The sequence below is a fragment of the Dipteris shenzhenensis genome, chromosome 8 (assembly GCF_047967505.1).
Source record: "Dipteris shenzhenensis isolate YYH24624 ecotype China chromosome 8, Dip_SZ_1.0, whole genome shotgun sequence".
Taxonomy (NCBI): Eukaryota; Viridiplantae; Streptophyta; class Polypodiopsida; order Gleicheniales; family Dipteridaceae; genus Dipteris; species Dipteris shenzhenensis.
The window spans coordinates 26,014,014-26,086,102 of record NC_141603.1 but is presented as its reverse complement, the minus strand read 5'-3'; the positions used below and the strand labels follow the sequence as shown (position 1 = coordinate 26,086,102).

General features: G+C 42.6%; 1 protein-coding gene and 1 long non-coding RNA gene across 2 annotated transcripts; both read right to left on the bottom strand.

The window, feature by feature from the left end:
- Positions 1–25,653: 25,653 nt before the first annotated feature.
- LOC147899332 (uncharacterized) lies at positions 25,654–29,204 on the bottom strand. The gene is made up of 6 exons (XM_087377702.1): positions 29,142–29,204; positions 28,711–28,803; positions 28,367–28,529; positions 28,161–28,202; positions 27,847–27,909; positions 25,654–26,411 (listed from the first exon to the last, which is right to left on the bottom strand). The coding sequence occupies exons 1-6, from the start codon at positions 29,202–29,204 to the stop codon at positions 26,344–26,346; spliced, it is 492 nt and encodes a 163-aa protein (XP_087233828.1). The 3' UTR covers positions 25,654–26,343.
- A 16,610-nt stretch (positions 29,205–45,814) lies between these two features.
- LOC147899331 (uncharacterized) lies at positions 45,815–61,183 on the bottom strand. The gene is made up of 6 exons (XR_015541458.1): positions 61,157–61,183; positions 60,994–61,053; positions 60,743–60,846; positions 55,415–55,489; positions 46,481–46,571; positions 45,815–46,286 (listed from the first exon to the last, which is right to left on the bottom strand). It is a non-coding gene; the product is annotated as an uncharacterized LOC147899331 (long non-coding RNA).
- Between the last annotated feature and the right edge of the window lie 10,906 nt (positions 61,184–72,089).

Here is a 72,089-nt window from a genome sequence, read left to right as displayed (position 1 = left end):
CAAGCCTTAGGGAGGCTAAAAGCTTGAAGAAAGTGGCCTTGATGGTGGTGCCTGGCTTCACCGTTAGAAACACTATTTTCAAAGCTTTTGTTTGCCTCAAGCCTCTTGCTCTTTCTTCTCCACCTGAGCCTCTCCCACGCCTTCTCCAAGATATCTTTTTGGCCCTCCAAGGGTCCTAAGGGATGAACTTATTAGTTTGTGGTAACCAAGTCCATCTCACTTTTGCCAATGCATTTTGTCAAGTTGACTAGTTTATTTAGTGTTTAATGTTAGGATTAGTGATAGTTTATGTCATTATAGTGAGTTTTAGGTCCAAATTTTTGTCTCTTTGTGCATATCTTGAACAACTTTATCACTTTGTGTGGGTCAAGTTTTTGGCCTTACACGAGGGGCAATGAATTATATTGTCATTTAGCTTGTATGACACCACCTTTATTAAGGCATGTGATGGTATTTAAATGAGGATCTCTTGCCAAAATGGCCACGTCTCCACTCATATTTAATGGTCCATCCCCTCTTTCATCTTTTCTCTTTCCACTCATCTACCTTTTCCCACCTTCACTTAGAGCAATTCCCATGTCTTTTTGGGCTTGGTACGCTTTTCACATCACCCTCGATGCCGGATTGAATGGGTTTTGGTTTTCATGTATCTGGATCTCTTTGCTCTTTCGCTACTCATGCTCATTTGTCAAGGCATGAGACTTGTTGAAAATCAATTGGGCTGGTACTTCATCTCCACAGCTATCCTCGTAGCTATCCATATATCTTCAGCTCTTCTAGTTTGTGAATCCTTTCCTACAATTTTTGAAAGATCAAGTGCAAATCATTCCCTTGTTTTCACTTACACAATCCGATCATCACCTCAAGGATTAAACTCATACATTATTCTAATTGAAGGAAGATTTGAAGTGATGGCTATTTTGCCGAAGGTTGAAACTATAGTGCTATGACACAACTATGAGTGAAGCCCTTCCGTTGTGAGATGAAGCTTGCTAGAAGTGATTCCATTGCACAAATTGGCCCAAAATGGAGTTGGCAAGTTCGCGCACAAGTGATTGCCACAAGTTGGGGGAGGTCCTACAATTCGGGAGGCCGATAATGAAGCTTAACATCGACCTAAACATCAATGATGGGGTACCTCCTTCTCTTATTGATTTTTTGAGGCTAAGTTCACAACTCAATAGGTTGATCATTTTGTCTTTTTCCTTTTGTGGAAATATGTTGATCATTTCCATGACGTGGGAATGCCCTCTTACATTTTTATCTTTTCCTTTTCTTCCAATTTACACCTTTAGTTTCCCTTATACAAGTTATTGTAAATTTCTTTCGTAATATATGGTCAAGCTACATTTTCTCTAAATGGGGAGTTAGTGATTGTGCCACCTTATTGAAAGCAAGGCCATAGTGGTGACTTGAGCATAGACACCTCTCACCACAATCAACAAATCTACAAACCATGATGGACTACTTTCGCTTCAACTTAGAATTCAAAGTACCACCAACTTACGACTTTGATTTAGACCATATGTGGAGCAACCTTGACAACCCTAAAAAACAAGAACGTACCTCTTTTGCATATTGGTCAAACCATTTTGTAGCATACATTTGCACATAATGCACATTAACATTTACACCTATAATAACACTCCAAAAGGGAGGGCCTTAGTGGCCTCCCCAACTCGTTTTAAGATAAATTCATAACATTACCATGTTTCAAGATTATAAGTGTTGAGATATCGAGTTCCACTCGCGATATGCCAGGGTGACTGTTGTGCATTTATGTCACCGACTTGTTAGCTGGAGATGCGGTTGGTACACCGCCCACGAATAATAGCTGGATGATAGCTATCCTTATCTACACTAGTTCGTGGCTCAGTTAGTATGCCACCTTAGTTAGTTGAGTTTGGTTTGAGACCCACATATAGGGTTCTTCTATTTCTTTGTACAAGAGTTCTTTTGGCTTTCACAACTAAGAAGAGGAAAACTGTTTTCAGCCTCCACCTTTTTGTGTATTCCCCCATTGTGCTTGTGAGAAAGCCTCAAGTGAGACTCCTTCCCTCTCTCCCACTATCTTCACATGGTATCAGAGCCTTGTTCGTGGTAAGGAGCTCAAGAAAGCAAACCAAGTTCACAGTGTCCTAGTAAGAGGACCAGTGTTGCTTTCCTTTTTCGAGTTTGGGAGCAAATCTCTGCAGGTAGCACAGCCGGAAGTGCAAGAGTGCACTGTCTCAGATTGAGACGCCCTTCGCGGTGTGGCAAGAGGGCATTATATGCTGCGGGGGAGGGAGGGGAACCCATCTGTGACTTTATTTTTCTGATTCGAGGTCATTTCGGGGCCCGTTTTGGAGGCGGAAGTTCTCCGCATGCACTCATAAAAAGTCCCTCTTTGGGCTGTGCGACCACTGTTCTACAGGTTGGTGAAAAGTTGCTGCAGAAATTGCATCGTATGCCTATGCGCAGAGATATTGGGAGTTGCAGAATCATCCTTATTGCCTGTTGATGCAAAATTGTCACTAGGAAGTGACTGTGTGGTCAAAAACCACTTTCGTCAGGTTTGCAGATTTGCCCTTGTGAGGCAGAAGCTGTGTTTTTTTGCAGTGACAGAATATTTTGCAGTGTTCTATAATGGCATCTGATTCTCTTTCACAGATTGTCACTGAAAAGCTTGACAAGAACAACTTCCAAGCATGGAAGTTTAGAATGACGAATTTACTTATGGGAAAAGGCTATTGGGAGTTCATTACAGGAAATGAAGAAGAACCTATTCTTCCTAATGTTCCCAATCAACAGGAAATGCAAGCATTTAAAGGATGGCATGAGAGAGCCAGGAAAGTTATGTACTGGCTGTCTATCAGTATTTCAGATTCAATGATTGTGCATATTCAGGATGCAAGTATGCCAAAGGAGGCATGGGATCTCTCCAAAGCATTGGCATTTGGACACCAACTTGGACTCTTTCATCTACATCAACATGGTGGTCAATAATATGCACCCTATTGAATATATCATTCTACATTTGTGGACCAGACACAATGATAGCATGGAAACAACGCTGGAAAAGGATTGCTATCAAGGAGGTAATCTTCCCCACATCTCCAAAATATTAGAATTTTTGTGTGTGGTCAATAAGGGTTCTCTTCCTTGGGATGTCCCCCTTAAATGATTGTTAGTCTTATGTGTGAGTTCTACCTTATCATACCTATGGTAATTTCCCATTGTCCCTCCCAATTGTAAGCCAAGAGCCATAACCAGAGTGAGTCATAGGTTGGGGTCATGAGTGTTGGTACTAGGTGTGAGCAAGCCATGAAGCTTCCCATGTACTACTTCTAGGGTGAGGTCATCAATTTGTGGAGGGGTATGTTGGGACAAATTGATGTAATGGGTCAATACCAAGGTCTATGGTTGTGAGTGTGATCACATGAGTGTCTGTATGGTGTAGGTGTGCCTGAGTTAGGTGTGACTGATGATGTGTCAATTAGTAGGTTTTATTGAATGAATCTAGGAATGTGGTGTGTGATGGAGAGATTCATGAAGAAATTTGTGGATCTAGATGCTCTCTTGAGCTCATAGATACATTATATCTCTTGCCTATATATTGGCCATCTCTCTCATAAATGAATAAGCTTCTTCCATGTTCTTGTGCCTCCATCATGTTTCCATTACTGCTCCAACAGCAAATGGGGCCAATTTATTTAACCCTCACTACAATTATGGCCGAAACAGTAACAGTCAAAGTAGGCCAAAACAATAACAATCAATCAAAAATCCAAATCCACAACAATACCCAAGAGCACCAAATCTAGCTCCTCTGGTAGATCCAATACAACAACTTCAAGTCGAGAAAGTGGATTCACAATTCAATTATGAAGCAGTGTACTATGTGGAAGGATAAGAAGGTTTGATCCCTATGTATGTGAATCAAGTCTAGCCCAACACATATTGAGTGCCAATCAAGTGCTACGGTTGTTGAGAGAATCACTGGATTGCAGAATGCCCTCATTGTGGTAGCCCCACTACTTTCCAACCACTCTACAGAGATTGTGGCTTTGGCCATGCTTGTATGGATTGTCCCATGAAAACTAAGGTCCCACAACAAAATGAGGCTAAGCTTGACATCCCAATCAGCATTATTGGGGTGGACCATCAAAGTCTAGTGCCTGAAAGCATATTATCACAACCTATGCATGTAATTATACACCAACAAAAAGAGGCAACCAAGGGGCCTACTATTCCAATTCAACCAAGAAGACCTCTCCAAAATAAATCACAAGTGCCTATACTTCTATCAAGCACTGAGTAGCCAAGCACATCAACATCAACTCTAGATCATAAAATAAAACAAGTTCCATACCCTAATGTAGAAGTGGAGAAGGCTCGATTTCAGGCACTTCAACAATGGTTGGAATTGTCGGAGGACACTTTGTAGGGGAAACAAAATCAGTAAAAATCCTCTTAGCAGGATATTGGTGGCCAACCCTTTGGGAAGATGCTTACGGCTATGCCAAAAGATGTGATGTATGTCAAAGAACCATCAAACCCCAACACAAGGATTTCAACCCCCTAACAACAATTACCGCTCAGCAACCATTTGAAAAATGGGGAATTGACTTTGTGGGACCCATAGTTCAACTATATAAGTAACATAGGCACTCTACATCATTGTGGCCACAAACTACTTTACAAAGTGGGCTAAAGCTAAAGCAGTAAGAAAAGCTAATGCCAAAAGCACAGTACAGTTCTTGTACGAAAATTTTATTACATGATTTAGATGCCCCATTGAAATTCTGTCAGATAAAGGAACACATTTTGTCAAATGAGTTAATCCAAGAACTCTTGTCTGGATTTATGGTGATCGACAAAAAAATCACACCTTACTATCCCCAAGGAAATGGAAATGTTAATAGTACATGCTATTTATGTTTTCAAGGCTAGTGGGTAGAATGCCTCCCTATTTTGACATGGCTCTGGACATCAATGAAGAAATCATTGTTTTAATTTTTTGGTTGTTTTATCTTATAATAGTAGACATGTTCAAAAGACAAATTTCTCTAGAAAAATCCAAGAATCATTGGTGAAGATCACTTGGCACAAGTCACCATAGTGAAGAATGTTGAAACCACCAAGGGGTCCATATGATTGTGTTTGATCTCATGCATATGCATTTTTGCATTGACAAATGTATTTTGAGTTTTTTTCCCCCAAAAATGAGGGTTTGTATCAAAATATCAAAAGATTATGTACAACTAAGAGTTAAACTGAAGAGATTTCTCTGAAGAGCTTATATGTATTTCGAGTTATGAGAGACACTTCATCAAATACTAGAAATTCCAAGTTTCTATACAATATGGGTAGTTCTTGAAGCTTTTCTACTGTGAGGCATGTGTAATTCAATGTCATCAAGACAAATTTAAGGCCAAGTACATAGTTGTTCCTCCTATGTTGTAGGCCAATTTTCTTGTGTATATAGGTAGCAAAGCTCTTGGTCAAGTCAATGTCTACAATTTCTTAGTGGGAATAGTGTCATAGTAGAGCTTGGAACAAAAGCAATAACATGAAGTTTTTCCATTTCTACATTTCCTGACAAGAAGGGTTGCACATGGAATGTGGGGACTTTGTGTTTCTTTAGCATAATGTCTTTCATATGTATTTTTGTGAGCTCATTTTTTTGCAAAGCAGAAGGATATTCACTATCGGTCATTATCTTGCACATGAGTTGTGCACACAGATGAAATTGGCTCACCTTGTTTCTTTCGCAAGGTCAAATTTGTCATCATTGTTACTTGGCTCTAAATTTGCTAGCAGGGTAGATGCTAAGACACTTCTGGTTGTTGATGGAGGTGCATAGGACTCAATTTTGTTGTATTGATGTGTGTTGTATTTGACTGTGTGTTGGTAATGGATGTAGATATCATGGAATCCTGGGAATTTTTTATTCAAGGAATGCTCTTTATCATGAAAGGAATACTCTTTATCATGAAAGGAAAATAAAGCAAACAATAAGTTCTCTAAACTGGTTCTTAAGGTATTTGGTTTAGTTCTAATTGTTAAGGTGAATTATCTTTGAGCCCTTTCATTGCTTTGGCTCATTGTTAATGTATGTGTATTCAATAGTGAAAGATGCTAAGCATACGTGTTTAAGGTTTGGTTCATGCTTTATATATTTAATAATAGTGTTAGTGAAGAAAATTTTGATGCTAGGTGGGTCCATGTTCTCTAGCTGCATTTATCTCTTCAACAACAAACTAAGTTCTTATATTGGGCTTGTGTTAATGTACACAAACTCTTTGTTTGGTGATGCTCATAAGAGGCAACAATAAAAACAAGTAGAGAGCTTTTAGTGCACTCATATGTTGTGTGTCCAGTATTGCATTTCCTACTCTGTGCACATGCTCATTTGTAAGGGAAATCATTTCCAAACATTGTGTTAGAGATTGGGCAACTTCTTGTGAGGTGGCCTTGTCAATTTTTGTCATGTATGAAGTGCAAAAAGCTATGGTGAGCTAGGGATCCATGTGGATTTAGGATGAACTGCACACCTGTGTTGGCTCCTTATAGTTATGACACATTTGGAGATTGTTTGTGCAGATGTCTTTTGGGTGCCTTCTCAAGAACAATGTACGTTGCAAAGTGGTCACAACTCAATTTGATCCAAAAAACTTGCCAAAGTCTAGTGGAAATGTTACGGGCTGTGCAAGGAAAGAGGAGATGCACTTCAAATGGTGCTTGCAAGATGAGGTGTTTGATGAACTCTCCAAGGGGAGGGGAATGTGTGTTCCATGCATAGATGGGTAGACTAAAATCTACAAACTTTATTTCTTTTATTGAAAGTTATTCTATGTTTGATAATATATAGCTCCTTGCTTGGCAAGTCAAGCTACAAAATGTACGTTGTGATCTATCTACCTCGATTATTTGCTGCTTTAAGAAGGTTCCATAACCCTAGTTTGGTCCCTCAATAGGAAATAAATGTGTCTTTTTAACAGTTCAAATGTCCTTTTAGTGGTTTGAACCTTTATCCAATGTAAGTCCCATTCAAGACATATATTTTTTAATGTAACTACCCTCCAATGTAAGGACCCTTCAATGTAAGTACCCTTTCAAGATGTATATTTTTTTATTTTCTATATACAAAAGGTATGACAAAGCCTCCATTTTTTTTGCAACAATTTCGTGGTTTTGTTTGGACTCATACAAGCTATTGGTTGAACAATATTCAATCATATAGCTCTATTAAACAATCCACTTCTAGTGGTATTTTTGAGAACATAGTTTTAGGTATAGAAAATAAAATTGGGTGGAACTTTTAATATTAAATTTTTTTTTAATCCCTTAAATTGAATAACTACGTATATGTCATCATTGGCCATAGCCTAGTCAAAGTTATTATAGGAGATTATCAAGAACTTTAGTTCTTTTTTTGTATTAAAAATCCCATGAAGGATCCAAGTTTATAATATCGTGGAATCCCATGTTGGGCATAGGAGATTATCAAGAACTTGAGTCCTTTTTTGTCTTTAAAAAACCAACAAGGCAACCTTTTCAATGCTTCTCTTTCTTTTCTTTGTCCTTTCTAGAAATTGTGAATGGACCTATTATAGATGGTTGCATTGTGACCCAGGACATTATCCTAAACTCTCAAGGAGTCCAAATATCATAGTCATCCTTCAAAATGCAACCCACACAAGATTGAATTGATAGCTTTGGTATATGGGAAGGGAAGTGCTTCACCATCATAGAAAGAATGGAAGAAAGAAAAGAGAATGAGGTTGGAAGGTGAGGCTGAGAGTAGGTTAAGAGGAGGAAGAGGTTGAGAGGAGGAGGAGGTTGAGAGGAGGAGGAGGAAGAGGTTGAGAGGAGGAGGAGGAGGCTGAAAGGAGGTTCAGAGGAAGAAGAGGCTGAAAGAAAGGTCATGAGTCAGTGCAGATAGTTTTGGGGACTCTTGAGAGGTGTTTAGAAGGGTGGGAACACTTCCAAAATTTTGAGCTTTTTGGAGGGGGAAAACTCGTTATTTTTGGGGCCCTCTAAGAGAGGGAGAGGGTAGGGGGCCATCCAATGGTCAAGGTGGGGAGTAAATGCCCTAGGTAGTGGTGGGGATAAGAGAGAGGTAAGTGGGAGCCTAGTGGGGACCAAGAGACATCTCTCCACCAATGAGAGGCCAATATGGAATGCCCAAGCCTCGCTGGACGTGGGCCCACTTCCGCAAGCTCCAACAAAAGGACCCCAATATTCTCTATAACTTCCCCAAGTATAATTTTCCCAAGGTAATGACCCAGGAGGGATTTTGCTTCTGCCTCTAGGCATTCAATGACACCTACAACTCTATTCCTGACCCCACATTCGTTTTGCAGTGGTCCACTTCAACCACCTCATCCTCTTGCTCCTCTATGATCTCCCCACCCACAGTCAGCCGATTGATGACAAGCTCCATGATCTCAACAACCAAATTGTCTTCAACCCCAACATCAACCCCTCTCAGTTCTAGGACCTTCGCCTCTACCTTCGAGTCCGCAATCTCCATGGTCATCATATTCACACCTATGAGGACATGCATGCCACCCACTTTTGGAAGTTCTGCTCATACTTCACCCAGATCGCCACCCGCCAATTAGACCGCTACATAGTCCTACAGACGATCCTCTCCACCGACCTGTTCTAAACATGGTTGATCAGAGGGTGGCCCAGCAATATGAAGGGGGGCATGTTAATAGCCACAACCATAGAATGCATGATAATGAGTGATTACAGGTGATTAGGCTTCATGATTTACTTTAATGGTTGTAACCATCATGGCATTCGAAATTATGTGAAATATCTTTAAGATCAAATTGTACCTTTATTTTCATGCCCATCCAATGGTATAAAATGATGGGCAACAAACCAAGCAAGTATGACATAACCAAAGAGCATCTACTAAACAAGCACTTAGGCAAGAACTGTGCACAACTCCTATAGCTAAAGCAAGCAATAAACAAAGTTTATGATAAGTTGAACTACATTCAAGTGGCCTTCCTTTGCAAGTCATAGTAGTTAGTTGATGTTGTTTATTAATGTATTTTTGTTGTTTTCTTGTGCAAGTAAAGTGTACACACAGGAGTACTCATACCAATATCTGTAGTTTGTTCCTTGTTTATTTTCTTTATTGAATGTATTTCTTACCCAAATATGGTCAAGGGTGGATCTGTGAATTGTTATGGGTTCTTTAATTATGATTCCATACATTTTCCCTTCTGGACAGATGTTGGCCCGTAGACACATTGCCCTTGCTCGTTGCCACAGATGCTTGAGTCCTCAGGAGACTGTGCCTCATTTATTCTGGTTTTGTCCATGTTCTCATGAGTTCATTGATCTTCGTCAGCGCCTGCGAGCCAGATTCCCAACAATCAGCAAATGGAGCCATCACCACGGCTTTCCACATCCGTCTCCAGTGATGCCCAATGTCCTACAACGGATTGTAGAACTTCCAAGATGCCATGCTCCAGCCAGCTACAACCAACGCTCAAGCAATCCACATGACCCGGCATCCATAGCCACTCGACACGAGCTCAAAGCTCCTTTGTTGCTTCATGACTCCAAGTCCTTCACTAGCTCTTATTCAAAGGTGGCTCCTTCAAGTGGCTCCCTCTACTACATCCCTAAGTGCCATGTCATTGGTCACATGGCAATGACAAGTCGTCAGTGCCTCCTGGGCATAGTTGCCTCTATATAGGCACACTTTGTATTCTACATGTGACACACAGTGTATAGTCATCATGCCATGTCATCATGTGCCTTCTAACACAGTGCCACATAGGCACATAGCATGCCCTCAGTCTGCCACATCACCCTCCGTGCCAAATCATCAATTTTTTATCACCCTCTTCAGATCAAGTTTGGCCCATTCTTCCGAGAGCCGTATCTTTTGATCCAAAGGGCATTTCGAGGCGCTTCAAAAAGCAAAATTGCTCACCAAAGCACGCTTTACACACTGAGCACCTCAGATCTTCCATCTGACATTTCCACACGTCACCATCTTTTGATTCCTCATCATCGGAACCACCTCCTAATCCTCTGCAGCATACCCAGCACTTAAAATGAATCAAGATAAAATTTGTTTGTTGCTTTTTGCGATTCGACATGTAGTCTAGCTATAGACTAGCATCGCCATAGAGGAGATCCAACTCTACCAAGCCAAGTCAGCCATTGCCACATTACTCGATTAGTTCCTACCGGCGTCAGTCCATGCGGTTCTATCATCGGTATTCACTTTCACACATCTGACACCAGTTCAGTTCTTTTGGCATTTGGCACTTCAGCAACTCCATGTGACACTTGGCAATGATCTTCTTAGATTCACGATGGTTGCATTCTTCTTGCACACATATGCCACCCATGTACAGCCACATTTGTTGACAATTTTGGCATTGATTCCTACACATACACATCAGCCTTGTACAGCCTCTTGGCTACTCTCGACACACAGTAGGCTTGATCCTTGGCACATTGTAATTCTTCCACCACAACTTGGTTCTGACAGTTTAGCATAAGCCCCCCCAATGGTAGCTCTTTTACAGTGTTCTCATGGGTGGATATTGTCATTGGTACACGGGTAAGCCTCTTGCACTAAGCACTAGACCACCTCCAACATGGAGTTATTCACATCACGAAGTTGATGATACACCAGTCATGACTCAGGAAAAGATCCATGAGTGGAAAGAGAACCTTCTTTGACCATTTATTGCCACAGGGTATGTACCAGTGTATGATGCCAACTCGAGCCTCATTACCCTTGACAGATCAGATGCAGATTCTTCACATGTTAGCATGGATCGGCCTACAGTTTTTGATCATGCACATTCCTCGGTAAGCCCTCATTATGAGGCACATTTCTTAGTAAGCCCTTAGCACGAGGCATATTTGATGGTAAGTCCTCAGTACGAGGCAGTCCCATCTACATTAACAGAGACTAATCCTTGTGATGCACAGCCATCACTCTCATGCATGGATCTGACTCCATTTACTATCACATCATATGCAAATACTCAACAGAAGTTCAGTTATGATCATGCAGTTCTTCAACAGGTAAGTCCTCAGTACGAGGCACTCACATCTTCTGCCGCATTCAGAGAATTATGCCACAGTGCATTCAGCTCTTCAGGTGATTCCATTCCAGCATCCATCACTGATTCTTTCACCTCTGACACAGAGCATACCTTGGGCTCAGTTCCCTTTAGCAATTCTGATCAGTACATCAGTCTTTAGGACATTCCAGCATCGGCTTAGTCATGCCGCATTGCACCACCCTTGGATCTAGTTATCACCACCACCTCTTTTGAACACGAGGATACCTATGCATTAGTGCGGTCCTCCCATAGTGCAGTGGACATTATTAGGTTCAGCCATAGTGCAACCTGGGGAGACTTAGTGTTTTAGCATGCACTTATGGTTGTCGTATACAGTCCATACTTGATGCACATCAGTGGTTGGATCCAGGATTACAGATCAGTCCCTACATCAGCATTCGGCACCTCATTTGCCTCAGGGCCATCTTATGCATTCACAATTGTACTTTAGGCTTCTAGGCCTTTACATTGTCAGCTCCTTCTCGATGAGCCTCTCACAGATGCTACATCCCATGCCAATGGATGTTTAGCCATGCACACATTAAATGACCTTCAGCTCATGATGGTTGAGCATACAAGTATGACAGGTTGCCATACCTTGTCATTTCTATGGGCCTCTTCATCAGCAAAGCAGCGTATCCATACCTGCACTTTCAGCCCGAGATTTTTAGCCCTTGGATTACTCTGTCCACACCGACTATGTGGTCTTCTTCAACCCACATCATTTGACAAATATTACATTACTACAACATACCTTGCACATTGTTGTCAGTTCTTTTGGGTTGGTGATGTGAAGATAGTGGGAGAGAGGGAAGGAGTCTCACTTGCAGCTTTCTCACACAATGGGGGAATACACACAAAGGTGGAGGCTGAGAACAGTTTTCCTCTTCTTAATTGTGAAAGCCAAAAGAACTCAAGTACAAAGAAATAGAAGAACCCTATATGTGGGTCTCAAACCAAACTCAACTAACTAAGGTGGCATACTAACTGAGCCACAAACTAGAGTAGATAAAGATAGTTGTCATCCAGCTATTATTCGTGGGCGGTGTACCAACCGCATCTGCAGCTAACAAGTCGGTGACATAAATGCACAACGGTCACCCTGCCATGTCGCGAGTGGAGCTCGATATCTCAACACTCCCCCTCGAGCTCAATCCCAATTCCTGCACACCAAGCAGGTCTCTGAACTTGCGCAGCTTCTCTGCGCCCAATGCTTTAGTGAATATGTTAGCTACCTGACCCTCTGTGCTGACATAAACTAGATCAATAAGACCTAGTAAAACCTTCTCCTGCACATAGTGATAATGCACCTCAATGTGCTTTGTTCTAGCATGATAGACTGGGTTATTTGCTGCTCATGTTGTCACAATAAATGACAACTGGCCCATATGTAGACTGATGCACATCATAGAGTAGCTTATGCAACCAAGCTATCTCACATGCAGCCATTGCTGCACCCCTGTACTCAGCCTCTGTGCTCGACAAGGCAACTGTAGGCTGTTTCTTGCTGCTCCAAGTGACTGCCGCACTCCCAAAAGAGAACACATATCCACTGGTAGATCGTCTATCAGAAATACTACCAGCCCAATCAGCATTAGTGTATCCATGCAACTGTATCTGAACCCCAGCCTCATAAAATAGTCCATACTACAATGTGGACTTCACATACATGAGTATGCATCTAGCCGCATCCAAATGTGGTTTCCTTGGAGCCTGCATAAACAGACTTACCAATCCAACAGCATAGCTTAAATCTGGCCTGGTAATAGTCATATAAATCAAACTTCCTGCTATGCGTCTGTACATAGTAGGGTCTTCCAAAAGCTCACCTGCATCTGTGCTCAGCTTCACATTCTGCTCCAAAGGAACTGAAATAGGCTTACAGCCTGTCATCCCATATTTGGACAGCATGTCCAATCCATACTACCTCTCCAAGAGCTGTATCCCACTTGGTGATCTAATCGTCTCAATGCCCAAGAAATAACGTAGCTCTCCCAAATCCTTCATCTCAAACTTCTGCCTCAATAGCATTTTCACATGAAGGATAGCTTCATCACTATCACCTGTGATGATCAAATCATCAACATAAATGACAAGTAGCATTATACCTTTCTCTGTTTTTCTCACATAGAGTGAGAAATCAGCCTTGGAAATCTGAAAGCCAATAGTGACAAGATATTGTCCTATCTTGTCAGACCATGCTCTAGATGCTTGCTTCAAGCCATACAAGGCTTTCTTCAACCTGCAAACAAACTCAGGATGAAGAGCATGAACATAACCTGGTGGCTGCTCCACAAAGACCTCTTCTTGCAAATCACCATGCAAGAAGGCATTCTTTACATCCATTTGATGTAAAGACCATCCCTTTGATGCAGCCATAGCAATGGCTGCTCTTATGGTTGCCATCCTTGCAACCAGACTGAAAGTTTCTTCATAATCAATGCCATATGTCTGTGCATACCCCTTGACAACTAATCTTGCCTTGTATCTATTCACAGAACCATCTGCATTGTGCTTGATCTTATAAACCCACTTACAGCCAATTGCATTCTTGTCTTTAGGTAAAGGCACCAATTTCCATGTAGCATTTGCTTCCAAGGCATCCATTTCTTCATCCATGGCTTTCTCCCATTTTTCATTTCCCATGGCTTGCTCAAAAGAAGTGGGTTATGGTTCCTGTATTACTTTGACCATATAGGCATAGTGAATGGCTGTAAATCCATCATATTTCAGCCTATCCACAAGATACCTAACCCTAATAGACCTGCGCAACATAGGCTCACTTCTAGGTGCTCTCAAAACATCCCTGGTCTTCCTTACTCCAAGTGTAACAACAGAAGGAATACCCAACTCATCCTCAATGCTCTGTTCTGAGCCACTGGATTCACCATCCACATAAGAGTGACCTACATTCACATCAAACATGGGTTGATCTACCTTCTCTTTTCCTTTTCGTGATACCTGCATACCACTCTCTGCATTGCTTTGAGGAGATTCTCCTGATCTCAATCTTCTTGTCCATGGCGAAGTATGTGAACCACTACTAGAGGACACTCCAGGTCCACTAATATTTTGTGATTGCTGCTGTGAATTCTGTGTAGCATTACCATTTTGTGCATCTACATCAATCATTACATTTACTGGTTTATACCAGCTGCTCATCTCATCAAAAACAACATCTCTGCTCACTGTGAACTTACGTGTAGAAGGGTTATAGCATCTATACCCTTTCTGCTGCAGAGAATAACCAATAAAGATGCACTTCTCAGCTTTTGGATCCAACTTGGACCTCAACTCATCTCGCACATGAACATAGGCAATGCAACCAAAAATTTTCAAATGAGAAATGTCTGGTTTCCTACCAGTATACATCTCCTCTGGCGTCATGCCATGTATTGCTGCAGTGGGAGTCCTGTTCATTATATAAACTACTGTAGCAACTGCTTCAGCCCAATAATAATCTGGTAGATCTTTTTCATTTAGCATGGCCCGAGATACCTCTCCAATATGCCTGCTTTTCCTTTCTGCAATTCCATTTTTCTGTGGGGTATGAGTGCATGAATATTGCTGCTTTATACCATGCTCCTGCAAGAACCTTGCAAACTCATTTGAGAGGTACTCTCCCCCTCCATTTGACCTTAGGCATTTTATTTGCAGGCATGTTTCTTTTTCAACCATAGCTTTAAAAGCTTTGAAGTGCCCAAACACTTCACTTTTCTTTTTCATAAAATACACCCAAAGTTTTTTGCTGAAGTCATCAATAAATGTGACAAAATAGTGGCAACCTCCAATAGATGCAGCTTTAGTAGTCCACACATCAGAGTGGATTAATTCCAATGGCTTTTTACTCTCTTGAACATCCTATGAAAAGGTTTCCTTGCCTGTTTCACAAATTGACAGGCTTCACAAATCTTGTGCATTTCTGCAACCTTGAATATAGGCAATCTTGCAACAATATTTTGGGCTTGCATTGATTTAAGTCGCTGTATATTAACATGACCAATGCGTTTGTGCCAGATATCAATATCTGCAACTATACCGGTCCCATGTGCAAACATTGCTGCACTCAATTCAGGCATGTCCGCATCCAACGTAAACATCCTGCCCTTCGTCTTTCCTTTTGCTATCAAGCGACTGTTATTTTTCATATCCTCAACACAGCATCCATGAGGATTAAATCTGACCTGCAAGCCCTGCTCAACCATTTGACCAACAGAAATCAGGTTCTTGGTGATGTTCGGGACATGAAATACATCGGACAGGTATTTCTTTTTCCCATCTTGCATAGACAAAGGAATTTTACCAATCTGCACAATAGGATGTGCAGTATCATCACCAGTCTCCACAAATCCTGGCTTTTCCATTTTCCTTGCATCCTGCATCCATTCTGCATGACCTGTCATGTGGTTTGATGCACTTGAGTCAACATACCACACATCATTTCGTTCTTCTGCACTTGTCACAGAATTGGTCATATGCTACACCATAAATAGATGCTCATTTCTATCATCACCCTGTCTACTGGAAGATGCATAATTGCCTTGCTGCAATTTTCCATTCATAATGTCATTCTGCTTTTTGTAGCAGTCCTCAGCCATATGACCCATTTTACCACAATAGTAGCATTCAACATTGCTGTTTGCATTTTGGCTTCTCTGCCATCCACCACGACCTCTTTCGCTCCCCCTGCCTCTAGAGTTACCACGTCCTCCTGCATAGGACTGGTTTTCTTGAGTTTGCTGCATATTTTGATTTCTACCACGGCCTGCAAATCGGCCTCCTCTACCTCTGCCTCTACCTCATCCAGCATTTGAGTAGAAGACAGTTTCTTTTTAAGTTCCTCCTGAAGAAGATGCACCCCCATTTCTCTGCTCTTCAGAAATTAGAAGAGCAAACAACTCTTCAAAATTAGGAAATTTTTCATGGACGGCAATGGATGTCCGGAACTGTGCATAATCCTTTCCTAGACCATTCAAGGTCATAGAAACTAGATCATCATCTTCCACTGGCGACCCAATGGAAGCAAGTGCATCTGTAATTTTCTTCACCTTCATGTGGTAGTCATTTATGCTCAAATTTTCTCTCTGCACATTGTGCAACTCCTATTTGAGCTGCATTTTCCTGGCTTGCGTATTTGTGCTATACATTTTTGCCAAAGTATCCCATGCCTCCTTTGGCGTACTTGCATCCTGAATATGCACAATCATAGAGTCCGAAAAACTGATAGACAGCCAGTACATAACTTTTCTAGCTCTCTCATGCCATCCTTTAAATGCCTGCATTTCCTGTTGATTGGGAACATTAGGAAGAACAGGTTCTTCTTCATTTCCTGTAATGAACTCCCAATAGCCTTTTCCCATAAGGAAATTCGTCATTCTAAACTTCCATGCCTGGAAGTTGTTCTTGTCAAGCTTTTCAGTGACAATCTGTGAAAGAGAATCAGATGCCATTACAGAACACTGCAAAATATTCTAGCACTGCAAAAAACACAGCTTTTGCCTCACACGGGCAGATCTACAAAACTGACGAAAGTGGTATTTCACCACACAGTCACTTCCTAGTGACGATTTTGCATCAACAGGCAACAAGCATGATTCTGCAACTCCCAATATCTCTGCACATAGGCATACGATGCAATTTCTGCGGCAACTTTTCACCGACTAGCCGAGCAGTGGTCGCACAGCCAAAACAGGGCCTTTTTTTGAGTGCCTGCGAAGAACTTCCGCCTTCAAAACGGGGCCCGAAATGGCCTCGAATCAGAAAAATAAAGTCACCGAGGGCTTTTCCCTTACCCGCAGCATATACTGCGCTCTTGCCACACCGCGAAGGACGTCTCAATCTGAGACAGTGCACTCTTGCACTTCTGGCTGTGCTACCTGCAGAGATTTGCTTCCAAACTCGAAATAGGAAAGCAACACTGGTCCTCTTACCAAGACACCGCGAACTTGGTTTGCTTTCTTGAGCTCCTTACCACGAACAAGGCTCTGATACCATGTGAAGATAGTGGGAGAGAGGAAAGGAGTCTCACTTGCAGCTTTCTCACATACACAATGGGGGAATACACACAAAGGTGGAGGCTGAAAACAGTTTTCCTCTTCTTAGTTGTGAAAGCCAAAAGAACTCAAGTACAAAGAAATAGAAGAACCCTATATGTGGGTCTCAAACCAAACTCAACTAACTAAGGTGGCATACTAACTGAGCCACCAACTAGAGTAGATAAGGATAGCTGTCATCCAGCTATTATTCGTGGGCGGTGTACCAACCGCATTTGCAACTAACAAGTCGGTGACATAAATGCACAACGGTCACCTTGGCATGTCGCGAGTGGAGCTCGATATCTCAACAGGTGACACCCTCGTATGTCACAACCTACCGGATCACATCGACTAGCCTCACATCCAGATGCCTCTTCTACAGAGCAGCTGCACAGTCCACGACGACTTATGACATGTTCATCTTTGACATGTTTACCATGCAGCCATATACACTGTCATTCACGCAGTCATCATTCAATCGACCAGTCTTTGATCCAGGTGGACTTGACTTTCTACATATTTCCTTCCTCTTCCTTTCGGCCTATCTTCTGGGTTTTATTCCCAAAGGTGAAGGATGACCCACAACTTAAGAGAGGGAAATCCACACCTTGTACAAGACCACATAAGTTGTACTCATTGTACATGCTTCCGCTACGTAGTCACTGTGCTCACATACGCAAATACCACTCTGATTTCTTTTACTTTTTTTCCAGTTTTGGATGCTATCATATGCACCAAACGAAATCTACAAACAGGTCTCGTACATGCACCCTCTACTTACCTAGTGCAATTTAAGAGGGGGTGTTAAAGATAGCGTAAATCGCACTATCACATAGCGCATAGAGGCAAACCCTAACCCTAACCCTAAGAATGTGATTCATCTACTTCCTTGTCTTGTGCCATTTTCTTTTCATGTTAGATGACACTATTAAAGGGACACTATTAAAGGAAAATCTGACTCATCTACTCATGTTTGTTGCCATTTGCCTCTCATCTTACTTTGCGATGCTTGTTATGGTTGTGTCTTCTGAAGTGCACTTCCCTTCTATAGCATGTCTATAATGGGTTTGTATACTCTCACAAACTGTGCAAGGGGCTTGTATATTGTCTCACTAATTGTGCACATCGTAACTATTAAGTGCAAAAGCATGGATTGCTGAAGAGAGAGAGAGAGAGAGAGAGATCTTTGTTTTGTTGGGCCTTAGCAATCATCTATACCTCTGTTGTTTTCCTCATTCAAGAGGGCATGTTGAGTCCCCACCGAAGGGCTATACTAAAGCTACAAGACTGCCCATGGCTAAGGCTATGTCGGAGAGGATATTTGACAATTGTCTCCATGAGAAGGGGGATTGTGTAGACTATGGGATCTACTACTGAAGAGACTATTGTTACTACTATTGCTTAAGTTGTTAAAGGGAAACCAAACACTTTTAAAAAATGGGTGATCATGCTCTAAACTTGGTTGAGACAAGTAGCCATAACTTCATGAATTTTTTATTTTGATGCAAGTAACTTTACTAAATGGTGCAAAAAACATAATATCTATCTAAACCATGTCTCATCATTTGACTTGATATGCTAGATGATCCCATTTGGATTTGTCAATCAAAAGATAAAGGTTATCACAATTTGGCTATTTTTGGTGATCAACGTAGATTTTTCACCAAAAAAAAGAAAGCCAATCATCGAAGATCAATATAGAGTTTTTTTTTTTTTAAAGAATGTCATGGACACCCAACTTTTCGTTCCAAACCTCCAAAATTTGCCTTTTAGAAAATGCTCTATGATTCTAGCACAAATGCAATGATTGTCAATGATCCTCTTCAGGCACAGCACACAAATTTAAAAGTAAATTTCTATTGTTTATGCATACTTGCTATGCACAAATTCGCATGGAGCTTCCATCTCAAAAGATTAACAAAGATCCCATCACCGAACGTCCATTCTTGGTTGACTCTCTCTAGTGAACCATCAACATCAGCAAAGTCTCCGCCAATTGAATGTGTTGAAGCTTTGAATTTGCAAGCATCCCAATGATAATTGATAATGCATCAAAATCTCTATGCATCATTTTTTGATGTCATTTGGATCTGCTGCACCCTCCCTAATGTATCCTCTAGATCCTCTAGGTTTAATTCTCATTTTTTGAGTCATCTCTAAAATCAGGCATATGGTCCTCACAGAAGGAGGACAGATAGATCAAGCTACATGAGCCCCAGAACAGTAGCACAATAACAACAAAGCGCAGAGCATGAAAGGAAAAGACTTCAAGAAGTAAGCCTCCAATGGCATGGAGCATGCATGTACGACCGTTTGATGATAGGCCTCTAGAATCAACTTAAGAATGAATCAATTTTGGATTCAAGTTACATCTCAAATTGGATATGAGCACACATCTACTAGCTTGGACGTGAAACATGTTGTGAAGGCTAATTTTAGTTCTATTGCATTCACAGCTTGCATGGCTGTATTACTGTCTCTTCCCATCAAGGTGCTTTATTCCGAACCAAGGAACTAGTTTGGAATGCTAATTTTAATAGATACATACATACCTTAGGCTACATAGTTACATGCCTGCAGGAACTAAGCCGTCACACACGACCCTGATTTCAAGCCCTCGTCCACGTGCTTCTTACAAAGCCACGCTGTATCACCTCCTTTGTACTTCACCATCAACAGTCGCCACCTCTTCAAAATCTCCTCCTTACGCAAATAACCAGCTTTCCTCAACATCCCCTCCACCCATTCTCTAGCAAGCATTCTTGCAGCTGCAACGTTGGCAGCATCCATGGAAGAAGCAGCAGCAGCAGCAGCATCTCCAATGCCCTCAATACCAGTCCTAGTTTGGCCCTCCTCAAGCTGACCAGCAGCTGGAACAAGCCCAGGAGTATCAATTGCCAGGGCTCCACCCTGAATCAATAAACCCAGTACTTGGCTCACATCCGGAATCAAGCTTCCCACCCCTCCTAACACATGCGCTCCCACCTTCAGCCCTAAGGTGGCTATACAAAGCACATGCCTCAAGTAAGGATAGATCTTCTTGATCATACTCTCGTTCTCCAAGTAGCTCAACAATTCACAGCCTTCCTGGTTTTCAATCAGATGGATCTCTTCCCTGTGTTCACACATGAAGTGCACTCTCACTCGCTGCAACCCAGGAATTAGTTTGAGCAGCAATTTGGTGCTTCCACCCGTCATCTCCCCTGTAAGAAATAAGTGATTTGGCATTGCAGACATGTTACCCCCACTGCTCACATTTGCCCTCGAGTTCGACAACGAGTTCAGCGTCTCTTGGATCGCTGGTAGCACCATTCTTTCATACCCTCTTAGCTCTTCAATAGTTTTCCTTATATCTTCTGCAATAGACATCAACCTCTTTACGTTGCTGTTTACATCTTCCGAGTTCTCCAGCAACTTAAGCATCAGTGGATCGCGTCCTGGAATCATGCTTTGAACTTTACTTGGGTCGCAGGCGTCCACAAAAAACGGGTTTTCCATCACTTGCACAAAACCTTCAAACTTGTCTATTAGCTCGCAGATAAACTCTTTAGCCCATCCTTCAAAAATTCCTCTTTGAGAATCTGTAAATGTATCCATGTGAGTGAAAACTAGTAACACACGGGGAGTCCATCCTTCAGTCCTCCTAGTGCTGGATGATATATAACGGAGCCAGTATTCACACTCAGTTTTTACGTCCGCATACTTTTTTGGTATACGAGGGGGCTCTCCGCACCTGGGATTGCAAACAATGATGAATAGGGACTGTCCTTGTTCAGTTGGGAACATCATGTCGTGGAACGCGTGGTATTCCAACTGCCCTGCAAGGTCCCAGAAAGAAATTCTCGTACCTTGACAATTCACAGAATGTACCTCTATTCCCGTGGTCCTGGACGGAGGTCTGATCATAGCCTTCTTTATGCTCCTCGGAAGATAGAATTTATTGTTTAGGATGCTCACAATAGAGCCACGAAGTGTTGTTTTTCCTGAAAATGAACGAAAAGAGACGGTAGTGGTGAATGTGTTAGCTTGAAAACTGAGTTAGCGAGTGCGATAACTCCATAGAGATGCAATTTCAAAACACTGAGCTCACCTGCGTAAGGATGTCCCAAGAAGAACACTCTTGCAGCCGTAGAGCGCACTTTACTATTTCCCAAAGCTCTTCGTTCTTCCCGAATTCTAGTGTTCCTTTTCAAACGCTGCGAAATTAAGTGAAGGCGCCTAAAGGAGAGCCCATCAATGCCCAATTTGAGAAGCGTTGTGTTTGAGCGAAGAGCGGAGGCGAGGCTGGACGCCCCTGCAGAGTCGATGGAGTTCCATGAGAGGTCGAGATGGAGAAGCGTTGTGTTTGTGCCAAGAGCGGAGGCGAGGCTGGACGCCCCTGCAGAGTCGATGGAGTTCCCTGAGAGGTCGAGATGGAGAAGCGTTGTGTTTGTGCCAAGAGCGGAGGCGAGGCTGGACGCCCCTGCAGAGTCGATGGAGTTCCCTGAGAGGTCGAGATGGAGAAGCGTTGTGTTTGTGCCAAGAGCGGAGGCGAGGCTGGACGCCCCTGCAGAGTCGATGGAGTTCCCTGAGAGGCCGAGATGGAGAAGCGTTGTGTTTGTGCCAAGAGCGGAGGCGAGGCTGGACGCCCCTGCAGAGTCGATGGAGTTCCCTGAGAGGCCGAGATGGAGAAGCGTTGTGTTTGTGCCAAGAGCGGAGGCGAGGCTGGACGCCCCTGCAAAGTCGATGGAGTTCCCTGAGAGGTCGAGATGGAGAAGCGTTGTGTTTGTGCCAAGAGCGGAGGCGAGGCTGGACGCCCCTGCAGAGTCGATGGAGTTCCGTGAGAGGGCGAGATGGAGAAGCGTTGTGTTTGTGCCAAGAGCGGAGGCGAGGCTGGACGCTCCTGCAGAGTCGATGGAGTTCCGTGAGAGGGCGAGATGGAGAAGCGTTGTGTTTGTGCCAAGAGCGGAGGCGAGGCTGGACGCCCCTGCAGAGTCGATGGAGTTCCCTGAGAGGTCGAGATGGAGAAGCGTTGTGTTTGTGCCAAGAGCGGAGGCGAGGCTGGACGCCCCTGCAGAGTCGATGGAGTTCCCTGAGAGGGCGAGATGGAGAAGCGTTGTGTTTGTGCCAAGAGCGGAGGCGAGGCTGGACGCCCCTGCAGAGTCGATGGAGTTCCGTGAGAGAGCGAGATGGAGAAGCGTTGTGTTTGTGCCAAGAGCGGAGGCGAGGCTGGACGCCCCTGCAGAGTTGATGATGAAGTTCCATGAGAGGTCGAGATGGAGAAGCGTTGTGTTTGTGCCAAGAGCGGAGGCGAGGCTGGACGCCCCTGCAGAGTTGATGGAGTTCCCTGAGAGGTCGAGATGGAGAAGCGTTGTGTTTGTGCCAAGAGCGGAGGCGAGGCTGGACGCCCCTGCAGAGTCGATGGAGTTCCCTGAGAGGCCGAGATGGAGAAGCGTTGTGTTTGTGCCAAGAGCGGAGGCGAGGCTGGACGCCCCTGCAGAGTCGATGGAGTTCCCTGAGAGGCCGAGATGGAGAAGCGTTGTGTTTGTGCCAAGAGCGGAGGCGAGGCTGGACGCCCCTGCAGAGTCGATGAAGTTCCCTGAGAGGTCGAGATGGAGAAGCGTTGTGTTTGAGCGAAGAGCGGAGGCGAGGCTGGACGCCCCTGCAGAGTCGATGGAGTTCCCTGAGAGGTCGAGATGAAGAAGCGTTGGGTTTGTGTTTTGCAAAGCAGCGAGGGCGGATGGAAAGGCCATTTTGGAGTCCATGGTAACGAAGCTGCCTTGCCCTCCCGCCATAGCCACTCGTCACTGCGAGGAGAGATCACCGCATCTAGGGAGAGGCGAGGAGGCGAGGTTCCCAGACACGCCGTGGAGGCAGCCGCAGAGGGGATTCACAAGCAGTGCCGGAAGCGGAGACGGGGGAAGCGATTGAAGGGGGGGGGGGCGAAGCGAGAAGCATGGGGCAGAAGCGAGAAGCAAGGGGCGAAGCGATAAGCGAGAGAGAAGGGACAAATATGGAGCGAGAGCTACAGACGGGAGGTGGGGAGAGGAGCCAGAGGAGCTACAGCGAAGAGGAGGGCATCGCCATAGCCAGGGAGCTCAGATGGAGAAGACGATGGGAGCTCCTCTGCTCAAACTCATGCACCCCTCTGGCGGCAGTCTTTCCCTCGACTGTTATTTCCTCAAGCGCTGGACTTTGGGCCTCTTCTCCACAACTCCGCCCTCATGGTCGTAAATTCAACAGAGATTTGGATCACACATTTGCACTCGTGCCAAGATTGTTCACACACATAGCGAGATAACCCTATCTTTTTCTTCGTTTTCTTCATCGTCAACACTTATGGGCTGACGGAGAAATTTCCTCCCCGCACGATAGGTTACAATAATTGTGGACAAGTCAAGCCAGAGAGGTCAATTCCCATCAGTAAAGGTCAATTCCCATCAATGCTATTTGTATGGAAGTTGCAGCTTTTGCACCTTTAACACGTCGCGTCTGCTCTCTAGTCTTGACCCTTCTACGATTCTTCTCTGGCCTCTCAAAGCATAGTTTTTATAACTTCTGTAGCGTCAGCTGCTCAGCTTGCTGGCTATAAACTATTCTTCGTAATACGTATGGCTTTATTTTCCACCATGCTTTACGTAAAGCGAAAATGCACTCCGCCATGATAATGTATGCGCACTGCGTAGGGGATTCGGAATCGCATGGTTGCATAGGAGATTCGGGCTTTCACATTGAAATTCGCAACTAGTTTTTGTGGACTTGACCGGTTTGTCAAGCCCTTCAGTTTGTTTGCAATCCAACTCAACTGTCAGCAGAGAGCTGCTGGTATTCGCAGCTCAACTATGCACCTATATATGCAACGGCAAGGTTTTTAGTGAGAAAATAGCCGATGGTTAAGTAAAGGAAACAATCTAAATGTCAAAACTGTAGGCAGGGTTTCACACTAGCCTAACGATTGGTTACTGAAACTCTGCTAACTTCCAAGTAAACATGTTTTGAAATGCCTAGAGATTCGTATCAGATTATTGAGTTCAATAGTGTAGAATTTAGATCTATTGGAGCTTGGAAGTTGTCGCTACTTGCAGGCAGAATTGCAAACCTTTTTTTTTTTGGGGGGAACAATGCCGGCTTCTATCACAAGGAAAAGAAAAACAGCCCGGGGGGTGGAGGAGGGGCGGGGAGGAACAAAAACTGGCCTCCTGAGGCCATTGAACCAGCCCAACCAGAGATCGGAGCCGTATGCATTGGATGGGGGCAGAACCCTAGGCCTACGCTCCATGAACAAAGATAAACCTCCACAAAGAAGTCTCTAGATCAGGCTCGTATTGCTGCACTGACCTCCGCTAAAGAGCCTCACCGCACTGTCAACGCAATAAGTAGACTTAGAGAGATCATTAAGGAACACCTTTACTGGAATCTCTTTAACCCAATTCACCCAAAACAATTTGGTTGCAAACTAACCAAATCGCATAGTATACTGCACCACGTATTTGTGGCCAAGCTGCTACAACTGTGGACGAACATCCAACAATATCAAGGCAAAATCTGGACATAGCTCCCGAACCTCGAACTGCCTTTTCAATGCAGCACCAAACAAGTTTAGCCACAGGACATCTCCACATCAGATGTTATACAAACTCCAAAGAGCAGCCACATAACGAACAGTCTGGATTGACGAAAAATCTTTTTGCCAACTTAGCTCTCAGCAGAAGCCATTGGTGCAAAATTTTCCACAAAATGAAAGAGAATTTCCCAATTTGTCAACCACTTATCCCACCAGATTCTCTCCCTCTTATGTGTCCTCCCTCGTGTACTTCTTGTTTATAGGGTTGCATTGGTGTTTTGTCTACTCGGTTCCTCATTGCCTATGCTTGAAAATATGTCTGTGTGTATGGATATGATCCTCTTCCAGAACACAAGAGAACCCATTCGGCTCATAGTATTTTGGAGCCTTAAAGCCAAAAATTATAGTTCTTTGGACACATTGAGATATCTACAATGATTGAGGCAACACCTTATCGATCTCAAATTAGCTTCCAATGTGGATTTGTCAAAAAATGCAATTGCAAATCCTCTTTCTAGTCCCTCTAAGGATCACATCAAACAAAGTGACAACAATGACTTTCCCTAAAGCCCTACTCACAATCATCTTGCAAGATTCAAGGCCGTACAACCTCTACCCAATGAATATGCGTTTTCCTTACTATCTAATTTATGTCCTAGTTTTTGATATAAACGAAGACTCTCAAATGTATTACACTTAGACTCTTCTGTGTCCATGATTCCTTGGGTCATGTGCACATAAAATTTGTACTATTATTCCCGTCAAAGCTAAGATATGTACGACCAAGCCTATGACAAGACATTATCCAAGAGTTAAAGCTTATGATTATCCATAAGACCAACCAAATAGATTGAATGATAATTGAAATTTTTTTAAAGGCGTACACAATAGCATCTCTATCCTTTTTAGTTTTTGGATCGTGCTTTTTTTATTTTGTGGATTATTTCACATAAGGATCACCTCTTTACATCGGTTTGTTAATTTGCACAGCTTCAGCTAGCATTTTGCCTCAAAAACAGAAGCATGAAAAAGAGATTGCACTATCCACCTATAAAAGTTTGTCCCCATTCTACAACAAATAGGCATAGTATCACGCCAGTCAATACAATGCTAATACTCTTGTGTGAGGAGTAGAAGGTACTTGTACTCTACTACTTGCTTTTGGGTATCGCAATTTGTTTTCCTCTTTGTATACATAGGCTCATGTCCATCCAATACTTATAAACATTCCTTTATATAAGCAAAGGGAATCGAAGGCTAGTGTCTCAATAGTTTTTAGTCTCATAATGCCACATTTACAGCAGTCGTCGTAGATTTCAGCCATTGAAGGCCAATATAGTCCCCACAGAACCCATCTTTGACATCCACTTCAGAAAGCCAGTAGGGGCGTCAATACAAAAAATAATGCTCTCAAAGCATAACACAATTCTTCTGCCCATTTACAGAAATGCACATTATACAGCGACTCTTGTCTAGCTCCTTAAGGAGCACAGATAAAGCACACATTATCTTGGATGAACGGATTTGAGGAGTAGACAGCATAAGAAACTAGGTCTACAGGGATGCAGGACAAATGGATCTTTTATTCTTCTCTTCTACACAGTACAAATGGATCTTTTATTCTTCTCTTCTACCCTTGCCAGGCTTAGAAGCGCTACTCGTTTCCTTAAGTGCAGGTTTTTTTCCTGTATTTGTCTGCCGAGGTTGCCTTCCTTCCTCTTTGCTTGCTGCCACCTGCAAGACCACATAAAAATGCAAACTGTCGGATATTATTTGACTAGTCCTCAATCAATTGACTGTATCCATTCTTGCAATCAACCGCTTGAAAAGCAATCCAGAAGACAGTAACAAGTTGGTTTCGCCATTGCTCCATGTCATAGGTACTAATCTATAGTTTCATGTGATACTGTATTTTATCATGCCTGTACTGACTTTCCCGTAGTCATCGTTCCACAAACTCTTGTGACCTTCATAGAACAACCAACCCAACCAAGGAGTAAAAGATTAAGACTGCAGGTGAGGATGTGCTAGCCAGAACATAAGTTGGATGGTTCCTTGATGTAAATCCCTTGTTTGCAAGGCAATTATTGCTATGGCTGCTGAGAGCATTAAAACTAATGAGCAGAACGATTGATCAATCTTGTCATCCAAGAACAAAGTATATCAGGGGGCAAGCATGAACCTCAAAGATAGGAGCAAGATTCCTGTACCACATCCATAATCAATACTTGGAAGCTAAGATGCAGGAAACTCCTACCCAAGTCTGGAAACTCAAATCAGAAACTTGAAAAAACATAGGAGCCTGCCATTTTGTGTACTGACAGACAATTGTGACCATCATTACATTAGTGGCCATTTGTAGTCCTGCAATAGAACAGTATCTGGCACGATCTGTTTTATTCAATGTCGATAAAGATTCTATGTTGACAACCACGCATCCCAACTCCTATTAGACGACGTGTTGTATATATATTTTAAATATTGCAATGAGAATTATAATCTGTTATGCATGAGATACGTTTTGAATGCAAAATTTTTGTCCTTCAGTTACTAGTGTCTAAATAATTAAAATCTATTAGTAGCCTACTTTGCTGTTTCTAGTTTTGAATACCGTTCCTTCCAAAATTATAAGGTTGGAAACTTTTCATGCAACGTAGCTCGGGAATCATTGTTGAGGACCCATAGCAACATTCGAATTGTTGTTTAAAGATCAATGCAATCTGTGTTGATACTGCTCAAAATGACGAGTATCATCTACATATTGTGTTCACTAGTTTGTCCGCCTATAACGCAATTTGTCAGCATGAAAATCTTGGATAGCATCTGCTGCTGCTTTTAATTCACTAAAGAGGTTTCGTTCATGGCTTGCAGATGGCTCATTTTGTTTCAGAGCTTGGTGTTAATATCTTAAAAATCTCTCCTTGTGTTGCCTTTCAGCTCACAATGCCAGCTGTCCTAATGTCAATATAAGTATGAAAGTGTCCTATTGTGGGTATTTCAGATTCCCCTTCATTGATATTCCTGTTATCCACTTCTGCTTCAGGATATTACATTTGAAGGATGAAAACCTTTAATGACTTCAAAAAACCCGAACACCCCACACACAAACACAACTTGTACACAGATACTAATAGACCATAGACACTTAGAAGGGACAGCCCATACCAACCTGCTTTTGAGCTGTCCTCACCTAAGCTCAAATGGATATTTCCATTTGCCTCCATGAGTGCAGCTGCAATTTGCAAGCCAAGCAAAAGCAAATAAGTAGCCCTCAGCAAATATATACATCGTATCAAGACCAGATATCTTTTATGACAATTTCATCAAGACAACGATAAAAGGCATTCATTTTGTTCTGGTTGTCTTATTCATGTCCACATAAGCATATAGACAATCAGCTGTGCATTCAAGTCACACGTAAGCTCAACTTTGCAACTGGTTGATAAACCAATCTGCAAGCATCTCGGTAACGATCAAGTTCACCTAGTTTATCGACATTGTTGTCATCTTCTTCGTCCTCTGAACCTACAGCCAATGACACTACTAGTGAGTCTTAATAGTACACAATTGGAAATAGCATATAAAAGTTGTGAATGTAACATCATAAATTTCTTTCTAGACACCAAAGACATCTGCAATTTTTTCTACATTACTTGCCGCTTAAAAGATGCATGTCAACCAAACATTACCATCCAATTTCTCTTCCTCCTGATCCTCATCCCCATGTGACTCTACAGGCAAAAGCTCAGGCACAGCACGCTTCCTTGGGGCCTTCTTTTGACCAGATGGACTAAACACAGGGAGCAGATCAGAAGATTTCACTCGTCGCTCATGTTCCCTTTGTTTGTATGCCTTTGGTCAAAGCTGTTTAGTGGCAGGTCGAACGCCCTCCATCAAATCAAGTTGTCCCTGTGCATACGTGAAAGATAAGGACTTCATAAAGTCAGAACTACTTAAACCAAAAATGAAAATTTTATGTATTTGTTTTGTTTTAATAAACCTCCTGAAAGGCTTCCTAAATAGTTCAGATCACCTGAAATTTTGAGAGATCAAGGATAGAGTCAAAATCTTCCTGTGTAAGAGAGTACTCTTCCATGAAGTTAATTACATTTTGCACAGCTTTCTCCTGCAAAACACAAAATGTTTGATTTTTAACGAGATACTTGCAGAAAGAAGAAAATGCAAGCTCATATGCAGAAAGAACAAAATGCAAGATCATATGTATAAAACAAGGATTAAAGTACCAGTATCACAACCAAAAACATGTGTCAAATGCGCCAAAAACCAAATGATTAAGTGCCTTTCATAAATCTAAATGTTACAAACCTCTACTACCAGGACCATCTTGCAAGAATGGCTTGATGCTATTTCCTTACGATTTGAAAATCATAACAGCAAAACTGATGACAGAAAAACTCAAACAATGTGCCTGCTTTATCAAATACCATTGCCTTACCTCCTCACCTGTAACCGGCCTTCGGGATCCCCAGAGGGCGGTGAACAGTTAATATAACCAGCGAATACCATGATTTCAGCCGCTTAGAGAATTATTACAGCCAACAAGACAATAATAACAGCCAACAAATAAATAACAGAAACCAAAATTAGGAGCTAGATTGCCCCTATCTGCACCCGACACCAGATTGGCCCTAAACTTAGGGCCCCTTTCGGTATTTCTTTATATTTTATTCAAAAGGCTTGCAAATACAAGAATAGCACCACAGACAGCCAACTGAATAATCAGATCACAAGCACTTCCATCCTGCTATGCAATCACAAAAAAAGGCATCCCAGTCCAGTGCAACATTCCATGGCAGCCCTTCTTCCGAATCTGGCTGAGGGTTCTAACCTAGCAAGACAAAGGCCAGCAAAACAATTCAATCTATCTTGGTAGCTCTGAATACCCATCAAGGGAGTCCTAGCAAGACAGAGGCCAGCAAAACAACCCCACCTAGCTGCACCTAGCAAACGGAAAGGCTAGCTGCACAAAGCAAAAGGATCTGAAGGTTCTGAGGCAATAGGAAAACTCCCGGAAAGCAATCAACCGATTGGAAAGCTCGGGAAACCCTGGGAAAATCAGCAAGCGTGGAAAAACGATATTCCCTGGCAAGATCTCTGGCATGCTAGCGGGTGAAAATCAATGAAAGCAACCCTGGAAAACCTGCTGGAAGAGAATCACCAAGTCTGGAAGCAAATCGAGTTGCTTGGAAGCTCCAAACTACCTCGAAAAAGTGTGATTTTCATAGGCACTTAGCTTGGAAAGCTCCTGGAAGAAGTTCAAATCAGATTTGGGCCTCTGGGAAGGCATGAACAGTAGGCATGCAGCAAAAACGAATTTCGTTTTTGAGCTTCTGGCAGCCCTGGCAGCCCACCAACAGCCCATAGACTGCCCTGGTAGTCAAAAAGCAGCAAACCGATGTGATAGAATAGCCCTAGAGACTTTCCCAGCCTATTACTTGCCTCTCCCTGTTCTTCTGTGGTCCTGAAAACAGCCCTGAAAGCAAAATTCGACTTTTCTGCTTGCTTTCCAAGCCTTCTAGCCAAACATGGTTCCTGGAGCTATTTTTAGCGAAAGGGATTTTTACCCCTCTCTAACCTTCAGTCCCTTGCCTTGGCCCATGGAATTAATTGCACTGAAGTGTCCTTTAAAATGTTTTAATCAGTTGGAGACTAGGGTAGTCAGCTTAAAGAAATTCACGTCCCCGAGACAGACCCTCCTCTTGAAACATTGCGAATGTATCCATTTGCACCAAACTTTTTGCTTTGTTCCGTCAGAACCTGTAGCAAAAGTCTCAAAGCCTCAGTTAGTTCAAAAACACAGCCACACATCCTTCCACAAATAGCAGACATACACACTCAGACAGACAAGATGCTTCGTATGGCCATCCCGTAGGACCCACATAGATGATTTATCCTCTCATGCACATCCCGTAGGACCCAAAGCATGAGGTACATCAAGAGCATACACAAACACTCAATGCATGCAGACATACAATCAATGTGTACCTTCATATGGCATCCCGCAGGACCAATACATGTTTCTCTGAATGTACTACCCACTTTCATATGGCCATCCCTCAGGACCCACAACTAGTGGTACATCATGAGTACACACAAAAACACTCGATGCATGCAGACAAACATCCCATGCATACTTTTCACACATGTTCCTTTCAATTATTTACCCACTTTGTCTTATGGCAGACTGTCCAAATCTATCCTAAAAGAGTCCACGCAAGAAAGAAGCCATCCACAATCCGTGGCAAATCAGAAACATATCACACAAGTTCACAATCCAAACCACACATATTCACAAGAATATCATCAAAAGTGAACCAACTAGTTTGGCATCAAGTGCCATCACAATTATGTGGCAGAGACCGTAGTTTACCACTTCCTGTTTTTGTTCTAGCAAGTAGGCCATCCTGCTTCTCAATGATAGCAGTATCCGCAATATGCTATATCCGTTCTCGCGTTTAGGGATGCTCCCTCCGATGACCTATCATGTAAGAGTGGCATATACTGCCATTACAAGAATGTGCCACGTGCACGACAAGACTGGTGTTGCAGTTGTACATGATTTGCAGAGCCATGGATAGCAAACCATATCCAACCACAAAACCATCTCAACAGATTTGGCAGACTCTGTCATTTTCTTACATGTACCCCTATATTCAAGATACAAGATAAACATCAATATATAATTTGATAGAGCTGCTGGTAACCAACTCATATACCATGTACGGATAGTCTGAAAGTGACTAGTACACTGATCTAGAGGTCCCGCGGCAGATATGTCGTCAACAAGCGGTACCTCGAGTGAGACCGACAGTGTCACCAAGCGACCTCTAGATATCACAAGCAATCTGAACCGAGCGAGTGGAGGTGCTACCCCCCTCTTGAGCATCAGGCAATGCCCCAGATGCACGCTCTGCTGAGCCTGAATGAGCCCCAACCGAAGTTGGCTCAAACTAAAAAGTAGAGTTGCATCAACTGAGTTGAATCTCCCAGTTCACCCTCCTCCATTAACATCACATCTGCATAGCAACGAGGAAACTCTACCACTGTGTGCCAATAACTGTTCTTGAATCAAGATCTCATCATGTTCCTCTGTCTCTAGCTGTTCCTCATGGTGCTTTCACTGCACAACATCTTGGCTGAATTTTATTGGCTGAATTCTCTTAGCAACCACATGCCTCTTGAGAGAGATGTGATATCCCTGATCCCAGCATCATCCAAAACAACCAAAGATCTCACTTCCTTGAGAAAGTTGGTGATATCCCTGATCCCAGATCATCCAAAACAACCACAGGTCTCACCCCCTTGAGAAAGTTGGTGATGTCCCGACAATGGAACCACTATGACCGGCCTTTGGGATCCCCAAAGGGCGGTGAGCAGTTAATATAACCAGAGAATACCATGATTTCGGCCGCTTAGAAGTTCAAACATTACCTTCTGGGCCGCCGTTCATTTTTCCATGTGATCACTCACCTACACACTATATAGTGCACTACCAACCGTAACTATTGGTCTCAATTTGGATCAATTTCTGATAAGTCTAGCTCAAGTTGTGGCCTTAGCAAGCCTAGGCTACAAAATGAATATTCTAGACCTTAATTGTGCATTAATTATGTGCATGGGTAGATGTCATGGGACAGACATTTAAAGGAAGATTGAAAATCTATTTAATTAAACTACTAAAGCTATTTCCCACTATTTAGGATAGGAATATTTGGTTAAATGAATATACAAGTATATTCATTTAACATGTAAGTCTAACTTCGTTCTTTAACTGCTTTTTACAGCTTTTGATCAATTGTAGTATTAGAATCAGCCATATGAAGCGTCAGTTGCTTTTCATGCCTCATTCTCACAAGCTTGTTGTTGTGATCTTGGCCATTCCCTCGTTTTTGAAGCTGTTGTGTCCTAAAACAGCAAACTTGCTTTGAATTCTAGCCAGTTTCTTAGCTTGGACACCTCTACACAGAATTGCAATTGAAATTCACCACCACCTAGAAGCAAACCTACAAGACGTTGCATGCAAGCTGAAATCCTACTCCAGTGCGAATTGTGATGTGATCTAGGAGCTTCTTTGCAGGTCTTGCAAATTCTACTCCTGCAGTTCCTTATTCCAAACTTTGATCTTTTACACCATCTCGAATCAATTTCGTTTTTGTTTTTGACACCCAAGAAAGGAAAAGTGAGAATTCATCAAGTGGCCAAGCATCTAGCACTTCCTTTAGTAGGGAAATTCACAAAACTAGCACCTGGACAAATTGCGGCCAGTGGGCAATCTAGCACTTCCTTTAGTAAGGAAATTCACAAAACTAGCACCTGGACAAATTGCGGCCAGCCCCAGATCAATTGCAATTTAGATCCAGGCTCCTATTTCTGTGTTCTTATCACTTCCAGGTACTGTCTGGTATTGCGATTTGGCAAGTTCTTCCGTCTGGTTAAGGTTTTTCGATTCAAAGGGACAGACTTCTATTCCTAGGTTTTTATGTCAAAACACTTTCTGGACACTGTTAAATTAATAATCTTGGGATTTGACACCATTTGGCATCTTTTTGAGTGATGAATTCATTCCTTGTTATGGATTGAAGCACCTAAACAATTTCTAGGAAGATTTCTTAGTTGTTTACACTAGATTTTGATGGTGGGTTTAAGATCCTAACTCTTCTAACATGGGATGGGATTGTGCTAGTGTCTTCGTGGTCGGAGGATGAAGAAAGAATGAGGATTTGATTTCAGCCTATACCTAGATGAATCCAGGACTCATCCTCTAAAAACACAACATAGTGCACTTTCAATCTCACGATAGTCACTCGTAATATTGAAACTCCATCACGCATAGCAAGGACTAGCTACTATGACATCCCCACTGATGTCATCAGCGCCCAACAGTGGGTGATACCATAGTATAAAAATATGTTCTTACACATACAAATCCACACCCACACATACTTGAGCATCCATTTATACAAAGTCTTCATACTTGTTTCTGTCGGCACTCCGGAGGTAAAGGGCAGACTCAACCATGACGAAGGCTAGCACTAGAGGAGAAGGCTAATCAAAAAGTAGTCCAAAATCTCTTCATTCAAGCTACAACTGCTTGTGAAGTCTAAACGATTTCACTTTAGTCTCTCCCAAACGAGCATCTAAATCTAGCTGATAGGGCAACGCACCTTTTAAGATAGAAAGAATTAAAGATTTCCGCCCGCTATTTTGGCTGAGTTTTTGGCATCTAACAAGGGTTCCATGGATATATCCACGTTTGGCTACATGGGCTACATCTTTTGTTGTCATTCTACAACTAGAACAATTGTAACTCACTCCATATTCATGATAGGAGTGCCTAAGACTCTAAACGTTCTCATTGTATTAATGATTGCTTGAGCTCTAGTAGGGGCTTATCCTCATTGGCACCACACACGACCCCGTTTCAGTGAAAGTGTGACGCTCTGATGTGAGCTGATCCTTGAAGACTTTCTGAGCGTCCACTATGGAGGCAGGTCCCCTATCTAGACCACTTCATGTATCCGAGGTATCCCAATGGGTATCCTAAGTCATACAACAAAGGCATCGTTCCATAGAATGGACTTTTTGCCCTCTTACCCGTATGAGGGCTACTTTGAGCTATCGCTAGTAGGCTCTAAAGATTGTTACCAAGAGGAGGGACGAAGGGAAAAAAAATGTGAATATCCATCTCATGCTCAGCAACCAATTCGAGGCTCTATAAGAAGTGCACCTCTAGATCTATTGCGTAAAGAAATGATTCCAAGGCTCATTGACAAAAAGTCCTCTAACACTTTGCCTAAGGCTCTGCACTTGATGTAAAAATCGATGGTATTGAGGCCACCCTCCTGTAAGGGTAAAATGATAGTGCTTCAACACACTCTAGCCCTCACATTATATGTGTCATCAAGTCCAAACTAGACAGAGTTTCTGTTAGAATTATTGTTAAGTAGGTTAGGGGCACTTTTCCCTCATTTTAGAGGTTTTTCCTCCTAACCACAGTTAGTTCACTAACTACGGTTAGTGAAGGATAAGGTTTTGTCACTTAGACAAAACCTATCCCACTCTTCAATTGTTGCACACTCTTCTATTGCAACTATTGCTTTCAGCTCTCACTCTCCGACTCTCTTGCTCTCTTGCTCACACACTTTGCTCTCACTCTCCAACTCACATTTGGTATCAGAGTAGGTTGACCCTGCTCCATGCTTCCTTACTCGCAATCTCCCTGCTCCAAGCTCAACAGCTCGCTGCCTCTCCGTAAGCCCGTCGTCCGTACAGTTCTCCATACAATCTGTACGGACTGTACTTCATGCGTTGTACAACTCCCAAGCGTGCAGCTCCCATTGCATTCCGTACAACTGCACACGCAGCCCAAGCTGCAAACTCCGTATAAGTGCAATACACACGTATGGATCTGAAGCGACGCCCGTATACTGCTCCCGTAAGCAGTCCATACTGCACGTCAACCTTGCTCTAGTCCGTACTCTGTACTGCAGAGTGTCGTCGTCCGTACAAGCTGCCAGGTCCATACAAGTTCACAGACCTCAAGCACTCCGTACATCGCCGTACAGCCCGTCGTCCGTACGACGCTCCAACCATACAAATAGCTCACACGTTTGCAATCCGTACAGCTGTACGTTGACAGCGCATTCCGTACACCTGCACGTTCAGTGCATGCACTCCGTCTGTACAAGTGTACGGCGCCATATAGCCTGCAGCATAGATCCCTGTTGTTCGTCCGTACAGCAAGGTTGTACATTCCATACAGTTTCGTATTTTTGTACAAAGTGTGTCGCCAGCCTTCGTGTGCATTCAAGGTCTTCCTACAGGTACATTTTGTAGGGAGCTATTGGTTGGTAAATCAAATTCGAGGCAGATTTTTGCTTTGCAGGCCATTTTGTGGACAGATTTGGACACATTTTGTGTATTGGGAATTTTGTCAAATTTAGGGCTTTTGTATTTGTTGCAGAGAATTGCAAAAATTTGGGGCTTTTGCAATCACATTGCAATTTTGCAGTGAAATTTGGGGCTTTTGCAGGCAAAGTGCAATTTGTGCAACATTTGGGGCTTTTAGACCATTTGCCCCTTTCTGGTTGCAATTTCAAGCCACAAATTGGGGCTTCTGTGTTGGGAGAGCAATTTTGCAGGTTTTAGTTCACACTGCCCTTCTATAAGTGTTTTGAAGCACTTTTGGCAGGTTTTGGGAGAGAATGGATGCTCTGGCAGATTTCTGACAGAGACATTACAGAGATTTCAGTTGCATTTTCAGCCAGTGTTTGGCTGTATTGTTTTGGGAATTTTGCACTCCATTCCCAGCAAGGGAATTCAGATTTGCATTTGCTGTATTTTCTTTCTCAGACATGGCCCAGCAAAATCAGAATGATTTCCAGTTCAGTGGTCTCTCACAAGAGGATAAGCTGGATGGTACCAACTACTCCCTCTGGAGTTTTATGGTACGCAACATTCTGATTTCCTGTAATTTGTGGGACTATGTAAATGGGGATGAGATCCGGCCAGCAAATGTGGCACCTAATACCCCTCCCCAGCAAGGAGGAGGCAGAGGTCGTGCACAGGGTACAGCTGCAGGACAAGTTATTGGCGCAGTTATACCTACCACTCCAGAGCAAAAGAGATGGGATTCACATGATGCTTTAGCTTTGTCGTGTATTTCTCTTTCAGTGAAAAGATTCATTATTCCGCACATCCGGTCGTGTAAGACATCAAAGGCAGCATGGGATATTTTGGAGAGCATGTATGCAGCTCGGAATGATGCCAGGGTGTCTTTTTTTAAAAGAGAATTGTCTCATACACATATGGAAGAGGGTGACTCCATGTCAGTGCACCTCACAAAGCTACAGGATTTACGAGAGCAATTGCTGAATATTGATGAGATCATTCCTGATTCAGAGATGATTACCACAACTCTGAATTCTCTTCCTGAGTCTTATCTCAGCTTTCATACCTCGCTGAATTTGTCGTTGAGGGGGGGTGCAAATCCTCTCAATTTTCACGAGTTGATAGGACTTCTGTTGCAGGAAGAGCAGACCAGGAAAAACATGGCTTCACGAGCAGGTGAACATGCCATGCTTTCAAAATTCAAGCCTAAAGTAAAGGGACAAGCAAAGACATCAGCAAATCAGCCTTCCAGTGGTTCAGGACAACCTTCTCAAAAGGCTAAGGGTGATGCAGGTAAGCCCAAGAAGAAGGGTATATGTCATTACTACAAAAAGCCAGGTCACTACATTGGAGAATGCAAGAAGAGCCTTGCAAAAGAAAAGAAAAACAGCTCCGGTATGGCTGTTTCAGATTCAGCTCCTCATGCATCTGACAATGAGCAAGCTACAGCCAACTTTGTGGAGCACGACTATGCCTTCTTGTCTTGCATTTCAGACTCTCAGTTGGCTGCTCCGGATATTACAGCCACTTGTAATGATGACTCTTATTCTTTTCTGACATGCAGTTATGATTCTTCCAAGGATGCATCAGCTTTCAGTGTCAATGAGACACAAAATACATGGTATTTTGATAGCGGTGCCTCAAAGCATATCACTTCCAGGAAGTGTCTTTTCACATCTCTGCATCCACCTCCCGTTGGTAAAAAGGTCACATGTGCCAACAACTCCTCCTATTCAGTTCGTGGTACAGGAGAAGTTGAACTTACAGCCATTGATGGCTCAACATTCAAAATTTCTGATGTCTTGTATATGCCTGGTATCACAAAAAATCTACTTTCAGTGTCCACTCTTAACAGAGCTGGATTTCAAGTCATTTTTGAAGATGACAAGTGTGCAGTCCATGACAGAGAAAATGACTATGCCTTGAGATTGTCTGGCACTTTGTTACGTGATCTTTTTCAGCTTGACATGTATGAGAAAAGACCAGCACATGCTCTTGCAGTTTCCACTCCTACTGCTGCTATGCAGAATGCGGAGTTATGGCATGCTAGATATGGACACATGCATTATGGCAACTTGATGACACTTCAAAAACATGCTATGGTTGATGCATTGCCTCCTCTTGAAACACCTCCTCCACATGCCTGTGAAGGGTGCATTCTTGGTAAAATGCACAGATTTCCTTTCAAGAAGGATGGATCAGTAAAAGCTGTTCGAAAATTACAGCTTATACATAGTGATGTCTGTGGTCCCATGAGGACTCCATCATTGGGTGGTCATCTTTACTTTGTCACTTTTATAGATGACCACTCCAACTACACTTGGGTTTATGGGCTGAAACGCAAATCAGAAGTGTTTATGGTTTTCAAACACTTTGCAGCCATGGTTGAAAATGAATGAGGACTCAAGATACAGACATTACGCACAGATAGAGGAGGGGAGTATTTGTCTGCAGATTTTGATGCATTTTTGAAAGACAAGGGCAGCTTACAGTGAGGCTAACCCCTCAGCAAAATGGCAAAGCTGAGAGGAAAAATCGTACTCTTATGGAGATGGATAGATGCATGCTAAAAAGCAAAAGATTGCCTCACAAATTTTGGCTTGAAGGTCTTATGTGTGCCAATTATGTTTTGAATCGGGCTCCCACAAAAGCTTTGAAGATCAAGACTCCCTATGAAGTTTGGCAAGGGAGAAAGCCTTCTGTGGATCATTTTCATGTTTTTGGATGCCTTGCATATGCTCATGTGCCCGTTGAGTTTCGGCATAAGTTGTCTGATAAGGCAATCAAATGCATTTTTGTTGGGTACAGTGCAGAGAGCAAGGGCTACCGTCTCTACAATCATGTCACACGCAAGATTATCGTCAGTAGAGATGTTATATTTTCAGAAAATTCAGCTCACACTCAAGCTGAATTTGATTTGCCTACTTCTTCCGATGATGTCTTTGAGGGATTACTACCCATTGCCTTGGGTTCCCCTGCTGATATATCTGATGCAAATCAAAATTTTCAGATACCTCCACATGCTCCGATTCAGCCACAGGATATCTTACCACCTCCACAAGCAATGGAAGAGGTGGTTCAGCAAGAAATTGCAGATATACATGCAGCAAAAACAGTTCCAAATTGGCTGTTACAAACTCTCAAGGAGAGTAAAATTGATGCTCCATTACCTGGTAGAACTCGGAGTGTAGTAAGACATGGGGGGGGAGCTCTTTCAGTTGAATCAGCTTATGCAGGTACTCTTCTTGATGAGGAGGAGCCTGAGACATTTGAAGAGGCACAGGATAATGTGCATTGGATGAATGCCATGCACGATGAATTGCAGTCCATTCAGAAAAATCAGACATGGGAAGTTGCTGATTTGCCACTAAGTAAACATGCCATAGGTACACGGTGGGTTTTCAAAGTCAAAAGAAAGCCAGATGGGACCATTGATCGGTACAAGGCAAGGCTGGTTGCAAAAGGATATGCTCAGAAAAAGGGCATAGACTATGAGGAGACTTTTGCTCCTACATCCAGAATGACAACCATCCCGTCAGTTATAGCCATGGCTGCAAATTTTGAATGGAATGTTCATCAGTTGGACATTAAAACAGCCTTCCTTAATGGAGATTTGTTGGAAGAGGTTTATGTCAAACAGCCTCTGGGCTTTGAAATTTCAAGAAATGCACATCAAGTATGCAAGCTGAATAAAGCTTTGTATGGGCTGAAACAAGCCCCACGTGCATGGTATGCCAAAATTCATGCCTTTCTGACCAGCAAGGGGCTGCACAATAGTCCAACTGAAAGCACCCTCTACATCAAGAAGGATGGGGGGGGATATTTTAGTCATCATTCTTTATGTAGATGACTTACTGCTCACAGGGTCAAATGAGGATAATATTGCAGATTTTAAAGCTGAATTGCAGACCACTTTTGACATGTCAGATTTGGGGCTGCTACACTTTTATTTGGGGATCCAGTTCACTCGAGAGAAAAGTGGCATCGTTATGTCTCAATCCAAGTATGTGCAGAAACTCTTAGACAGATTCAACATGCACGATTGTAAGCCCAGCCGGGACTGAAGCTTACAATGCATGATGCAGGTGAATCAATTGATGTCACACTCTACAGTCAGGCTGTTGGATGCCTCATTTATCTCTGCAATACACGACCTGATATTCAGTTTGCAGTTTCTCAGGTGAGCAGATATATGCACAGCCCAAAGACTATGCATTGGCAGGCTGTAAAACGCATCTTCCGTTACTTGCAAGGTACCAAGTCTTTTGGCTTGATGTTTCCCAGGGGGTGACTTGCAGATGCATGCCTATAGTGACTCAGATTGAGCTGGAGACTATGACACTAGGCAATCCACAAGTGGCAATTGTTTCTTTTTGGGCAAAGCTTGTATTTCTTGGTTGAGCAAGAAACAGTCTACAGTGGCTACCTCCTCATGTGAAGCTGAATACAGGCAGCTTTCACGACGACAGTTGAATGTGTTTGGAGGTGTCGTTTATTTGCTGATCTTCATCTTTCATTGGAGGGTCCTTCTCCAATTCTCATTGATAGTCAGAGTGCTATTGCAGTGGCAAAGAATCCTGTGTTTCATGCTCGCACGAAGCACATTGAGGTTCACTATCACTACGTCAGAGAGAAGTTGCATGCAGGAGAGATCAGTATGATCTATGTGTCCCCTTCTATATTGCTTTGTGATTGAGGTGATGAATTGTTTCTTCTGTTCGCAAACATAGATTATTGGATTTTGTCTTCGTTATTTCGTTGGATTTTTTCTTCTCATTTGAAATGACGAACTTCTTGACAACACACTTGTGGATGGCATAGCTGTGTTGCTTGGGGCCGCCCTAAATAACTTTTGTTACTTCAAAGTAGCGTTGGAGGACTTTTGTCTAGTAGAAGGAGCACTCATCAATTGAACAAGCCATTTGGATTTTAGGTCAGTGATGTAGACATGCCAAGATGGGAAGGTGACCTTGACTACAGATGAATAGAGAGAGGCACTACCAAAAAAACTCGGGTCGTCAGGGAGGAGTAAAATTTATCTCCCCCTCCCATGAGTTTTCTCTAGTTCAGGAGAATGTTAGAAGGAAGCTACATCGTTGGAGTTCCACCACCTTGGACCTAGTCTCTAGAGCCCTTGTGGTAAACAAGGTTTTGTGAGCCTCTTCTTGGTAGATTACTTCTATTGGTGCTTTTCATGTTCTTAGACTAATCAACTAAAAAAGTTTGTATGAAACTGTGAGTTGGAGAGTGAGAGCAAAGTGTGTGAGCAGGAGAGCAAGAGAGTAGGAGAGTGAGAGCTGAAAGCAATAGTTGCAATAGAAGAGTGTGCAACAACTGAAGAGTGGGATAGGTTTTGTCTAAGTGACAAAACCTTATCCTTCACTAACTGTAGTTAGTGAACTAGCTGTGGTTAGGGGAAAAAACCTCTAAAATGAGGGAAAAGTGCCCCTAACCTACTTATTACATTACATTGGTCACTGCTAAATTATAACAATAATTCTAACACCCCCTGCAGTGCCAATGTCATGTACAAGGAAATGATCAATCACCAAAAGGAGATAAGTTCAGGGCACTGCGAAATGCCTCAAACTTTTCACGTGGAAGTGCTTTGGTGAACATGCCTGCAACATTGTCATGTGTTGGCAAGCAAGAAGCGATCTGAAAACGGTCCCCTCTTCCACTCAATGTGAGGACTCTACTCGAGCCTTCGGGAAGTCAAACAAGAAGGGAAATTCAGGACAATTAGCCTGGAAACAAAAAGGTGCAGGAGAAGGAGAAGGCCAAGAGAAATCCCTCCAAAGAGAAAAGACAGCGCAGCTTGAAAGGTTTCACGAGAATTGAGCTTATGTTGCAAGAAGGGAGGGAAAATTATGATATGGATTCTTCAAAAGGAATGGGAAAAGAGAGGTCCCATTGTACCTAAGAAGCTGAAGTTTCATGGGAGGAACTATACATTGATCCCATCCAAGGGTTAGGATACTTCAAGGGAGCTTGATGATCAGCTTGTGTTCACAACACATGGACCGAATCAAATTGTAAGAGAAACATGTTCATATGACGAATTATAATGGGTATCATAAGCTAGAAACTCTACTTGGATGGTTACAGATCCTACACGTGCTTCGCACAAGAGGAGTCCTACGATATGGCAAGACTATATTTTGCCACTCTTACTTTAAGGTTCAGCAGCCTTATGGCATAAAGCACTTGCATTGCAAAGTATGGCTTCAAGAACTTGGGATAGATTTAAAATTCAGCTTAAAGAGCACTTCTTATCTCCCGATTTTGAAAGAGAGATGTTCATGAATTGGGATAATTTCAGACAAAGAATAGAAGAGTCGGTGAGACATTACACAAACAGGTTCAGGACCACTTTGCTGAAAGTGCAAACATTCCACTCTGTAACTCAGCAACAGTCCCAAAAATATCAAAGTGGACTGTCAAGGATCATACACCGGGAGATTGATGATATAAATTTGCCGAAAACAATTACTTTGGCAAATAGGAATCTCCGAGACAGGAGGTATGAAAAGAAAAAAAATGGACCTCCATCTCAAAAGAAGAGGGACAGGTTTCGGTGAGACTGAGGGACAGGTTTCGGCCGAATAAACCAAGATTCTTTCCAGGTAGTAAACCAAGTCCCCAACTTCACAAGAGGCAAGAAAATAGAACAACAAAGTAATTCAGCCCCACCATACAAGTGGTTTGATAGGGAGATGGTGCAAAAATATAGGAAAGAAGGTTTGTGCATCAGACTTGACGGGGCTCATAAATCTTTGAATTGTCCATTCCATAAAATTGAAGGAATATCCCAACAAAACAAGAGGCTGAAAAGGGAAGGCACAGGTGAAGGAGATGCATGAGGGTGTGAAGGAGAATGATCCAGCCCACACTCTTCTAAAGCCTTGGGGGAGGTGTTGGTCACGAACCAGCCCTATTACCTGATAGGGATCTTGCAAGGAGTGCTACTACAGCTTTTAGATTATTCACTTGTTCTCAGTGAGAGCAAGCTGAGAGTTCCTTTGCAGCGGTACTTGGATCATTTGGCTTTTTTAGTAGGTCCGTAGGCTGATGTGGATGTCATTTTGGGAGAATCGTGGCATTATCAAACTCAGCTAGCGTATGATTGTCAAGAGAAGACGGTGTCACTTTCAAAATCCGGGACGTGGCATCACTATTACAGCCAGAGTCACAAGGAGTCTTATTCCTATGGTGAGCCATGTCCACGTACTGAGAGTTTTAAGAATGCTATTTATTCTTACTTGATTTATGAGATCGAATCAGATAAGGAAAGGAATGAGGATAGCTTGACTGCAAAGAGGAGACAACATTTAGAGCACCATCATGATTGCTTTCCAAGGGATTTGCCTAACATTTTACCACCTAAGAGGCCCGAGGACTTATCCACATTTTAAGGGAAAAGCACAAGACAAGTAGCACCCCATTTAATGAAGGACCCACCTAGAGTTAGAAGCACTAAAGGTGCCTTCCTTCATGGAGAAAAGCACATAGAAAGCCCATGTTTTTTAAAAAGCCTAGCTTTCTAGGAGAAATCGCCTATTCTAGGAAAGAAAGCAGGCCAAGCTTTTAGAAAGCACATGCTTTCTAGCCGGCTTCTCTAGTCCATAAATTAAGGGCCTCTAGGCTCTTAATAGTATTGAGAATTGTACCCTTGTACAAAGAGATTTCTATCCGGTCTAGTATTGGTGAGGTAAAGCAAACTCCCCACCATGCGTCGATACAGTGATGAATCAACCGGCTGAGATGGATCATGCACACTTAGCTTCAGACCAGCTTCCATGGGAGTCACTGCTACTTTGCAATCTTCCATCTAAAAGCGTTTGAGTAGCTTTCTGCAATATTTCTCTTGTGAGATAAAGATACAGCTCTTTCCTTGCTTCACCTCAATCCCAAAAAAGTAATGAAGTATGCCTAGGTCCGTCATCTCGAACTCCTCCATGAGAAGTCCCTTGACCTAAGCAATCTTCTTCGTATGATCCCCTGTAATGATGAGGTCATCGACATATAGGATCAATACCAGCCGCAAATCCCCCTCTGTGTCGAGATAAAGATTTGCTTCTGATGGACTCCGCTGAAACCCAGTCTTCTGAAAGAAAACAAATTAAGGGGCTTTAACCGAGGGTCAAGGTGCCAAATCAAAGCTCTCCCACCGGAGTCGAAATAACTTGGTTGACCGGAGTCAACCCTCCTTGGCTAAAGCCAAACCTTCTTGGCCGAAGCCAACACTCTCTAACTGAAGTCAGCTCTAAATTGTTCTCGTTAACCGTAGTCAACCCTCTTGGCCTAAACCAAGTCTCCCTAACCAAGGTTAGGCTTACTTAAGCGGAGTTAAGTATCTTTGACCAATGGGAAAATATCTCTTTGATCAAAAAAACTTAATGAGTTGCATGACACATGACGCCTGATATTTAATACATGAGTTATTTGAACATAAAATTCAACAAAAAAAACTTTAATTTTAGAGTTTACAAGCACTTTGTCCTTGGCATGAATCAATAGGTTGTGGGATATCACTCCCTTGAGGTACAATAACATGCTGCATGAATTGTGAGTAAATTTTGCAATGCTACACAACTTCACACATATTCATGATTCTTTTTCTTTCTCCCTACTAGTTTTTTAGTTTATCTACAATCACTAGTGGACTTGTTACCAGAATCTTCCTCTTCACGAAGGTTATTCTTGTTCAATAGTACCATATATAGTGCCCAGTAGTCTCATACGATATATAACTTGGAAACTAGAAGACTTGTTTAATTGACAATACATGGGTCTACCGAATGAAAGCAAAGAGTCATGGAAGTACCATACCTTTATTTTTGAATGTTTCGTATGGTACCAATATCAATATACATACTGTATGGAAAAAAAGTATGAGTACATTCGGGGGGGCTCCCTTCGTATATTATTATTATTTTTTCCAAGGGGGATGGAGGAGGGATAGGAAGACGAGGAGGATATACGCCTACAATCAACAAACTAGTATTTATCGTAGTTGAAGTATTTCATGCTAAACATTGAGACAAGAGAGTTCAAGGTTGAGACTTAAAAGTGATAACTAGTTATTGGCTTTTCTATCATAAAAAGCGGATCCGATTTCCATGACTTTATGGATGGCAATAAGAGCGAGTGGCAACAAGAATGAGTAGCAAGAAGATGAAAGATATGGTGGCAAGCAAGCACAAGCAGCACAGCCCACAAGAGGGCTGTGTAGGCCGAAGGAAAGGGCGGCCCCTTGGAAGTTTCTAATTACCACAAATGAGATAATGTCATAGCATGATCCACCTAGGACATAGATCCAACTACCACTCTTAAATTTATTATTAAGCCTAATCGACAATCGCCACAAGGGCGAATTAATAAACTAATCCATACTTCATCATTATTTTCTCACCACCCTCCGACAAACGAAAACTTCTCGAATCTCAAGCTTAACTCTTACAAGGCTTTGGTTAGGATATCTACCACATGGGTGTGTTCATTGCTTTCGCTCCAAAGGGCCATCACCATGGACGTTTCTTTTCGCCCTTAGCATGCTCAAACCCATCTACCAAATCATCATTCTCGCCATCAGATATCTGAAGCATATGTTAGTGCATCTTTGCACAATTCAACAGATATACTACAAAAAAATATGCGACACGCCATATCTTTTTGCCAATCCCCAGTAAGGTTTTTCTTAGAATAGCACACAATTCCAAGAGCTATATTTGCACGAGCAAGCTTGGTAATTTCAAAATCCAACTTCTCCACATAGGCTTGGATATGTAATTCTAACCATGTAACTCTTTGGTCCCACACATCTGTTGGACCTACATCTACCATCCCAACCATATAAGCATAGTCAATGGATAAGTTTTAAGTTTTAATCTTTCCATTTGGATTTGATATCATTGTCTGATGATGTTCTCAATCAAACACACTATGACATTATGTTTGACCACTTGCCACTTCATTTTTATTAATTCCATTTTACAAAGTTTCACTTGTTTGTCTTGATAAGATATTATCAAGTGTACACACAATAAAATAGTTTCTAACCTATGAGAGGATCCCACTAGCCAGATCAAAAGCAGCTAAAGGCATCCAAGCATAGTTCTTTTTTCTCGCTTTTTCTTTCGGCTCTAGAATCAAAGAAGATTTTGACAAAGCCTAACGCTCCCATAGTGAACACTTCTTTTTTTATCCCGTAGTGGTACTGGAAAACACAACCAGTTTCCTAGCCTGCTTGGCCTCATTACTGGTTGATTGCCAACTTGCTCTTTAAGACGGGTTTCTTTGGGTAACTCACACTCAGATGTAGGATGCACAAAACCACTTATTCTACCTCTTACAGCACTAACAAGCATGTTGGCATACTTGCCTCTCACTTCCATTTTGATCCAATTGTTAAAGTCAAAGGTATAATCTTTAACTTAAACAAACAGCAGTAATGGATCAAAGACCTTCGTCCCTCAACATACACGATCATGGTCTTTCCTTTCAGTAAGGCTTTGAGCATCTAGCATGATTCTACAGTTCAATCAAATATGTTTCTAGAAACCATCCTTGGCTAATTAGCTTGTATAGCCACACATTTGTGCCCTTGACAATGTTTAGGGTATGTACATATTATTTTGAGCCTAAGGCCCCATTCTACTTTGCAGGTAACTGGCTGTAATACCATTCTCCTCAAAGCTGGATCACAACCATAAAGTTTGAAAGAAAAAGTTATGTTAGGCTAATTACAAAAGAGGAAACGTATAATAGATGTTGAATTGACTCGCTGTAATGATTGAAAAGTCTTTACAACACTCTATGCCTTAAGAATCCTCCCCAAAGCAGAGTAAAAGACTTACTGCAATTACTAAACAATCATTTCTTCGTTTTACCTGGATAAGCAGAGGAACAAGATCAGAATCTGACATGCTTCCATCAAGACACTCATCCATACGTAGCCAGACCCCATCATATGACATCAATCTGCATTGGAAATAAAATCTATGACTAGCAGAGAATAAGGAACTTCGTGACAATTGCACCCGAGCCCTTTGTTTATTTATTTGCATTCCTGCATTTACTGCTCATATTAAGCCTGCAGGATAAGCCCATTCACAAAAAGGGAAAAAGGGTATGTAGTTAACTTTATTTGACACTAGAGAACATGTCATTTACCATCCTCAAATCAAATACAACGAGGGACATAAGTGATTCCAGAACCGCTTAAAGACTTACTCATAACACAAAACAGAGATCTGAAAGACTAGCAGGAATTGTTTCTTCATTTCTGTGCAATAATTTGAATTGCAGATAATGATCCCGCAGGTAAGCAAGTTTTCTTTACAAATAATTGCTCTTTTGTTAGATATTGTTAATCACTCTGCATACATCTGCCACACTATTTATAGCTAAAGTGGTTCACCTGAACGATGAGATTTATGACAGGAGCTTATCTTCGATCTCCATTGAACCATAAAAAATCTGGGGTTAAAAGAGTCCATCTGCCTCCTACTATTTGTATATGTATCCTCTGTTATTTCTACCTAGTTTCTCTTCCGGCAGGTAAAGAACTGTTCAAGCTCCATTGTCTGAACTGAGTCCAACATCACTTTAGTGAGGTTGATTGATAGCCTAATTGGGTCCACCATCCTTGGCTGTGGTGTCACCTCCACTTCCCTTTTGCTCTCTTCCAAAAGAACTAGGATTTTCGAAATTTGTCCTCCCTTGCTCATGCAGATTAAGATGATGTTTTCTGATACCTTCCCTGCTGATCCAAGGTAGTATACGTATGAAATCTTGCATCTTATGAGGTGATTATGTTTTGAAATTCTCCATAATTGTCCCTGGCACATTTCATACTCAACCTCTACCCAAATGGTCACTAGAGCGAACAAAAGAAAGAAAGAAATATCATTTAGTCTTCAAAAGACTGAAGGGTCTATGACACTAAAAAAACCCAGATCGAATAAAAGCGAAGGGGTTGGACACACTAAAGCAGGCATCCAGCACACCCACAGCCGATGTCTGAGATGAAGGTGTTTAATTCAGAGGCAGCCTATGGTATATCAGCAGGTTGTCTGGCGGATGCAAAGGCAAAATCGCCTGCCTCCTTTTCAACAGAAGTGAAACCAAGGGCAGGGATTGTGGAGACAAGAAGCATGGCCACAGAAGCATCAACCGAGGACTGCCCATGGTATGAATTTCCCTTCTTGAATATCCTTGAGGCAGAGTGAAAGGGAACACGATTAATGAACATATAAACGAACAACAACTTAATAGGCAGTAAATGGGAAAGAGACTTAGAGATGCAAACAAGCTAAAGAGACCTCAGATAATCATGAAAAGAAGAACAAACCGGGTGGGCTTTGTCTTTTGGGTGGTTTTGTTTTTGCCACTATGACAGCTTTGATTAGCTGACTCTCTCCCTTTTGAGTGCCAATTTACAGCGGTTTAGAGCAAGAAGGGTGTTGATCATATAGGTTAGGTGTCAGCAAGAGCTTTTGTTAGCAATTACAGCATCCACTCTCCTTTTTGGTAAGCTATGCCATGTTAAGTAATGTCATTCCTTCTGGTCTGAGAGGCTTTACATAACTGAACCACCCCCTGAAGTGGGCTATGTATGAGTGACCAGAGAGATATCACAACAATTTTTAATTGTGGTTTTAATTAAGCAAAATTTCAGTTGACCTATGGCACAAGCTTGTTCTTGGTCTAGCCATTCACAAGTAGCAAAAATTCTACTGCATGGCCCTGGGCCACCAAATGTTTGCTATTCATTAAGCGGCAAGAAAAAACTGTTTGATATCCTCTTCTTGCCACTCATAACCTCAGTTTTAAGGAACAAGGCTAGGGGGGGTGGGGAAGTGTTCTCGAGTCCTGAAACGCATAGAAGCTAAAAGAGGAATAAAAAAATTGCTAGAGGCCATTGTGCCAGTGAACTGGCAATCTAGACCTAACACAAAAGCTTTTGCACGGATTATCCAAGGGTATGCCAAGGACGCTGGAATGTTAAGAGGGCTATGCCATAACTGGAGTCTATGAGAGAGCCAAGTATAGGTCAAATAAATTTAGACACTATCTAGAAGGATGGCGGTTAAGCATATGGGCAAGGACTCAGCATAAGTATGGGGATGGTTCCTGATTGAGGCACAGGCGTGATTCTATCAAGCCAATTATAGGTGCAATTGAATTTCTATAGTATCTAACATTGGCTTCGGGGTGTGGGGATGTGGAAAGGTCCATTTGGGCCCCTTTAGTGGCTTGTATTGCATAACCAATCCAGTGATCAGCCAAGATAGGTGATGCACCGCTCCTGGGGTTGGTCTGGGTGGTATGAGATCCTTCTCAGCAAAAAGGCAAGTCACATCTGAGGCTCATCTAGAATACATAGTCATGTGATCATTTGTCCATGTACTTGTGGCAGCATGAGGATAATTGCCACTTTTGAATACAAAGCAGCAATTATGTTATCTACTCTCCTTTTTGGTAAGCTGTGCATGTAACATGGCTCTTTGCCACGTGATGTCATTCCTTCTGGTCATGAGCCAATACATATCTGATTAACCCCTTCACCTAGAGACTGTTCACAAAATACTTAAGTGCAAGGGTGGATGCTAGCAAGAAACTGCGATGCTTGCAAGGACCTAGCATGCGTTTGAGACAGGGTTGTTGTCTTGAGTACCTTCTATGTTGATGTGGAACCCCCTGTATCTTCATCCCCAATACATGGTGTAGCAGGGAGAAGTCTAACTCACTCTCCCTCCCACTAACTGCTGACCGAAATAGAGACAGAAACTAGTGTAAGCAGTGAGGTGAGTGCAAGAACTTAGGGGCGAATTAGGGTCCTCCGAAGAGGGGAATAAATCTTTATTCATGTCTGCCCAAGCTGAATACAACTGTAGTAAAGAAGGGAAAAGTACTGTATGGAGGGAACTGATCCCTCCTATAGAAGACAGCGAACTGATGGAGAAAGGGGGCTGCAATGAAGCTGTGCCTGCTGCAGCTGGCAAGCACTGATGCGTGGACCTGGCGGAAGTCCTGTAGATGCCGCTGAAGAGGAGCTGGTCTGCTGCTACTCTGCTGGCCTGATCCTGTGCGTCTGCACTACTGCTGGCTGAGCGTTCACTGCCCAACTCAAGCCTCTAAATTGTGGATGATGAAAGAGCCCATGGGGCTGCCTTTTATAGGCCCCAGGGCCTGAAACTGTCCCAACTAGGCCAGCCGACTGGCCGACCCCTGAGTCGGGTCTTGGCTGACCAGGCTCCCACCAATTGAGTGGCAGCCAACCTGGCAGGTGATTGCCATGTAGGCTGCCAGCTGCGCAGCCACAGCCAGCATGGCCGTGGGCTTCATCTGCCCATGGTACATGGCTTGTCAGGAGCAAAGCCCTCTCACCCTATAGCCCTCTCAGCATACAGCCCTCTCCAGCCTCTCCTCCTTGCTCTCCCCTCTCCTCTCCTCCTTGCATGACATATGTATGACATGTATTAATAATTATATATACCTAGATGAATCCAAGAACATTCCCAAACTCATCCTCTAAAAACACAACATAGTGCAGTTTCAATCTCATGATAGTCACTCACAAGGTTGAAAACCATAAACTCCATCATGCATAGCAAGGACTAGCTACTATGACATCCCCACTGACGTCATCAGTGCCCAACAGTGGGTGTAGACCATAGTATAAAAATATGCTCTCACACATACAAATCCACACACCCACACATACTTGAGCATCCATTTATACAAAGTCTTCGTACTGAGTTTCTATCGGCACTCCGGAGGTGAAGGGCAGACTCAGCCATGATGAAGGCTATTAATAATTATATATGTATGGCATATGTATTAATAACAATTATAGATGTATTATATACTTTATTAACCTTAAAACTGAAACTCCGTTTCTTCTGGTGGCGGAAACACCGTTTCCCACCCATTTCCAAAACTCGTGGGAACTATGTATGTGGACTACTTTTAGATCAGCCTTCTCCTTTAGTGCTCGCCTTTGTCATGGCTGTGTTTGCCCTTCGCCTTCGGAGTGCTGACAGAAACTTATTATGAAGACCTTCGCATGTTAAGTGAGTGGTTCAAGGATAGGTATGTGTGAGAGCATATGTTTAAACTATATCTACACCCACTGTCGGGTGTCGATGACGCTGGTACTAGGTAGGCCTTGCTAAGAGTATGGTTTTGAACCCCGTGTGTGACGAAATAGTTTTTAGGGAATGTTTATGAGCACGTTCCAGGCTTCACCCAAAGATATTGCTGGTGACGTACGTGGATTGCATCTTTGTTCCACAGCGCAAGTAACATGCATCACTTGGAAGTGGCTTCTGAAATACGTATAACCACCCAAATTGGGCAACTTGCATTAACTTGCAATGTTATTAGAGGTAGTGAATAATCCAAATTTCATCACAACTTCCTCCAATGGATCTATGATGAAATAGCACATGACATTTCATAATCTGCGATTCTACAGTGTAAAGCCAGATTTTGCACAAGGATAGTGTAGGAATACTTATTAGAACACATGGATACATTTTCACGTAGTATTTTTTGTAAGCTCATTGTTAAGGAAGGGTGAATGTGTAGATAGCATAGCTGGACTTCAAGCAAAGTAGAAATTAGTCATTTTCAAAGAATCTTTTGAGTTAACGATAGTCTACAAAGCTTGCATGCAAAAGTAGTACTTGGACAACTAGGTAACCCTACATTGTTTGCTATGTAGGAACCGCACGTACAAGCTTAGTAGTATACAATGAAGGTATTCCAGATAGAGATGAGGTTTGCATGAGTCATGTTAATTGCATGTCAAGGTTTGCATGTAGCATAGATATATCTTAATGGATCTAAAGAATATGGCTAAATGCATGATGTAACATCATGACATTCCAATTTAGTCCTACTACAATCAGTTGTTAGACAAAAAAGATTATGCATGGCACATATTGCTCCTTTGGTAGCTATACGCGTATAGTTTGCGTCCAATGGTGTGCACCAATAGCCGACGCAATGGTGTGCGCCAATAGCCTTGCACCACATTTGAGTTGATCTTGAGATTTGAATGGCTCTTGTTGTCAATAAAATAAGTATGGTCACTTGGCTTGATTAGGACGAGGAGCAATGACGTTAAGGGACTTGTTGGGTCAAAGGTAGGATGTGGTAGCTTTCTTACAATTCTGTGAAGGAATGAAATACATGTGAGCTCTCGAGGAGACTTAGGGGTAGCTGTGTGGAGATGGAGGGATAAAAAAATTAATGCCCAAGTTTTAAGTAGACCTGGTTTACATGCTATCCATTCATTTACATGCAGTCAAGATGGCTCTTGGCAGCCTTGAGAAACAGACAACTGGGATGTGGAGCCTATATATACCTAGATGAATCCAAGTGTTGGAATCGGAGTCCTAGTGTGTGTGGTCCTAGAGTCCTAGGAGTCTCCTACAGTTGTGTGAGTGTGAAGAGTCTTGAGGCCACTTGTGCCACCTCATCACCTAGATTATAGGATCTAGATTCTCTTGTGTGTGACCTCATCTATGAGGTATCAGTGTAGGAAGATAAGGCTTGCCCAGCCTATAAATGAGGCCATGTACTTGCTACAATTCAATAAACTATCAACATCAACTATTCTGCCTCAGCTCCTGTCTCCAATCATGTGTCTCTCACCCTCTCCCATTTTCAACAGTTGGTATCAAAGCCACCTTGAAGCGTCCTACCCATTCCTCTCCTCGTAAGCTCCTCTTATAGCTACTCGTGATTTCCTCCTCTCCTTGAGGTGATGAGCGTCATCAACAAGGAGCTGCGCTGCCACACCTGCACCCCCTCGTTGCCACACCTGTGCTACCACGCCAAATCTGAGTCGGCCTCCCTCGCAATCTGCTCACGCCTTGCTACTGCCGCCTCTCCGCTATTTTCCCTGGCGCCATTCTGCTCGCGCACGCTTGTGCACCATTCTGCCCGCCATACTGCGGAGCTTCTACTTGCTCGAGCCTGCCAAGTGCCCATACACCCACGCTGCTTCTAGTTGCCCACGCAACTTCTCCTACTGCCCACCTAGCTAGACCTGCGACAGCTCCGGTCTTGTAACAAGGCGATGACTTGGCGGCGTCTCGAATGTACCGGCGATTGACGACCTGAGGGCCGTGGCCATCGACTCGCACGTCAACGCAACGGAAGCGTGGTGGGCCCATAAACCTCACGATCTGTTGTCCATAATTCGGCTCATTGATTCCTTGCTACCTCCCTGTCTCTTGAGGATGCCTTGATGCAGTAGCAGCCCAGCAATTCAGTCGTCATTTTGACTGACACAGGTCCTGTTCGTGACCAATTTACTGCCCGAAACCCTAATTTTTGCCCCTTTACAATTTATGCTCAACTTCTCGAATTTTTTGGGTGTTTTCATGATGTGAGGGTTCCCAACCATTGAACGAGAACTCTTCTATCAGAAATTTAGAAAAGCCCCAGTTTTCTGCAAACCCTAATTTTGCAGCAACCCTAACCATAAAATTTAGGGCTTTTCTGTTCTGTGTCTTCCTTTGGCATAATTGAAGCTTCTACCATGTAAAATTTGGGCCTTTTTTGAAATCTGAGTAAACATTGTAAGGGATTTAGACACTGGCTGTAATAACAGCTAAGACCTTCCCACCAATGGATGGCAATGTAAGAAGAAACTCCAGCTTCTTCTTATGCGAGAAGGCATATGGAATATCACCAATGGCAAGGAGCCAAAACCCCAAGGTGATGATGCTAGAATCAATCGGTGGGAGAACCAAAATGATAAAGCAATGGCTATCATTGGCCTAGCTTTAGCTGACAACCTTATCCACCATGTGGATTTTGATAAGACAGCAAACGACGTTTGGGAAAAGTTAGAGAATTTGTTTGGAAATAAGATCAATAATTCCAAAGTATTTCTCAAACAAAAACTCTTCAAGCTCAAGATGAAGGAAATTGAAACCCTCAATGAACACTTGAGCAATCTTGGGTTAATTCTCCAACAATTATCTACCATCCGAGCCATTGTTGAAGATGATGATCAAGTTGTTGTACTTCTCTCCAGTATTGAAGACATTTCCAAGTACAATGAGATCCTTGCTGTCCTAAGAGTCAGCCACAATATGAGCTTTAAGGATATGGTAGCTCATCTCATTGATGAGGACCATAGGCTTACAGAGAAAGCAAAATCTTCCTTCGAATCTGGCAAAGCATTCTTTCTCAAGAATAAGCCCAAGAAGAACGGAAAACCTCTTAAATGTAATTACTGTCAGAAACTTGGCCATCCAGAGGATCGTTGCTTCAAGAAAATGGCAAAGGTACAAGCCAAAGAACATGCCAATCTGGTTGCAGAGCAGAGCGAGGACGAAGACGATGAAGCTACACCTTCTGGACCTGAGGAACAAGCCTGCACTGCTGCTATTTCTGGTCTATCCCTCCATGAGGTGATAGATGAAGAGTGGGCTTTCTAGAGTCATGTGTGTTAGGTACTCTGCCTTGGGCAGTCCCCCTAAAATGATGTAATAATTTGTCATTTTGTGTGCCTTGTCCTATAAAAGGCTCCACTTATTTCCATGTACCCAATTAGGAGACAAGGGGGGTTGTTATGTCTTTCCTTTATCAGGCCTGGCCGAGTTCCAGGATGTTGGTGTACTCCCTAGACCTATGAGTTGGTCATGCATCCATGCTCAGATTTGAGTCTCTAATCATGTTGACACCTAAGCCATGAGAGTGCTTGGTTCAACCTCTGAATTATACTCAGCTATTAGCCTCTGAGATTGCCTCGGATGCACAGTCTGAATGATGTCATAGTTTCTCACCCTAGCTCTGAAGGGGGGTTTGTTGGAATCGGAGTCCTAGTGTGTGTGGTCCTAGAGTCCTAGAAGTGTCCTACAGTTGTGTGAGTGTGAAGAGTCTTGAGGCCACTTGTGCCACCTCATCACCTAGATTATAGGATCTAGATTCTCTTGTGTGTGACCTCATCTATGAGGTATCAGTGTGGGAAGATAAGGCTTGCCCAGCCTATAAATGAGACCATGTACTTGCCACGATTCGATAAACTATCAACATCAACTATTGTGCCTCAGCTCCTGTCTCCAATCATGTGTCTCTCACCCTCTCCCATTTTCAACACCAAGAACATTCCCAAACTCATCCTCTTAAAACACAACATAGTGCAGTTTCAATCTCATGATAGTCACTCATAAGGTTGAAAACGATAAACTCCATCACACATAGCAGGGACTAGCTACTATGACATCCCCACTGACATCATCAGCGCCCAACAGTGGGGGTAGACCATAGTATAAAAATATGCTCTCACACATACAAATCCACACACCCACACATACTTGAGCATCCGTTTATACAAAATCTTCGTACTGAGTTTCTATCGGCACTCCGAAGGTGACGGGCAGACTCAGCCATGATGAAGGCTAGCACTAGAGGAGAAGGCTAATCAAAAAGTAGTCCAAAATCTCTTCATTCAAGCTACAACTACTTGTGAAGTCTAAACGATTTCATTTTAGTCTCTCCCAAACGAGCATGTAAATCTAGTTGATAGGGCAACGCACCATTTAAGATAGAAAGAATTATCCCAATACCAGCAGGCCGCAACATGGACGAAAACTTCACAAGGTGAAATTTGCATGTCCGCTAATATGGCAGAAGCATATACCTAGATCAATCCAGGAACATTCCCAAACTCATCCTCTTAAGACACAACATAGTGCAGTTTCAATCTCATGATAGTCACTCATAAGGTTGAAAATCATAAACTCCATCACGCATAGCAAAGACTAGCTACTATGACATCCCCAACAATTGTGTACCTCTTGCATGCACTTTTGTGTTGTTAAGCTCCATGGATAAAATAAGCAACAGCCAGATTTAGATGCCAGGGTCTCCTACACATCATGCCAGCTGAATCAAATCATCTATATAATTCTTGTTTTTCCATCTATCAAATGACTCCCATAAATTTCTAATGAGATGTGGGTCCATGCTAAAAAAGTAAAATCCAAAATCTCTTGAAGCATTGTAGCTTGTGGACATCCACTTAACGTTCTCTCTCTCTCTCTATCTCTCTCTCTCTCCCTCTCTCTCTCTCTATATATATATATTTATTTATTTTATTTTTTGAGGCTCTCAAAGATTATACTTTTTTTTTAAAGAAATTAATTTGATTTACTTATGTATGCAATTACTCTTCTATGTGCATTTGTTTTGTTTCCATCACTCTCTCACTTTTTGGGTGCTTCGAAGCATATCGGAAATGTGAAATTCTAAGGTTGTTCAATGTGTCAAGGTTATCACTAGCCAATCATGTTGCAGGTAAATGCAAGCGACAATAGGGGTAAGGCAGATGCGAAGGATCGAGAGGGTATAGGTGGAAGTACAGCTAATGCTATTATGGAGATTGTTAGCAATGAATCTATTGCTATTGGTGACATGAACAAGTAATTTGCTTCATATTAATGGTTTTCTTCAGTGCTCAAAACATCACGTGCTTTAAGGAGAGGTGGTTTCCAAGTCTCTTGCCTATTTATGATTTGGTGAGTGTTTCAGAAGCGCAAAGCACAAAAAGGCAGTTTTGATCATGGACGAGGTTGATGGGATGTCTCGGGGAGAGAGAGGCGGAGTTGCGGGCCTCATAGCTAGCATCAAAATGAGCAAAATACCCATCATTTGTATTTGTAATAATCTAGTACAGTCAGAAATTGAAGAGGCTAGTGAACTATTGTCAACACCTGAACTTCAGAAAACCAACCAAGAAACAGGCATGAGTTCATATTCTCCAAGCCATGTGTGCCTTTGGATATACAAAATACACGTTGGTCTTCTGTTGACATAGGAAATAATCGTGGAAACCCATTAAGATGAATTAGTTAATATCATCATCACGCTTTCATATGCTTGTTTTGGCAGACAGAAGATAGCTCTTAAATTTTTTCATGATCATTGTGTCGCAAAACGGCTTCATCAAGTGGCTCAAGCTGAGGGCATGCAAGTTGCCAAGGTAATTCATTCATTGAGATGCTTTTGCATTTCTTGAGAGAGAGGGAAGGGTGGGAAAAAAATTTTATTTCTTAACTTTTTTCCCATCAATCATTTAAGACCGCTCTTGAAAAGCTTGCTGAGCAAGTAGATTGGGACATGAGAATGGCTCTAAATGAGTTGCAATACATCAATTTATGAACTCAAATTGTCAAATTTGCTGATGTAAAGGCTCGGCTTCTTTCAAGTGGCAAGGATGAAGACATGAGCCCTTTCAATGCCGTTGACAAGTACGCAAAGCCCTTTGGTTTGACTGGCTTGTTGTTCTATCTCATTGACTTTGTCTGTAATCATTTGTGGCTAGCTCTATTTCAAATTGTGTGCAATGCTTGAAAATGGAGACCAAGAATTTATCTCAACATGGGGCTGGTGCCTGTATAGACAGCAAGAGAGTTGGCAAGTTGAAGCAAGCAAGATGACATGATGGCTAGCTTAGAGGATTGCAACCTCATACCAGTACCAAAAGAGGGTAACTGGCATCAACGGTGCATAGAGGTGTGTAAATTCCCCTGTTGACTTGACACCCTTTTGAAATTGTGAGAAGTGCAGCGGAAATGAACGGAAGAGAGAGAGAGAGAGAGAGAGAGAGAGCATGACTCACACACACACACTGAGAAGGAGAGAAAGGAGAGAGAAAGGCACAAGAGAACTGCAATTGATCTCTGGAGAAAACCCCGCTACAACTAGGGGAAAACCTCGGAAACAACGGGCTGCTCAAGTGCTCGGAACACACAGCTCAACAACCAAATAACTGGGAGCACGAGGGAGTGGATGAACTGCTCCGCTACCCTGCTCCTCAAGTGAAACTGTGAGATGTCTCTGCACCTCTACCAAGCTCCACACTCAAGTGATGATCTGCTCCACAAGATGCTGCAAAGAGGGCTGAGGGGGGGACCTATATATAGCCCCCCAGCCCCTCCCTAGTCGGGTAGAGCAGGCTGACCGACCAGCCTGCAAGGTGCCGACCCCACAAACCAGCATGGCCGACTCAAAGGGGGGGTGGGCTGGGGCTGACCCACCTCTGCCCTATAAAAGGGCCTCGTAGCAGCCCTACAGGGGGCTGCTCAGGGCCGACCCCCTAGGTGCCTCCATAGCCGACAGCCCTGCCTCCTAGGCACCTCCATAGCCGACAGCCCTGCCTCCTAGGCGCCTCCAAAGCCGTCAGCCCCACCTCTACACAGCACTAGAAAAAGGGCTCGAGGTCAGCCCTAACGGAGAGCCTCTCCTCCTGCCCCTCAACACTCTTCAGGCTGCCATTGTCTGCAGTCCCACAGCAAATACGTAGGGACCAGGATACCGTAGACTATCCTCACGGGGGGGTGGGGTGAGCACACCCACAACACAAGCCCTCAGAAGGCCCCATACTGAGAGGATAACTGGGATAGTAGAGTAATGACCATGTCCTCTGATGAAATCTGCTTCCCTGCCTGGAGGATCTCCTGCTGAAGTTCCTATAACTTGTTGATGTGGTCCCGCATCGATGAAGGCTTCTTGGGATCCAACAACCGCATCTGCACCTCCAGTGAGACCCTCTTCATGGGAGAGATTTGATTATAGATGGACGCCAAATGCTCCTATATACTTTTGGCCATTGACATGTGCTTCACGTGATTAATCACTTGAGGAGTACAGTTAAGAAGATCTTACCTTGGCATTAACACGGTCCCAAACTCCATCATCCCCACCAGACACTGTAGTTGAGCCCATCCAACTGCCGGTCAACCGGGAACGTGGGGAACACCGGAATTCCAGTCTTGTTCTCTGCCATCTCGGACAAAGTCGCCCTGTCGGAGTGAAGAGGATGATGAACTGAAAGAGAAGGTGGATGGGATCATAGTTTTTTCCATACGTTACCATACGCATACGTCATACAAGTATGGAAGTATGATTGGAGTATGGTTCAGCCCCTAGGGTTGAAACATACGTGACCCTAATTTTACTCAAAAACATTTAGAAAGATATGCATTGTACACATTACATTGACATAGACCTACAAACTTTCTCGAGAGACTAGAGTCATTTGGAATTTGGATTCTGATACATAGTGTCAATGATAGATCAATACTACACCAAACATCATGATCAAAGGTAGTAGGTAGTAGAAACTTGGAAGTAGGTACTACACCAAAACATCAAAGGCAAAACATCATAGAAGAAAAGGCTGCCACAGCCCGGAAATAAAGCTGAAAATTGAAATGCATCACGATTCACAACCGATGAGGCTCAAGCCTCAAGCTGCAGCCTGCAACCTCATCCTCATTCTCTTGCTCATCCTTGTCCTCATCATCATCTGCATCAGTGCCATCCTCCTCCTCCTCATCCTGCTCCTCCTTGAGACCATCCTTGAGGCCAACCACAGCCAAAGTTGGCCAATAGTGTACGGAGTACGGATTAGCAGAATAGTGCTAAAAATGTGTTTTCCAAGGTTTTGGCTAGGCACAAAATCGATCCCCCCTCCCAAACAAAACAACCCCCCCCCAGGCCCCCCCCACACACACACAACAAAAAAACCAAACCACACCCAAAAAACAAAACCCACAACAACAACAGCAACAACAACCAAAACCACCCCCAAAAAAAAAAAAAAAATTTAACCCAAAAAAAACACTCGTACGGAAAGCTGTACAGAACGCTTACAGGAAAAAGTCCGTACGCGTACGAATGCAACTATGGATGGGATAGAAGGAACTGAGGGTCGAAGAGAGAAGGTTGAAGACGAGGATGAAGGGGCTGACAGCCCAATGTACCTTCACACCTCGATTTCCGTCCCTTAGGAACACCTCCTCTCTGATCTGAAAACACCCTTCAAAGTCACCCTTTGCTGGTCACCCGAACAGTCCACTCCCCACACACGCTCCTCCTCAAAGTCACCTCCGAACAGCACCCTAATCCTCCTCTCTGTGTGTTGGCTCAACTCTCCCTCCGCTCCTCAGGTCTCAAGCCAACCGTGGCTCTGATACCATGTGAGAAGTGCAGCAGAAATGAACAGAAGAGAGAGAGAGAGAGAGATAGCATGCCTCACACACACACATTGAGAAGGAGAGAAAGGAGAGAGAGAGGCACAAGAGAACTGCAAGTGATCTCTGGAGAAAACCCCGCTACAACTAGGGGAAAACCTCGGAAACAACGGGCTGCTCGAGAGCTTGGAACACACAGCTCAACAACCAAATGACTGGGAGCACGGTCTGCTCCGCTACCCTGCTCCTCAAGTGAAACTGTGAGCTGGCTCTGCACCTCTGCCAGGCTCCACACTCAAGTAATGATCTGCTCCACAAGATGCTGCAAAGAGGGCTTAGGGGGGGGCCTATATATAGCCCCCCAGCCCCTCCCTAATCGGGTAGGGCAGGCGGGCCGACCAGCCTGCAAGGTGGCCAACCCCACAGACCAGCATGGCCAACCCAAAGGGGGGGTGGGCCGACCCACCTCTGCCCTATAAAAGGGCCTGGTAGCAGCCCTACAGGGGGCTGCTCAGGGCCGACCCCCTAGGCGCCTCCATAGCCGTCAGTCCCGCCTCCACACAGCCCTAGAAGAAGGGCTCAAGGTCAGCCCTAAGGGAGAGCCTCTCCTCCTGCCCCTTAACACTGATTAGGCTGCCACTGTCTGCAGCCCTACAGCACATACGTAGGGACCAGCATACCCTAGACTATCCTCACGGGGGGCGGGCACACCCACAACACAGGCCCTCACTCTCTACACTACCCTCACTCACTGGGCGGGCACACCCACAAGCAAGGCCCTCTCTCTACGTGACATCAGGAGATGTTGACCTCCAACAGAAACATAGCCAAAACTGAAAATTGTAATCCATTACTGACAATGCCTAATTAAATCAAAGGGATGGACTTCCTCTACAATGAAGGACGTTCACACACAATAATCACACACGTTACAAGATAGAAGGGTTAAGATGGGGAGATACCCCCCACCCCAAACCTGGACCTGAACTGCAAATGGAAGTTGAAAAATAAGGAGAGTCCTTATTTGTAACACCTGTGTGATGAAACCAACAAAAGCTATGGACAACAGGCTAACCTCTACAGATCTCATATTCTGAGATTTGCAACTTGGAGATCAAAACCAAAATAAATGACTGCCACGGTTACCTCATTTTCCAGTTGTTGTAGTCTCTACTTGCTTTGGAGTGGGCTTCTGGTGCTTTGAAGAGCAGATTACGTCAAATAGTCCATCTTCGGTGAGGAATGATACTCTGTCCAGGTCACACATTACAAGCAACACGATTTACCTTAGAAGCCTTGCTCAACTTTGCATGTAAGTATAAATGATGCGCGCCAATCTAGCTGCACGAGTCACAACCCAACACTTTTACAACATCAGGAAAAAAGTCAGTGCGAACCCCAGATCTTTGGCTTTCTGTGATTTGCGGCCTCCGATCCTCATCAGCAAGCAAATAACTCTGAAAAATGCCCAAGATAAGCAGGGGCAAAGCTGCTGTCACCTTTCACAAAATCTAGAGCTAGAGCATTTTAGAGGAAATCGTTGTTTGCAATGATACTAACTGTTTTTTTGCTAACACTGGTTGTCACATGACCCCTTCAGGTACGTCCTGTTCAAAATTTCAGCAAAATTTGACTCAAAACACATTGAGCTAACTGAAGAAACAGATAAGGCAACTTCATCATAAACTTTGTCAAGAAAACATTGAGTACAGGGAGATGGCACAAGGCAAAACCTTTTGTCCTTTGTGAGGTAGTTCCCGTCTCGACTGAAAGAAGGCAGCTCCACCTCTGCCCGATCCTCACCAGTAGTTACCGGTCTGCTCTCCTCAGACGGCGATGCAGACACGCCCCGTCCCCTGCCCCTTCCGTGCCCAGGAGAAGGAGTTGCCGTTGCAGGTTCATCAGCGTCGCTAAAATCATCTTCGTGAAATGCCACTTTGGTCGCTCCCTCGTTCTCAATACGTGCTTGCTTTTGGCAGGCGACTTCTCTGGGGTTTCAGCTTGTTATCATCGCTAAGAAGATTGTTGGCAGGCGGCTTCTCTTGTTTCAGCTTGTTATCATTCGCCTTACCACCCGGTGCAGCGTCCGAGAAGTACTTGCTTAGGCGGCTTCTCTTGTTTCAGCTTGTTATCATTCGCCTTACCACCCGGTGCAGCGCCCGAAATCTATCCTTAGGCGCTTGTTTTCTTCAGGTGAGAGCGCGAATCCTGCAGCGGAAAATGAAAAACCTTCACAGACACGAGATGATGAAAACGGCAATCGATGAAGGCTAAAAAGACTCACAATAGCATAAAGAAAGAGAACGACAAAGCTAGACAAGTTTGGAAAAGCAGAGTAGAGCAGGGCTATGCCAAAATCTATGAAGGCGAGTCAGGAGAAACGGTGATCGGAGCTTGAGCGAGAATTCCAAATCGGAAAAGGAAAGCCCAAAACGGAAACAATGCATTTCAGAGCAAGATTTGGAGCTTCTTCTTCTCAACGAGCGATCAAAAACACAAAAGAGTTATCGGAGAGAGCAAGTGCATGCAATGGAAGACAAAAAACCCAACGCCCAAAATCGAGAGGAGAAGAAGGAGGAGAGTTGCAAAATCGAGAGGAGGAGAGTTGCTTCGAAAGACGTCTCCTTTGCAAAACCTCTCGAGTATTGTGGACCATCTAAAAGGTGATTGAAGATATAAAACTATAGCAAGCATTTCACCCGAGCATCTCTCAGATGTTCACAAGATGGTTAAGGCTTCATGGGATAGATTCCTTTCTTTGAAACTTTTTTAACTTGATAGAATTCTCCAAGAAGAAATCGCATTGAGTAGGAATTGCGTTGTCGTGCTACTGTCGATCTGCACAAAGAAGGCAAGACTAATATTTAAAAACCCATGCTATACTAAAGGTCATAGACCTTAACAAAAGAAAACCCATGCCATAAACCCCTTTTTACCCCCCTCCCATCGTTTGCATAAACAAATATCTCATTTGTCCCAACCTCTTCTGTTCCAAAGTAGAGAACCATCACGTGAGATCATGATCAAAAGGATTGACTTTGCAGATCAGGGTCAAGAGAATCGACTAGTATCAAGAGACAAGTTTCCATATTAAAAGGGACCAATTCGATGCCGAATTTGAATTCCAATATTGTGAACAAATAATAGGGAACTAGATAATTCATCGTCCTTTCTAAAAGAACTCATACCATTACAACTCCAGAGTGAAAAAGGTCAACTCTATTGCAAAGGGTGGTGATAAAAAAGTTCATGGTGCAGAGGGGGCATTTTATGCTATGAGGATGCTTTGGATTTCTATGCATCTTGAGTGAATAGATGTGGACATAGGTCGAGAATGGCTCCATAGTCTCAAGGAAAGCTTGCAGCCGAAAAGCATAACATATCTTTTAATGATATAATGTTTGTTGAGTATTTACATAAAAGCATAACATTTCTTTTAATGATATAATGGCTGAACTTAAGGATGTTTTTTGCTTGACTTTCTTGATGGTTTACCCCCCAAGAGAGAAGTAGATCATAAAAATACATACATTTTCTTAATTTACCCCTATTTGTAAACCCCCTTTTAGGCTTGGTCAAACAAAGGGATGTGAGGTAGAAAGACAGCTAGTTCAATATCTTACAAAAGGTCAAATTCAACCTAGTAGCTTAGCTTGGTCTTCACCGACTTTACTAGTAAAGAAAAAGGATGGTACTATGTGCTTATGCATGGATTACCAAACTTTTGAAAAAATGATGATAAAAGATAAATATCATATGCCTTGCATTGATAAACTCTTCAATCAATTGCAAGGGATTAAATATTTTTACTCAATTTGATTTAAAATCTAGATATTAGGAAGTGTGTGCTATAGTTTATGCATTAAAGAAATGGAGGCACTATCTATATGGTGCTAAGTTTGAGAACATATTTGATTAAAAAGGTATAAAATGGATTTGTAATCAGCTAGAACTTAAAGGAAGGAAGGCTAGATAGGCTGACTTACTGCAATAAATTTATTTTGGCTTGGAATAAAGAATAAGTAAGGATGTCTAAGATTATGTCTTGAATTGCCAAAAATGCCAAGTCAATAAAGATAAATGTCTTAATGTAGGTGGTTTTCTAGTCCTTTAAAGATCCCATATGGCAAATGGGAAAGTATCTCCAGCCTTCATTCCTCATGTTCCATATTTGTAGTAGCTGCTCTACGTCCTTTCCTTTGTACTATACCTACCTATTGAAGTGCTGTTTTCATATGCAATAATCATCATTGTCTACCAATTCTTCCCTCATTTCCTACATAACTAGTTCCACACAGAGTACACTTCATCATCATTTATGCTAGTTAGAATGGGTGGGAAATTGAGTGAAAATGAGAGGGGAAGTGGTGGATAGTGATCTGTGAGTAGTGCAAGGGCAAATAGATAAATGAGAGTGCTTCAGTAGAGGTGGGTACAATATAAAGAGAAGAACATAGATCAACCACTACAAATATAGAATTCACCAGAACAATAAGTTCATCCACTAGCATATACTCAAAAAATCTCAAGGCACATGAAGATGCATACTGTTGGTAGACATATGAATACCCAAACACAAGCAAGGACATCCATCTTCAGGAATCTCCTAGTAGTGGCTACCATGTTGCTTTCAAAGTAGTATTGCTCACTTACACCACCTCCAATTTTGCCAAGTCTCAACAATTTTACCATTAGACTAGATTGATCACGTGCATCCACAAAAACCAAAGTGCATGTGTGGAGATGTGTGCGCTTTTGCAACTTCTTAAATGGAGGCAAACCATAAACATGTAAAAGTCTTTTCCTAGATAGGGTTCTTTTGCACATCCTAGAATATATTTCCAATGCCACAATCCCTTTCATTAGTCCATAATGCATGCTCATGGTCATACCCATTTTCATTGTTGTTAGCAACCTAAATAAGCTAAATAAAAAAACTATATAATGTCATTGTGTCTCTTCCTCCAATATTGAGATAGTAGACATGGTGAAGAAACAAGGCAAGGTATGTGTGAATGTTAAAACCTTACGTGGAAAATTGGAAAGGATTCACAAGTGCATGCTCATGATCATACCCATTTTTATTATTGTTAGCAACCTAAATAAACTAAATAAAAAAGACTATATATGTTAGTGTATCTCTTCCTCCAATTTTGCAATAGTGGATATGGTGAAGAAACAAGGCAAGGTGTGTGTGAATGTTTAAACCATGCATAGAAAAATGGAAAGGATTCACAAAACAGCTCTAATGTAAACATCAAGACATATGGTTTGGCAAGCCCCATGTAGCCAAGATAAATAATCCCACATATATAGTGGGTGCACATGAAGGTAACCATATAAAGGCTAAAAGTGGAGGAGGCCTATACTCTAGATCCATTTTGGGGGATTGGGCTTTTTTTGGGTGGCTAGGTGGTGGGATTAGGACTCTACATGCTACCCAATGACATGCATTGGTCATTGATTGCCCTCAATTCTTGTCATGTTCTTCAATGCAGAAATGCACATGTGTGTAGATGATGCATAAATTGAGAAGTATTGGCCCTCCAAATGGGGTGGAAGGAGTGCCCACGTGAGTGTATTTTTTTGCTAGACTCTCCTCTACATGCTCCACACAAGCCACAAACCATATGCATGCAAATGCCCATACACACACACCATGAATGACACGAGAGGGTGCAACCCTCATGCCTCTTGGGATCACATCCCTTGGGCATACCCCATTATTCTACCCTTAGCCTATGACTCTTTATGCCTACCATTGATTAATGCAATACCCATGCACAATGCTACCCTTTCCTAACCATCCTAGGACCTAATGTATGCATATTTTATTATATTCAATTGGCCAATTTACAATGTTACAACCATAGGGTAATCGCCAGATTCCCTAGAATGATCCACAAGGATCTAATACAAATAATCATATCGTGACATGCCCTCTTGCTTAGAGAAGCAGATGTCCTCATGTGTGTGCCTTCAAATAATCTTCAACAAGTGCGGGGTAATCCTTCAAGTGATCTTCATCGAACCATTGACCATCTTCCATAGGATACCCTTTAAACTTGACCAAATATCGAGATCTCTGTCTATTCCTGGTACTCCTGACCTCATGGAATAGTATTCGTTCCAAAACAAGTAATTCTACCCTGTCTTCAAGTTCTGGTTCTTCTTCTTCAATAGGCCTCACCGGTGGTTCTCTTTTAAATGGATTCAAGATACTAACTTGGAAACCATTCTTCATCCTCTAACTAGTAGGCAATGTCAACCTGTATGATGTTGGAGTTCCTTTTGGATGTATAACCTCTGAAACTTGGAAAGGTCCCTAATATTTCTGCTAGCTTTACAAACTTGGTATTTCCTTGGATTGTCTTTATATGCCTTTTGTCAATCTTTAAAAGAACCCAATCTCCCTTTTCATAATGTACATCCTTTCGCTTCTTATTCGCAGACTTCTTGTACACTTCTTGAGCTCGCTGAATATGTGATTTAACCTGTGTAAGTACTCCCTGCACATCTTCGGCAAACTAATCAGCAGCCAAAATCCTATCTCCTAAATGTGCAATGAGTGTGGGAAGGACTTGGCCATAGATGATCTCAAATGGTGCCTTGCGGGTAGCAGAATGGGTAGAGTTGTTATATGCAAACTCTAATAGAAGTAAATACGATTCCCATAAGGTAGGATTGTCATGGACATAACTACGTAATAGTTGGATAATAGCTTGGTTAGCTATTTCACTTTGTCCATCAGTCAATGGGTGATATGTAGCGGAGAATTGCAATTTAGTGCCTAAGTCCTCAAAAAGAGCTTGCCAGAATTGGCTTTGGAACTTGGGATCATTATCTGATGTAATGGACTTAGGTAATCCATGTAATCTAAAAATTTCTTTAATGAATAACTTAGCGGTTTCGATGGCAGATTGCAGTGATGTTCTTCTTACATGGAATGAAATGGGCTTGTTTACTAAGTCTGTCTATAACAGTAAGTATTTGCTCATTTTGTGTCCTTTTCTTTGGAAATCCTGACACAAAATCCATAGTAATATGCTCCCATCTTTCACTAGATATGGGTAATGGCTGAAGTAATCCTGGTGTCTTACCATGATCACTCTTAACTTTTTGACAAGTTAAGCACTGTTGGACTAAAGTACTTATGTCCTTTCTCAATCCTGACCAATAGAAATATCTTTCAATTCTATCAATGGTTCCTCTTATACCTGTATGTCCAGAATAGGGACTACTATGCATCTCTTCAAAAACTAGGGATCTAAAAGTGGAGGGTACACAAATGAAACGTCCTCTAAGAAGATACCCATCATGAATTGCATATTCCCCTAAGGAATCACCTTGTCCTTGAAGTAACGCATCATAGATAGTCCCAAATTCTTTATCACCTTTGTAGGCATCCTTCATTGCACTAAGAAATTCTTCTCTCACTACGGAGACATAGTTTACACTAGGTCTACGACTTAGTGCATCTGCAACTACGTTCTCCTTACCAGGTTGATATTCTAACTCAGGTTGTCCAAATCCTTGGAGATATTCTTCCCACTTGATTTGCCGAGGTGAAACTATTGGTTGAGAAAACAAATGTTTAATACTCTGATGATCTGTCCTCGATGTTTAATACACTTGATTTGCCGAGGTGAAACTATTGGTTGAGAAAACAAATGTTTAATACTCTGATGATCTGTCTTAACTTTGAAGTCGGACCCATAAAGATAATGTCTCCATAACTTCAAAGCATGAACTATGGCTAATAGTTCCTTCTCATATGTGCTATACTTTAGTTCAGCACTTTGAAGTTTTCGACTTTCAAAGGCTATGGGATGTCCCTCTTGCGTTAATACAGCTCCAATGGATGTACCACTAGCATCTGTACATACAACATAGAAAGGCTTATCAAAATCCGGCAAAACTAACACAAGGCTAGTCATTAAAGCAACCTTCAAATTCTCAAAGGCACTCGAATGTCTGTCACTTAGTGATACATTGATTGCTTCCTAAGTAAATCAGTAAGTGGTGATGCAATCTTAGAGAAATTCAAGATGAATCTCCTATAATAGCTACATAAACCAAGGAAAGATCTTAACTCATGTACATTCGTAGGGACAACCCATTCCTTTATAGCTTTCACCTTGGTTGGATCAACCTCAATCCCATGTTCATTGATGACATGGCCTAAATACTCTATTTCCCTCTTAAAGAACTCACTCTTTTAAATATTCAAGAAGAGTTGGTTCTCTCGAAGCAATTCCATCACTTGTGCAAGATGGTGCTTGTGTTCTTCATTCTGGCTAAAAATTAAAATATCGTCAAAGAACACAACTACAAATTTGCTTATGTATGGTTGAAGAACTCTTCTCATTAGCCTACAAAAGGTAGCAGGCACATTAGTCAACCCAAAGGACATAACTACAAATTCATAATGTCCTGTTTGTGTTCTAAAGGCAGTCTTATGCACATATTCTTCCCTCATCCTAACTTGATGATATCCCGACTTTAAATCCAATTTGCTAAATACCCTGGCACCTTTCAAGGAGTCTAACAAGTCGTCAACTCTAGGTATAGGAAACCTATTCTTAATTGTCAACTTGTTCAGGGCTCTATAATCAATGCACATCCTAAAGGTTCCATCTGTCTTGTTCACTAGAAGGACTGGAGCCCAAAAGGCGAACTGCTTGGCCTGATTAGACCTTTCTCTAGCAAGTCCACAACTTGTTTTTCCACCTCCTCTAGCTCTACCTTATTCATTCGATAGGGAGCTCTACATGGAGGAGAGGACCCTGGGATCAACTCAATAGTATGATCTTTAGGTCTAGGGATAGGCAACTCATGCCGATTATCACTAGCAAATCGATTATCTAATTGCTTAAGGAACTCTAAATGTTGACGTTCCTAATTACTATGTTCGGGCTTCACTTCCCTAACATATATCACATTGCAACTCACTCCCTTACGTAACTCTCTTTTAGCTCTAACTAGTATGAGATATGAGCAGAATATGGGAAATATCTCGCTCACCTTTTAAGGTGATCCTCGTACCTTGGTGCTCAAAGGTACAAGTATGTTTCCTTACATCCATAGATGGTTGGAAATCATACCTCCAAGACTTGCCTAGGATCATGTCGACTTCTTGTGGAGGAGCAACAAGAAAGTCTCTACGATCTTCATACTTTTGGATCTTGAAGGGGAAGTTCTTGACTTTAGAAGTACATTGCTCTTCATTACCTCTAAATGCACCACTAATACTCATATCCCTCAATGGCCATTCCTTTTAACTATATTAGCCAACCTATTTGAGATAATATCATAGTTACTACCATCATCCATGAGGACAATGATAGTTTGACCCCCAACATATCCATGTAACTTAAATAAATCGTGTCGACCAAAGGTGTAATGCAAACTAGAATTATTGCTTTTTTTATTATTTTCATTATTTTTACAAGAAGGCTCACCGTCTTGCTTGAGGTGAGAAGTCCTAGTTACATTGGTCTTACCCATCTTCTTCTTTAACTCCGGACAATCATAGAATCTATGATCTGTCACCTTTTTGCACCCAAGATATTTTCTTTCCTTAAACAATCTATCCCTTTCTTGAGGAGACATGAATGGAAGTTTCACACGTCCTCCTAGAGTAGGTTTCCCTGTTGGTTTGCTATTAATTGTTCGTACTTCCGCTTGCCTAGGAAAACGTCGTCCATTTCATTTAGAGTTAGCTGATCGAACAAAGGGTCTACTTTGTGAAGTTGACGCCTCATATGTTACTTCTCTCCTTCTAGGATTGACTTTCCTTTCCGCTGCCTCGGCCAATCTAATGGCATCCTTTAATTTAGTCGGACTTAGGAGTTCCAACTCATGTCGGACGTTGGGTCTAAGACCCGAGAGATACTTATGTAATTTATCCTCTTCCGTCTTCATTGTGAACTCTAGAGATAAACGCCAAAATTTTGTAGTGTATTCGCTCACTATCTCCCTATCAAATTGTCATTTCTCCCATTTAAACATTTGGTCCTCCTTATACTTAAGTGGGAGAAACGTCGTCTTTAATTCTTCCAAGAATTTAGACCACTCCTTGATTGGATTACTTTCTGATTGGTGTACGGACCACCAAAGTAACGCATCCTTCTCCAAATGTAGAGTAGCTAGTGCTAACTTCTCGTCTTCTGTACGATCAAATTGTACGATCAAATTGTACAAAGTACAATTGGAAATGTCTAATCCAATCGAGGAGTTTCTCTAGATGCCTAGCCCCATCATACTTTGGAAACTCAAGCCGCTCCTTAGGATCAAGCCTTCTTTTTTTAGTCTTCTCTAAAGGGTCTACTTGATCCTCAAATAATTTCCTTTTTAAGGGCAATTTCCTTTGAATTGTTTCACTTATGATTGCCAACAATCCTTGATTGCCGACAATCCTTGGATTGCATTGTCCAGGTAGTGTGGTGGTGATGGTGTCCTTGGTGGAGGTTCGGTAGGTGGCTGAGGGTTATCAGATGCTGGATCAAATAAATTTTGGTAGATAGGGGTGTAAGGTGTTGTTCCCATGAGGTTTAATGTGAGTTCAGGAACATTGTCAGGTGTGAATTCTTGATTATCTTCCATGTTTGGAAATGCAAGGTGAAACTAATCAAGTTTTCAATTAAGCTTCGTGATGAGTGAAGAGTGTGTGAAACGAATTTAAGTGTGATGGAAAAAGGAATTTAAATGTGAGCGAAAAAGTGTTGAGATATCAAGCTCCACTCGTGATATGCCAGGGTGACCGTAGTGCATTTATGTCACCGACTTGTTAGCTGCAGATGCGGTTGGTATACCGCCTATGAATAATAGCTGGATGACAGCTATCCTTATGTACTCTAGTTTGTGGCTCAGTTAGTATGCCACCTTAGCTAGCTGAGTTTGGTTTGAGACCCACATATAGGGTTCTTCTATTTCTTTGTACTAGAGTTCTTTTGTCTTTCACAACTAAGAAGAGGAAAACTGTTTTCAGCCTCCACCTTTGTGTGTATTCCCCCATTGTGTGTGTGAGAAAGCTGCAAGTGAGACTCCTTCCCTCTCTCCCACTATCTTCACATGGTATCAGAGCCTGGTTCGTGGTAAGGAGCTCAAGAAAGCAAACCAAGTTCGTGGTGTCCTAGTAAGAGGACCAGTGTTGCTTTCCTTTTTCGAGTTTGGGAGCAAATGTCTGCAGGTAGCACAGCCGGAAGTGCAAGAGTGCACTGTCTCAGATTGAGACACCCTTCGCGATGTGGTGAGAGGGCAGTATTTGCTGCGGGTCAAGGCAAAGCCCTGGGTGACTTTATTTTTCTGATTCGAGGCCATTTCAGGGCCCGTTTTGAAGGCGGAAGTTCTTCGCAGGCACTCAAAAAAAGGCCCTGTTTTTGCTGTGCGACCACTACTCTGCAGGTCGGTGAAAAGTTACCGCAGAAATTACATCGTATGCCTGTGCGCAGAGATTTTGGGAGTTACAGAATCATCCTTATTGCTGTTGATGCAAAATCGTCACTAGGAAGTGATTGTGTGGTCAAATACCACTTTCGTCAGTTTTGCAGATTTGCCCGTGTGAGGCAGAAGCTATGTTTTTTGCAGTGACAGAATATTTTGCAGTGTTCTGTAATGGCGTCTGATTCTCTTTCACATATTTTCACTGAAAAGCTTGACAAAAACAGCTTCCAGGCATGGAAGTTTAGAATGACGAATTTCCTTATGGGAAAAGGCTATTGGGAGTTCATTACAGGAAATGAAGAAGAACTAGTTCTTCCTAATGTTCCCAATCAACAGGAAATGCAGGCATTTAAAGGATGGCATGAGAGAGTCAGAAAAGTTATGTAGTGGCTGTCTATCAGTATTTCGGATTCTATGATTGTGCATATTCAGGATGCAAGTACGCCAAAGGAGGCATGGGATACTTTGGCAAAAATGTACAGCACAAATATGCAAGCCAGGAAAATGCAGCTCAAGTAGGAGTTGCACAATGTGCAGAGAGAAAATATGAGCATCAATGACTACCACATGAAGGTGAAGAAAATTGCAGATACACTTGCTTCCATTGGGTCGCCAGTGGAAGATGATGATCTAGTTTCTGTGACCTTCAATGGTCTAGGAAAGGATTATGCACAGTTCCGGACATCCATTGCCGTCCGTGAAAAATTTCTTGATTTTGAGGAGTTGTTTGCTCTTCTAATTTCTGAAGAGCAGAGAAATGGTGGTGCATATTCTTCAGGAGGAACTTCAAAAGAAACTATCTTCTACTCAAATGCTGGAAGAGGTAGAGGTAGAGGTAGAGGAGGCCGATCTGGAGGCCGTGGTAGAAATCAGAATATGCAGCAAACTCAAGAAAACTAGTCCTATGGAGGAGGACGTGGTAACTCTAGAGGCAGGGGGAGCCAAAGAGGTCGTGGTGGATGGCAGAGAGGCCAAAATGCAAACAGCAATGTTGAATGCTACTACTGTGGTAAAATGGGTCATATGGCAAAAGACTGCTACAAAAAGC

What these genes read in the sequence shown, in the direction of transcription:
- LOC147899332 (XM_087377702.1), bottom strand. Translation starts at nt 29,204, where the DNA reads ATGGTATTCGCTGGTTATATTAACTGTTCACCGCCCTCTGGGGATCCC. An exon ending in TTGATCTCTCAAAATTTCAG is followed by an intron (nt 28,530 to 28,710) that starts GTGATCTGAACT and finishes CTTTGACCAAAG; the next exon opens with GCATACAAACAAAGGGAACA. An exon ending in TGAGGACAGCTCAAAAGCAG is followed by an intron (nt 26,412 to 27,846) that starts GTTGGTATGGGC and finishes GTGGTCTTGCAG; the next exon opens with GTGGCAGCAAGCAAAGAGGA.